General features: G+C 32.8%; 7 protein-coding genes across 7 annotated transcripts; 4 read left to right on the top strand and 3 right to left on the bottom strand.

Moving 5' to 3' along the window:
• The first annotated feature begins 236 nt into the window (after positions 1-236).
• Positions 237-1632, top strand: LOC124927923 (agmatine coumaroyltransferase-2-like). The gene has a single exon (XM_047468431.1). It carries the CDS (start codon positions 267-269, stop codon positions 1581-1583), a length of 1317 nt encoding a protein of 438 aa, XP_047324387.1. The 5' UTR covers positions 237-266; the 3' UTR covers positions 1584-1632.
• A 2934-nt stretch (positions 1633-4566) lies between these two features.
• Positions 4567-5895, top strand: LOC124927474 (agmatine coumaroyltransferase-2-like). The gene has a single exon (XM_047467890.1). The coding sequence runs from the start codon at positions 4585-4587 to the stop codon at positions 5893-5895; it is 1311 nt and encodes a 436-aa protein (XP_047323846.1). The 5' UTR covers positions 4567-4584.
• A 5221-nt stretch (positions 5896-11116) lies between these two features.
• Positions 11117-15834, top strand: LOC124926369 (cell division cycle protein 48 homolog). Its single transcript, XM_047466578.1, has 9 exons — positions 11117-11271; positions 11396-11561; positions 12459-12687; positions 12785-13551; positions 13637-13858; positions 13971-14042; positions 14126-14407; positions 14705-15064; positions 15296-15834. Exons 1-9 carry the CDS (start codon positions 11243-11245, stop codon positions 15599-15601), a joined length of 2433 nt encoding a protein of 810 aa, XP_047322534.1. The 5' UTR covers positions 11117-11242; the 3' UTR covers positions 15602-15834.
• A 3796-nt stretch (positions 15835-19630) lies between these two features.
• Positions 19631-24012, bottom strand: LOC124925029 (high-affinity nitrate transporter 2.1-like). Its single transcript, XM_047465005.1, has 5 exons — positions 23865-24012; positions 21363-21427; positions 20601-21251; positions 20407-20522; positions 19631-20285 (listed from the first exon to the last, which is right to left on the bottom strand). Exons 1-5 carry the CDS (start codon positions 24010-24012, stop codon positions 19631-19633), a joined length of 1635 nt encoding a protein of 544 aa, XP_047320961.1.
• A 12431-nt stretch (positions 24013-36443) lies between these two features.
• LOC124925028 (high-affinity nitrate transporter 2.1-like) lies at positions 36444-38271 on the bottom strand. Its single transcript, XM_047465003.1, has 4 exons — positions 38176-38271; positions 37414-38064; positions 37220-37335; positions 36444-37098 (listed from the first exon to the last, which is right to left on the bottom strand). The coding sequence occupies exons 1-4, from the start codon at positions 38269-38271 to the stop codon at positions 36444-36446; spliced, it is 1518 nt and encodes a 505-aa protein (XP_047320959.1).
• A 6006-nt stretch (positions 38272-44277) lies between these two features.
• Positions 44278-51696, top strand: LOC124925027 (high-affinity nitrate transporter 2.1-like). Its single transcript, XM_047465002.1, has 6 exons — positions 44278-44292; positions 44450-44480; positions 49915-49964; positions 50076-50726; positions 50805-50920; positions 51042-51696. Exons 1-6 carry the CDS (start codon positions 44278-44280, stop codon positions 51694-51696), a joined length of 1518 nt encoding a protein of 505 aa, XP_047320958.1.
• Positions 51697-55181: 3485 nt separating this feature from the next.
• LOC124925025 (high-affinity nitrate transporter 2.1-like) lies at positions 55182-57375 on the bottom strand. The gene is made up of 4 exons (XM_047465001.1): positions 57211-57375; positions 56438-57088; positions 55949-56064; positions 55182-55845 (listed from the first exon to the last, which is right to left on the bottom strand). Exons 1-4 carry the CDS (start codon positions 57373-57375, stop codon positions 55182-55184), a joined length of 1596 nt encoding a protein of 531 aa, XP_047320957.1.
• Between the last annotated feature and the right edge of the window lie 10685 nt (positions 57376-68060).

Raw genomic sequence — 68060 nt, 5'->3', positions numbered from 1 at the left:
TGTTAAAGTAGATATTGTACCTTAGTGCTGTTATGTCACAAAAATATTTGAATGTTTCGGTCTGTATTTGCAAAAATTCGAATATTTTGTAGTGCGTGTATATATAATATATATCATTGATAATATAAACATCTCTCTAGGTCAAACCGATAAACCAACTTGGATTTTGTAACTGGTTCGCATGTTTTGAGTTATATTTATAACCTTTCATTTCATCTCATCCAAACAATCAAAAGAAGCTAGCTAAAAAAACATATCCAAAAACCATGAAGGTGAAAAGAGAGAGCACAAAAATCATCAAACCAACCTATGAAGGAAAACCACCTTCAACCAAAGGCACAATTCCCTTAAGTGTATTCGACAAGGTCACGTATGATTCTCACATTGCCATCATTTACGCTTACCGTAAGCCGACCCCCACCACCACCGCGTTAGAACTCGGTCTTCAAAAAGTTCTTGCGGTGTATAGGGAGTGGTCAGGAAGGTTAATCAAGAATGAAATTAACGGGGAAAAAGTTATTCTCCTCAATGATCAAGGCGTGTTGTTTGTCGAGGCTAAAGTTGATAATAGCCTCGACCAGGTCATGCCATTGAATCCATCTGCATCCATACTTAACCTCCACCCTAGTTTGAAATATCCAGAGTCATTGCTGCAGGTTCAAGTCACTAGATTCACGTGTGGATCGTTAGCGGTTGGCATAACCACCCATCATGTTATTGCGGATGGCCATTCCACCAGCAACTTTTTAGTGGCGTGGGGTAAGGCTTGTCAAGGGCTTGACGTCTCCCCGATCCCATTGCATGATCGAACCATGATCTCTCCAAGACAAACTCCCATTTTTGAGTTTGATCATAGAGAGGTTGAGTTTGTTAGCAAAGTTACCAAAAAAGAAAGTGCACCCATTGAGAATGATATTATTATAAGTAATAATAATATTGTTGTGCATAAGGTCCATTTCACTAAAGAGTTTCTTAACAAACTCAAACTCAAAACCTCCTCCTCCTCAGTGAAACCCTACACCACTTTCGTGAGCCTGCTCGCTCATCTCTGGCGATCAGTAACGAAAGCCCGTTCCCTCAGCGGATTCAAAACCACCGGTATTCGAATCTCGGTTAACGGGCGTGGGAGGCTAATCGGCCCTAGGGTTCCTAATGAATATTTTGGTAACTTGGTGCTATGGGCCTTTCCTAGTACCAAGGTGAAGGAACTATTGCACCAGCCATTGCCGTTTGCGGCTAAGTTAATACAAGACGCGGTTACAAAAGTGAATAATAACTATTTCAGGTCGTTCATTGATTTCGCTAGCTACAAGGCGGAAGAAGAAGGGCTTGTGACGACTGCTCAGATGGACAAGTCCATATTGAGCCCAAACTTGGAGGTGGACAGCTGGCTAAGGTTCCCATTCTATGACCTAGACTTTGGGACAGGCAGCCCTTACATGTTCATGCCAACTTTCTTTCCGACCGAAGGGATGATGTTCCTCGTTCCCTCCTTCATTGGAGACGCTAGCATTGACGCTTTCATTCCTTTATTTGAAGACAACGTCGCTACGTTCAAGCAAGTCTGTTACTCTCTTGATTGATACTGTTTTTTCTACCCAAAAAATTATAAAAAAAAAGTAAGTCCATAATTATATGGACCATGATGCTTGATATATGATTTTGAAATCGGGAATGGGAGAGAATAAAATAAAGTGTTTGATTAATGATTTTGATTTCTGGAGATATTGATTTGATTTATGGATACTCATGAATCATACCTTCTTCCTACTACTGTGAACTATATTTTTTTTCATTATTTCCACTCTCCTATTTTTAGGTGACCTCTAATTATAATTAGGGCAAATTATCTAGTCGGCCCTTTAATTACTTTGATCACTGAGCTCTCAAATTATTTTTTGAAACAAATTGTCCCTTCAACTTTTAGAAAGGTCACCAATGGCCCTTCCGTCAATAACATTTTTAATTTTATTTTTAACCGTTTTAAATTTATGAGCAGGTCAACCCACAATCCGACCCAAGTATCCATTTACTCTCACATATATATCCAAATTAATCACAGCTCTCGACCCGGCAATCCGGACACTTTAAAAATTAAGCATATTATATATATATATATATAAATTAGTTAGTTAAAAAGTTGAACTTATATTGTTAAAATATCTCGCGTTTATCAAATTTGGTGTTGAATTTATAATATAAAGTGTTATTAGCCTAGTTGGTTAAAGATTTCTACTTATTTTGTTAGGTTGTAAGTTCAATTTATTCTCACATATATATACACCCACAACTCTCGACCCGACAATCCGGACACTTTAAAAATTAAGCATCATTATATATAGATAGATTATAATTATAATCTCGTGCAAATGCACAAGTAATAATATAAACAAAATATTAAAAATTTATAAATATTTTAGAAAAATTTAATATTATTCAAATTTAATTAATTTAAAATTAGATTTCATTTTTAAAAATTAAATTCAAACCAAAAATTTAATGTTAACCTATATTTTAAAATTCATCAAATATCTAAATAAAAATAAAAATTAATCAATTAATTTGAAAATAATTAAAAGAACTTTAGATTTCTTCTTAATAAAAATTAAGTCAATTATATCGTTTATATATACATGTATATGTACGATACACCGGAAATTTTACTTAAAGTGTCATACATTTTTCTCTTATCTAAAGTAATGTTGGACATGCTTTACACTATTATATTTATTCTCACTTCGACAAACCAACTATCAAATCTCAATCGACATTTCATCTCGTGACATCACACATTTTCACACACATTTTATCACTCGACAAACCACTCACAAATCTTATCGAGATCTCTTGCGATTCACACTTTTTCATATGACTTCTTACCCCCCCCACTTTAATAAATCAACAACCAATCTCAATCGACAACCTCGGTCAATCAACATCTAATTCATATACTCGGTAATCAATCTCATTCATATATTTTTAATCAATAATATCTAATTTGTTAAAGACCTTTTATATTTATCCTCACCACGATAAACAACCAACTAAATCTCAATCGAATCTCATCTCATTACCTCGCACACTTTTACCCACCTATCCCTCGTCAAACAAACCAATAATCCTCATCTTGTGACTCACACGATTTTACATGCCTCTTTTATCTCATCGGCAAACCACCTACCAATCTTAGTCGATCTCTTGTGACTTACATTTTTTATATTTCTCTTTATCCCTCGTCCGACAAACCACCGATCGAATTCATCTCCTAATCAACATCTAATTCATATTTTCGATCAATCAACATCTATTTCATATATTTTAACCATTAATTAATTTGTTAAAGACCTTTTATATTTACCCTCACTTTGGCACCACCCACTAAATCTCAATCGAATCTCATCTCATAAGGCTAACTACCCACACTAAATCTCAATCGAATCTCATGACCTCACACACCTCTTATCCCCTACTCAAACCAACCAACAATCCTTATCTTGTGACTCACACGTTTTTATATGCCTTTTTTATCCCCTCAACAAACCACCTATCAATCTTAGTCGATCAAACCACCTGATTGAATCTCATCTCTCATCCTCGACAAATCAACCATCAATCAATCTTCATCTTGTGACTCATCTCTTCTTATCCAATCCAATGAAAAATAAAAGTTTTTATATATTTATATAAATAAAGAGAGATAAAATATAAAAAAAGTAATATATTATTATATATATATATATATATTAATATTAGGAGAGAGATAATTTTTAAAGAGTATAGATAAATTTTTTATAAATATATTTGACTTATAAAATTAATAATAATAATTAATATTTTATTATTATTAAGTGATAAAATATATTAAAGAAAAATAAAAGTTTATATATATATATATATATATATATATATATATATATATATATATATATATATATATATATATATATATATATATATATAATGAGAGATAAAAAATAAAAAGTAATATATTATTATATATATTGTAAGAGAGAGAAAATAAAAATAATAAAAAATTAATTAGAAGAGATACATGAATAATTATTTAAAAAAGAATAATTATTATTTTAAGAGAGAACGAATTACTTTGAATGTTGAGAGAATTTAGGAGAAAGAATTATTGGAGAATAATACGTCATTATATCGAAAAAGGATAAATATTGAGAGATAAAATATAAAAAATAATATTATATATATATATATATTAGGATAGAAAACATAAAAAATAATAAAAAGATAATTAATTATAGAGAGAATTGAATAATTATTTCAAGGATATAGATAAAGTTTTTATAAATAAATTTTTTAATTTTTTTTATGATTATGAGATAAAAATAATAATAAAATAATTAATCGAGAGAATTGAATAATTAAATAAATAATATTATAATATATTTAATGAAAAATGAACGTGGACTTATAAACAACTAATCTCTATCCAAACTTGTAGATCAACTCAGTGCAGGTTTTAAGTTTATATTTTTATATATAAATATACATCCTATGTGAGGGAGGATAAAGCTAAAACCAACATAAGGTGTGCTAAAAAAAACATATCCAATAACCATGAAGGTGAGAAGAGAGAGCACAAGAATCATCAAGCCAACCTACGAAGGAAAACCACCTTCAACCAAACACATAATTCCCTTGAGTGTGTTCGATAAGGTCACGTATGATTGTCACATTGCCGTCATCTACGCCTACCGCAAGCCCAGCCCCACTACAGCCACGCTAGAACTCGGCCTTCAAAAAGCCCTGGCGGTCTATAGAGAATGGGCGGGAAGGCTAGGTAAGAATGAAAACGGGGAGAAAGTTATTTTCCTCAACGACGAAGGCGTGACCTTTGTCGAGGCTACCGTTGATAATAGCCTCGACCAGGTCATGTCATTGAAACCATCCGCATCCATTCTTAACCTCCACCCTAGCCTTAAAGATCCCGAGGCTTTGGTTCAAGTTCAAGTCACCAGGTTCACATGTGGCTCATTAGTGGTTGGCTTCACGGCCCATCACCATGTTGCGGATGGCCAATCAACCAGCAACTTTTTAGTGGCGTGGGGTCAGGCTAGTCAAGGGATTGATATCTCTCCAATCCCATTTCATGACCGAACTATCTTCTCTCCAAGAGAACCTCCCATTTTTGAGTTTGATCATAGAGAGGTTGAGTTTTCTAGCAAAGTTGCCAAGAAAGTAAGTGCACCCATTGAGAATGATATTATTATAAGTAATAATAATATTGTTGTGCATAAGGTCCATTTCACTAAAGAGTTTCTCAACAAACTCAAACTCAAAACCTCCTCCTCAGCGAAACCCTACACCACTTTCGTGAGCCTACTCGCTCATCTCTGGCGATCAGTAACGAAAGCCCGTTGCCTCAGCGGATTCGAAACCACCGGTATTCGAATCTCGGTTAACGGGCGTGGGAGGCTAACCGGCCCTAGGGTTCCTAATGAATATTTTGGTAATTTGGTGCTATGGGCCTTCCCTAATACCAAGGTCAAGGAACTATTGCACCAGCCATTGCCATTTGCGGCAAAGTTAATACAAGACGCGGTTACAAAAGTGAATAATAACTATTTCAGGTCGTTCATTGATTTCGCTAGCTACAAGGCGGAAGAAGAAGGGCTTGTGACGACTGCTCAGATGGACAAGTCCATATTGAGCCCAAACTTGGAGGTGGACAGCTGGCTAAGGTTCCCATTCTATGACCTAGACTTTGGGACAGGCAGCCCTTACATGTTCATGCCAACTTTCTTTCCGACCGAAGGGATGATGTTCCTCGTTCCCTCCTTCATTGGAGACGCTAGCATTGACGCTTTCATTCCTTTATTTGAAGACAACCTCGCTACGTTCAAGCAAGTCTGTTACTCTTTTGATTGATATGTTATCGAAAGTATTAAGATGTTCTATTTTAATTGTGTAAAATAAATTGTATTTATCTAATCTACTTACCCAAGTGGTTTGGAGGATTTTCTTATTAAGTAAATAAACTGTCCAACAAAATTTGTATTTATCAGACCAAAAACAAATGTAATTTTCTTTGATGCTTGCTGAGTTTTTCAATAATAAAGGCAGTCATTAATGAGAATCATCACAACAATAAGGGCAGGTTCGGATTGAGGTTTTTTAAAAAATTTAGAGAAAGAAAATAATAATGATCGGTGATTATTTTGAAAAAATAATAATTATTTTTAATAAAATGACTTAAAGGATATTGATATATATAAATAAAATAAAAAATAATAATTTAAAATAAAGGGTATTTTAGTATTTTAGTTAATGAAATGAGTGATGTGATTGTTGATTGAAAAATTAATTTTGTTTGGATTTTTTAAAATAACTCAAAGAGAACAAGGCCTAATTGAATGGTATTATAATTAATTAATTATCGTTGTCTATAGGCAACCCAGATTTTTTTTAATTTTAAAAATCTAAACAACATTAGAAAAAGTTATCAAATAAGAATATTTTTTTTAAATTTTTATATGAAAAATTTATCAGCACAACAGTTCAACTTATTCCGTTATTATTTAGAACTGAATTAAAAATGTATATCTATCTAACTATGTTGTACGGATACGAGTATCGTATCGAATAAGATACGAATACGGGGATACGACAAATTTGTATGACATTGAAAAATACTTCATACACGAAATTATCCAAGTTAAGTAAAAATTGGATGATATATCTTATAAACTCTTATTTCCATTATTTCTTTTCCCTTAATCATTATCATATTTCTTTCCATCCAGAATTATAACCATAAAAAGGCACATTTCAAGAAGCAAGATCTCAAAAATGAAAAGTACACTTCTGGCAACGAATATATAAAAAGACATGCCGACGCTAAAAAGCGTCGGTAATAGTTTTAGTGATGCATAAACAAGTATGATAAATTTAACCATGCACTGTCACATATATTTTGTTTTACAAATAATTTAAACGCATTATTTTTTCTTTATCTTTTTCTGCGTTTTTTTTTTCTAGATAGGATTAGGCAAGAAAAATATTGTCTTACTTGCAAAAATGAAAATCATAAGACCTAGCTTAGATAAATTTAGAAAAATAGTTAACCTTGATAAATTCTTAAATACTTCAATCAATCTGTAGATAAAAATATGTATGTTAAAACCAATAATACAAAACCTTGACAATCGAATTCATGAACTATTATATTAACTAGAGGTCCAGATCACGTACGCATAGTATTGTTCCTTTAAGTTGAGACATAATTTGGTATATTTTATTGCAGGAATAAGCTGATATAATATAGTTTAAATATTAAAACAAACTCAATGATCTTGACGAATAAACTAAAAAAGCAGCAATAATAATGCAAATAGCTAGCTCTGAACTAAGGAATAAACTTGAATAAAGTAAATTAGGTAAGTATGGAATTCAATAATAATAATAAAATATAGAACTTTATTAGCAAACAATCAGGGAATTCAGCAGCTAATTAAATTGTGAGATTAAATATATAAAGACTAATTCAACTAATTAACTCTAAGTAAGATAGGAATAAGCTTAACTTAGCTATAAAAAAAATAGAGTAAGTGGACCAAGGACCTAATCTTTGATTGACCAAACTAACAATATATATTATTCATAACTTCCAATCCCTATCTAAAAAGAAAATAATTAAAAAAATAGATAAGAACGTTTTTAATCACAACAATAAAATATGACAATGGGAAGAGAGAAAAAATAGACATATAAAGACAAAACAGAAGGGATAAAACAAGAGATGGATTTACCAAACAGGAAAATCTTGAATTGGCCCTGAAACTCTTCCACATAACAAAAATGACCACCAAAACACTGCAGCTAAGCTAACATGGGTACCATACTTTCATAGAATTCCCAATTCCCTTGATTCTTGATCTTTTTGACAAAATCTCAAAGAAATTTGCACATCAACCTTAATTTCCAACTTAACAACCACACAATTTGAGATCACAAACGAAAATATACTACTTTGAAACAGATTCATGAAAAAGGAATATGTTTCATATCAAAGAATGAAGGTTGTCCCAATCTCATATGTTATTATAACTTTGAAACATCATCAATAATACTACTAATGCAATGAGTACAATTAATATATAGGACCTTTAAAAAAAAATAAAAAAACTCTGTCTTCCTTTTTTCTCAGTTCTAAACCCGTTTTTTTCGCTATCCTATTTGTAAACACAACATTTGAGGAAAATCACGTAAGAGCATCCCTATCAATAACCAATTTTTTTGGTCATGATCATAGTCATGATCATGAAAAGAGTTTTATGACCAAGATTTTGGTCATGTTGCTTATTCATGACCAAAATTTTTTTGATCATTAATTAAAAAATATTATTTTTATTTTTAAATTTAAAAAAATAATAAATAAATTTTAAATATGATAATAATTTTTAATTTTTATACATAATAATGTTTTTTAATTTTTAAAAATAATAATTAATTATTAAATGATAATAAACACGAAATTGAAATACATGGTTAACATAGCGAAAATTACAAACTAAATATAGTAGAAATTAAAACAGACGACCATAATTAAGAGAACAACACTAACAACCATATTTCACATATCAGTCGCTCTATATAATTGCCACATGTCTTCAGAATTCTGATAATTTTGTGGTAGGTATCAAAATTTTGTTGGGAGTTTTGATAGAAGTTTTGGGGTGAATTCTGAGATATGCCGTAATTATCTCCCGACGACATCATATTTTGCCGTCCGGTTGAATTATTACGCTTGAACTGTCGAAAACTTTCATATTCGGGATCAAAATCAGCGGAAGTGTTTGGATTATTGTTGTAGTTATCCATAATAATTTAGTATTAATTATGGATAATTGTAAATAAAGGAGAATAATTAGTAAGAAATGGAGAAAATTGTGATTTTTTTGTGCTCCGAAATATAGCAAGAGTGGTCTCTATTTATAGATCTCGAAAAATTATGAATTTTGGTATATTTTATTTATTTTTTAAAATTATAAATAATGCTAAAATCGAATTTTAAAGATAAGAGATAAAAAAATCCGGGCAACCAATCAGAAACTAACAAATGTAGCATTTTATTAGATGAATTTGGTTGTTATTTTGGTCAAAATTTGAAAAAAAAAACAAGAAGCAATGAACTGATTATGGTTTTGGTCATTGAATATGACCAAACCAATTCTTTATGATAAACCCACACAATCAATGACAACCAACATCAATATCATGACCCATTTTTTGGTCATGAATAGCCATGCTCTAAGGGCATTTGTACCATCTTCCTTATTTTGTATCCCTAAAAATAATATAAAACAATAATATCCCTATTTTAGAGAATCAAAATATAAATTATTCTACATCAGCTTCCTTATCCTTATCCATATATCATTTAAATATTCATTAAAACGACCAACTTTTCAACCACCTCAACCACTTAATTACTTACTCATATATATTTAAATATTCATGAAAGAGAAAATATATTATTTTATTATTTAGGGATATTATAGTAATCCCTAAATATAAAGATTCACTGTTCATCATCCCTAAAAAATTATAAGGATAGGGAATTTGATAAAGCATTTTTTTTACAACTTTTATATTATTTATCTTCATAATAGAGATAGAACACATTTTAAGGATTCTGCTACAAATGCCCTAAGCATTCTTTTGTTTTTTTATACTCAAAACCATTGTTTATAGACCATTAGCTTGTCAATCCACCTTTTAAATAATTTTTTCTATTATATCTAAATTTTCATTTATATACATGTGTAAGATACCTATATTTTTCCCTCTAAATTATTAATTATTTATCTTTCACAATAAATTCACTAATTACTTTATTTTATAAATATAAATATATATAATTAAAATTAATAATACATATATTAAATAAAATATAATATTTAAATATTAAAATAAAATATATTATATAAATATTAAAATAATATATATATATATATTTTATTTTACTTAACTTTATAAATATAATATATATAATTCAAATTAAACATTATAGATTAAATTATTCAAATAAATATTATAAACTAAAATAAAATACATTTCATGAATCTTTAATATTATATATTAAAATATATTTTACAAATATTAAAATAATACATATATTATATAAATATTAAAATAAGACATATATTTTATTTTTATTTAATTTTATAAATATAATATATATAATTAAAACTAAAGATATTAAATTAAATAATTTAAATAAATATTATAAATTAAAATAAAATACATAACATAAACCATATAATATTTATAAAAGTATTAATTTAAAATAACTTTAAAATAAAATAAATTACATAAATCTTAAAATATTTATAATATTATATATTTTTATATACAATACATGTGTTATTTTTATTTTTATGTAATATATGTATTATTTTAATATTTATATAATATATTATATTTTAGTTTATAATATTTATTTGAATTATTTAATTTAAAATGTTTAATTTTAATTATATATATTATATTTATAAAATTAAATAAAAATAAAAATAAAATATATGTGTTATTTTAATATTTATATAATATATTTTATTTTAATATTTATATAATTTATTTTATTTTAATATATAATATTAGAGGTTTATGTAATGTATTTTATTTTAGTGTATAATATTTATTTGAATAATTTAATTTATAATGTTTAATTTGAATTATATATATTATATTTATAAAATTAATTAAAAAAAGTGTTATTTTAATATTTATGTAATATATTTTATTTTAATATTTTTATAATATATTTTATTTAATATATGTATTATTAATTTTAATTATATATTTATAAAATAAAATAATTAATAAATTTAATGGGAAAGATTTGTAATTAATAAATTAATTAGTGAAAGAAATATTGGTATTTTAAGAAATACAAGGGAAAGAGGATACTTCAATTCTATAAAAAAAATTAATATTTTCCTTATTAACAATTAATATTATTTTATTTGTTTTAAATATTGAAATAATATTAAAATTAGAAAGGAATGAACGGGTGAGATGATTTAAGGAGGTGGCGTGATATATATAAAGCGGAACAGAAGATTATTACAAGAGTCGGTGTAGAGGATCCTAATCCTATAGCTTGTCTCGAGCTTATCAATTGTCTTCTTTTGTCTACTTACCACTCTCTCTCTCTCTCTAGATCTTTCCCGTCTTAACAAAACAAGATCGCCTTCTTCTACCGCTTCACAGGATGAGTAACCAAGCTGAATCCTCCGATTCGTGAGTACCTTTATCCACTGATCGGGCCAAATCTACTCAATTTACTTTCCAACACTAGTTCTACTCCCAATTTCTTGATTCTGTATTGGGTTTATTTCTATACTAATCCATCTGAATTTTGCAGGAAAGGGTCGAAGAAGGATTTCTCAACCGCGATTTTGGACAGGAAGAAGTCGCCAAATCGTCTTGTAGTCGACGAAGCCGTTAATGATGATAACTCAGTGGTTGCCATGCACCCTAATACCATGGAGAAGCTGCAGCTTTTCCGCGGGGACACGATCCTTATCAAGGTCTAATTGCCTGTTTCACTTACGTCTTCCTTATTGGCCGCTTCCAATCTAATCTTTTGGACATGGGTTTCTATTCTTTTTCTAAGATTACGAAGATTAGGCTTACTTCTGCTCACTTTTTGATTCTTATATCTGTTTTTCGTTAGCCTTTGTATAAATATAGTTGTAGAAACTGAAACCTTTGAACATCTAAGCGATGCAGATAGAGAAAAATTAAGAAAACTAGGAAACTCGACTACTTAATTGAATACAATCAATTTCTTGACTGCCTTCGGATGTACTCATTAATTTCATTTGATTTTGTAGTAGTTGTGAGAGGTAGTAAGTGATTTACATAATATTTTTTCTCTTGGAATTCTTTCTTCTAAGTTGGGGAAGAAGAAGAAGATGATAATTGCTTTGAAATACTTGAGAGCATGGCTATTGTATCTAGTGGTTTCAACTTTAGTTGCAATGACATGTTTATCTCCTTTGTGTTCAGGTTACTTGGATTCTATTGGTTAACTTGCAAGAGTTGCAACTAGTAGTCTTAGTTGTAGACTATATTCAGATCGATTGAATGCTAACTTGTAACTTCAGCACTCATGAATACCTGCAATAAATCCTGTCTAAGAGTCCCTTATTTTCCTTGAAATTGATCTGTTTAATACATGTAATTATAAAGTTGAAAGTTTTCCTTTGTAATGTTTCTACTTTCTATCAATAAGTAATGGAAACTTATTATTCTAAGAGTACTGTTCAGAGTTATGAGGGGAGATAATTTTCTGTATTTTAATCTGTTCTTCTATAGATGGTTTCTTTTTCCCAATGTAATGTACACATGAATCATACTGCCTTTCTTTTCCTGGAGAAGAAATACTTACTTGTACAATTATGACATTCATATATGTACAACAGGGGAAGAAAAGAAAGGATACCGTTTGTATTGCCCTTGCTGATGAGACTTGCGAGGAACCAAAGATTCGGATGAACAAAGTTGTGAGATCAAATCTAAAAGTTCGTCTTGGTGATATTGTTTCTGTTCACCAGTGTCCAGATGTTAAGTATGGGACGCGTGTCCACATACTACCAATAGATGATACCATTGAAGGCCTAACTGGTGATTTGTTTGATGTATACCTAAAACGTAAGTCTACCGTCATTATCAGTAAAGAAAGTTCCTGCACTATTTCTGAATTTTCCCATTTGAAAGAATTATGAAAAACATCTTCATGTCTCTGCAGCATATTTTGTGGAGGCATACCGTCCAGTAAGGAAAGGTGACCATTTCCTTGTTAGAGGAGGCATGAGGAGTGTGGAGTTCAAAGTTATCGAGACTGATCCTGGAGAATACTGTGTGGTTGCTCCTGACACAGAAATCTTTTGCGAGGGGGAGCCTATTAGGAGGGAGGATGAGGACAGATTGGATGAGGTGGGTTATGATGATGTTGGTGGTGTTAGGAAGCAGATGGCTCAAATCCGTGAATTAGTGGAATTGCCTTTAAGGCATCCACAACTCTTCAAATCCATAGGTGTGAAACCTCCAAAAGGGATACTACTTTTTGGACCGCCTGGCTCTGGAAAGACTTTAATAGCTAGGGCTGTTGCAAACGAGACGGGTGCATTCTTCTTTTTAATCAATGGACCAGAAATTATGTCCAAATTGGCTGGAGAGAGTGAAAGCAACTTGAGGAAGGCGTTTGAGGAAGCTGAGAAAAATGCACCATCAATCATTTTCATTGATGAGATTGATTCGATTGCCCCCAAAAGAGAAAAGACTCACGGTGAAGTTGAGAGAAGGATTGTTTCACAATTGTTGACTCTCATGGATGGTTTGAAGTCGCGGGCCCATGTTATTGTAATGGGGGCCACAAACAGGCCAAACAGTATTGATCCTGCATTGAGAAGGTTTGGTAGGTTTGATAGGGAAATAGATATTGGTGTTCCAGATGAAGTTGGGCGTTTGGAAGTTCTTCGAATTCACACCAAAAACATGAAGCTTTCTGATGAGGTAAATTCTTTTATTTTGAATCTTGATCAGGAATGAGGCCAAAATGGTATAACTAAGCTGATACAGTTAACTGTCTATTGGGCAGGTTGATCTTGAGAGGATTGGTAAAGATACTCATGGTTATGTTGGTGCTGATCTTGCTGCTCTTTGTACTGAAGCTGCACTTCAATGTATCAGAGAGAAGATGGATGTTATTGACCTAGATGATGAAACAATAGATGCTGAGATTCTGAATTCTATGGCAGTGACAAACGATCACTTTCAGACTGCTCTTGGAATCAGCAATCCATCTGCTTTGCGTGAAACTGTAAGTGAATGCATGTACATTCTTCTTATTATTATTCATCTTTTCCTGTCATGGCGGTGGATGCAGTCTAATTTTTTTTTTATAAATAATATTTTGTTTTGTTAAATAACAGGTTGTTGAAGTGCCCAATGTCTCCTGGGAGGACATTGGAGGGCTCGAGAACGTTAAGAGGGAGCTTCAAGAGGTGTTCTTATTACTGGGATTCAAAATCATGTTACTTTCATTAAATTGTTCATTTGTTCAATGTGCCTCCTTTCTCTTATGCAGACTGTTCAATATCCAGTGGAGCATCCAGAGAAGTTTGAAAAATTCGGCATGTCGCCATCAAAGGGTGTCCTATTCTATGGTCCTCCCGGGTGTGGGAAAACTTTATTGGCCAAGGCCATTGCAAATGAGTGCCAGGCCAATTTCATCAGTGTTAAAGGACCTGAGCTTCTTACTATGTGGTTTGGTGAGAGTGAGGCCAATGTTCGAGAAATTTTCGACAAGGCCAGACAATCTGCACCTTGTGTTCTGTTCTTTGATGAACTCGATTCAATCGCTACTCAGGTTTTCATTCCGTTTAACTTTCTGTTCCATCTTTCATGCGTTCTTTTGTTCAATGGGAACATCTACATTGTCCTTGTCATCATCCATCACATCATTCAAAAAATCAATCAAAATGTCACATACTTTAAAAAGATAATATATTTTCATTATATATTAATACCCTTAATGTCTTTGTACCCAAATAACCTACATCAAACAAAGTTATTTGGAAATAATCACTTGGTTATTCAAATAATCGATCAACAAGACACTGGTTTAAAAAAATGACATTTATTATTCTTATTCCTCTTTTTTCAGAGGGGAAGTAGTGGTGGGGATGCTGGCGGTGCTGCTGATCGAGTTCTAAACCAACTTCTTACTGAAATGGATGGCATGAATGCAAAAAAGACTGTCTTCATAATCGGGGCCACTAACAGACCTGATATAATTGATCCTGCACTTCTTAGGCCGGGCCGTCTCGATCAACTAATATACATTCCTCTGCCTGATGAGGACTCGAGGCATAATATTTTTAAAGCCTGCTTAAGGAAATCTCCCATTTCCAAAGATGTTGAGTTAAGGGCTCTTGCCAAGTATACTCAAGGCTTTAGCGGTGCTGACATCACTGAGATATGCCAGCGTGCTTGCAAGTATGCCATTAGAGAGAACATTGAGAAAGTAAGTTTTCTTCACAGCCCTTTTCACTTACTAATTATTTATTATAAGATTTTAAATACTAAGGACATTCTTGTCATTTTACCCAAAAATCGTAATAAACCTTTTTTTATTTGCAAAGAAGCCCAAGATTAAACAAGCTGTAAATATTTCATTGATTTACTCAATGTTGAAAAGAGTGTCTGGAACAGAAAACAAGTTTCTTTTGGGTCTTAATAATCGGGATTTATGCAGGACATAGAGAAGGAGAGGAAAAAGAGAGATAATCCAGACTCAATGGACGAGGACAATGACGACGAAGTATCAGAGATAAAGGCGTTTCATTTTGAGGAGTCGATGAAGTATGCTCGGAGGAGTGTGAGCGATGCAGACATAAGGAAGTACCAGGCATTTGCTCAGACCTTGCAGCAGTCGCGTGGTTTTGGAACCGAGTTTAGGTTCCCTGAGACAACAACAACGGAGGCTAGATCAGGTTCCGGAGCTGATCCATTTGCTACCACCTCTACTGCGGGGGCTGAAGATGATGATCTCTACAGTTAGGTTATAAGCAAAGAGGCTCCTTTCGTTTTGTTTTCGTGTCTTTCTGCATGAATTTAAACCGTAACTATCTTCAGATTGTTCTGTCATGTAATAGGTAAAACTGTAAAAGCTCAGTCTATTTTTATTTTGACCCAAACCTTCCACAAAACTTTTGGTAACATGGAATATGTGATGCACGACAGTATATGACTTTCAACTTTTTTTTAATCTTATAACTTGATGTTTTGTAATCATATTTGAGAACCTATATGGAAATTTATATTTTCTCCCAATCAATCATCATATTAGAAAATAGTAATAAAATAAAGGTTTTCTTTGTTTAGTATTTGGATGGTATTCCCAGGAAAATGAAGATATAATTAATAATATAATGTTGATTACATGCACTAAAATTAGAGGAGTATAATATTAATGAGTAGAAAGGCTGGTTAAAGTGGTCTAAGGTGTTGTAATTATAATAGAGGTGGGCGGTGGGGGGGCAGTAGAAGAAGAAGAAGAAGGGGAACATGATGAGGATGAGGATCCCATAGCTTGATAGTTAGCATATCTACTGGGAGCAGATGAACGCTTAATTAACCCTTTTGGCAAACAATTCTTCACCTCCCCTTTTTGAAACACTTGGCTCTTCTTCTTCTTCTTCTTCTTCTTCTTCTTCATGTAATCCTCTGTTCTGGTTTGCAGCCATAACGTTTTAGTTTTAGTTTCAGTTTCTGCTGCCGGCTGCTGCAGTTCTCTAATGGAGGACGACAGGTTGAATGAAGAAGTGAATAAGATTAATGTGATGAGTAGTGAAAGAATAATAGCATTCTTTGCCATTTCAAAGTTTTGAGTTTGAGTTTTTGAGTTGAGATGTTATAATATATATATATATATATATTTGAAGTGCTGTTGAGGAGGAGGAAGAGGAGGGAAATTTAAGCTTTAATGGGGCTCGTGAGGAGCAGGCAGGCAGGCAAAGGAACAGGTCATTATAGAGGTGAGTGGGGGTTTTCCTTTTTGACCCAGCTAGCTTCTGATAATTTGTAAGTCACAAAATCATTAGAATATGAGATGATGAGGCCCGTGAATATCTGCCACACTATTTATGTAATCATTTTCAAACTTCAATTTCATATTAACTACTATCTATCTATATATCTATCTGAATCAATTAAACCCATCATCCTATCCTTAATTACCATGTTGTTTTGAAACAGCTAATTAAAATATGTTTAATTTTTAATGACTTGTTACAAACAAAATGAATCCAGTAGTTTCCTAATTGAATCAAATCTTTGCATGTGCAAAGTGGTTAGATGGTGAAAAAGAGTAAACAAAAATTAGATATATGTGGGGGTGGGGTGACCAGTGTGAGCTGGCAATGTTGCAAAATCTGTGACTTGTTCTTATTAACCTAATTCTACAGTAAATGTAGGGGGGCCGGCCAAACAAAACAAAGTTCAAAATCTGATCAGTTAATAAAACCCTCTCTAGTTGTTGTCATTATATTTAGTTCACTTCAGTCTATTTAATTTAAAACTTTCTCTTGTTTTGATTTTTGAAATAGCACGGTATGGTATGGTGAATTATATATATAACATTTTACCTTAATGTAGTATATATGCAATCAATCAATGCAGTCATCTAAGGCCCCTTAATCTTAGGGTCCTAAAAGAATTTATATAAAAAAAATACCTTATCAAGGTTAAACCTAAGTTCTCTTAAAAAGTATAATTAATATTATTTAACCAAATTAAATTAAACTATTTATATTAAATATAATATAAAATTATTAAACTTTATAATATAACATAAAAAAAATTAAATAAAAAATATGAACAATTTTTTTTTCGCATGGACCCTCAAAATTCAGGAATGTTCGGGAACGACCTGAGTAAAGGTCATGAATGAATACTAGAGATTAAACATAGTGTGTCAGCACTTATATGATTCGAGCTCTACATCATTTATCTCAAAAAAAAAAAAAAGAAAGAACAAAAAGACCATTAAACTTATAAAAGAGTTGGATACTTAAGCCTAGTCCATGATCTTATATAGATCTGACCCTAAAAACGAAAGAAAATATGTTTTCATTTATTGAACGATTTAAACTTTTTTTAAATGTTTCATTTAAATGAATCACAAAAATATAATATGAAAAAAATCAATAAAAACATAGATACAATTAATTTATTCAAAAGTATTCAAGAAGAGCATAAATCTCCAGGCGAATCCACATATTTTCTTTCTCATCTATTATTAATTATAACTATTTCAACATGAAAGATTATAATTACACTAACAAAAAATACCATAAGTAGAAGCCTGATCAAGTCAAAAATATTCAGATTAATGCTGAGTATAACTTCAAATTTGTTAAGGAAAGTATGAATATGCATTTATTTAAGAAAAAAACTCATTTAATTTATGCACAATTAGTCCAATTAAATTGTATGTACTCGTTAAAGTTCATTTAAACATGTACCTATTATTAAAAATTGGTTAACAGTACGTTAAATATTTTTTAAAATTTAATATTTTTTAATTTAAGATATATTTTTTCTCTATCTTTTTTTTTTATCAATTAATTAAACTATTTATCTCTATTTATCTATTTCTTCTTTCTCTATAGTATTTAATATTTAATTATTTTAATTTTAATTTAATTTAATTTTTTAAAATTTTACCTTCTTTATGTATCAACATAAATTATTTTAAAATTGTTTTTCTGTTAGAGATTATACTTAAATATTATAATGTATAAAGTAGTTAAATGTTAACGGTAATATTTACTTATATTAAAAAATCTAAATTCTAAATCAAAAACTAAAAAATTATTAATTTTATTTGTTTTTATATTAAATAAAACAAACAAAAAAAACTTCAAAAAAATAAAATTACAATAGAACAAAATTCACAAACAAATTATAATAAAATTTTTGTTTATAAAATTTAGAATTTTTAATAGAGGCAAAATATTAAAGTAAACATTAAACTATTTTATACATTATAATATTTAATTATTAGTTTTTTTTTTTTTTTAAAAAGATATAAAAATAAAGAAAGAATAAATAGATAAAAAGATTAATTAATTGATAAAAAAGAAAAAAAATATTAAATTTAAAAAATAAGTCAATTTTTAATAGTATATATACATTTAAATTAACTGTACGTATCCTCTCATATCAAATATGATCATAAAACAAAAAATATGAAGCCTAACCAAAAATACAAAAAATATGAAGCCCAACCATTTTGATTTATATTATAATCAATAAAATGTTTTCCTAATTAAAATACACTCTATACTCTATTTAAATTCTCTTATTCTATGTCATGAATAATCTCAAACAGAAACTGATTATTAAAATATCAACCAATTAAAATACTAATCAGAATCTTCAATGATTCAGAACTCAACCACCCCAACATAGCTGGACTAAAAAATATACCAAATTCTTTTTATATATATATATATATATGATTGAACATCATTTTTTTACTTTTTTTTTTTTATATATAAAAGCATGATTTAAAGTAATTTTCAGTTAACTTGTCAAACTAACCAACATGGGTGACATATGTGAACATGTATGTAACTACTACTTGATGCATGATTGAGATTGTATGGTTTTATGTTTTTTTTTTTTATAGAAAAATGATTTTATTTTGTTGACAATTGCAAAATCAATTACTTTGTGATGTTGTAAAGAAAAGAAATATACTTTTTATAAATAGAAACAAATCAATAAACAAGTACACTCATACTCAAATGTCAAAATATAAAAAGATGAAAAGAACAGGAAATAAGATAAATAATTAAAGATATCTTCAAATACAATAACATCCAAAAAGATAGATAAAAGGAAGATCTTCAAGAGAAGACCATCCTTAAAAAGTGCAACATAAATTACAAAATGAACTACAATTGAACATCATTCAATATTGTACGTAGTTATTCGTTTTAATATTCATCACCAGCTAGCAAACATGAATTAGCTAGTTTGAAAAAAACAATAATTTTCACACATTATAACTTGAATATTAATTTTATGTTCGATCGGTATCAGGTTTAGTCGCACCAAAGCATTGACCGCGCTCGGTCCAACTGTTCCTAGCGAACTTGATGTTGCTAAGGTGCATGTCCTTGGACTTCTCCTCCTCATTGTATTCCGACCCATAATAGTGTTCCGCGGTTCCCTTGACCCTATCCTTGCTAGGGGGTACAAACATGCCTCCCCATTGAGGAAAGTGCACCAAAGTCAACGGCATCGTGCAACAAACAATCATTATCCCCATGTAGACCAATCCCGTGCCGGTTGAGTACTTGGGGCTAGTGAAGAAAAGTAATTGGGTTAGACCCGACCCAAAATTCCCTCCCGCCCCAGTCATTCCAGAAATCACGCCAAGTGAACGACGAGAGATGAAGGGAACCACGCCAAAAGTGGCTCCGCATGCAGCCTGTGCTCCAATCGAAAAGAGGATCATCATGGCGATGGCAGCGATTAAGGAGTCTGCTTTGCCCAAAAAGATACAAAAGACTCCCCCTAGAGTTTGGAGAATCCATAGGGCCCAAAGGCGGCCTCGCATGCCGAAAAATTTGGACATGTAGTCCGATGCGAATCCTCCAAAGGGTCGTGCCACAAGATTCGCCATGCCAAATGAGGCAGCTATGATTCCGGCTGTGTGGAGCTTCAAATCAAACCTACATGTATATATGTAACACGTTAATTTAATTGTTTGTACCATACATATTGGGGGTAAGATTGTACAAATATGGACTATTAAACTTTAATATTAAATTAAAGAAGAGAATATTTCGAAACCTATCGTAGAAGTACTCAGCTACGACGTTATCGATTGTAAGCTCAACCCCCATGGAGTAGCCATAGAGGAGGACAAAAATCCATGTTCGGTAGTTTATTACGGCGTACCACAACACCTAAAATTAATAATTTCAAAGAAAATTCAATTAAAATGTATTAGTGAAAAAAGGGATTTTCTTAAATATTTTAATTACCTTGGTGAATTTGTCTTTGGTGACTTGTCCCTTTTGTTGCACTTGACTAAAGTTGCCATCGGGCAAGTCCTGGCCTAGGGTCAAGACCATAATCCCCGTGATAATATGAAGCCATCCGGGGATAAAGAATGCAATCCGCCATGCCATGAAAGGGGTCGAGCCGCACTTCTTGATGATCTCATAAAGGACGGGCATCAAAAGTTGCGTGATCCCGCCTCCCATGTTTCCCCACCCGGCGGCCGTTCCGTTCACGAGGCCGATGATCTTGCTGTTAAACATGGTGCTCATCCAATACTGGCACGACACGAACGTGGCTAGACAGAACCCGATCATGAACCTCACCGTGATGTACCCGCCTGCAGACGAGACTAGCGGCATGCAAAACACCGTCGGGGCCGACAACAAGAGGAGGAACGCACAACCGTAACGTGGCCCCAAGAGGTCGCATATCGCACCCATCGCAAGCCTTGAGAAGATGCTTCCCGACACCGACGCCACCCCCGCATTTCCTATGTCCCCTTTCTTCAGGTTTAGATTCTCCCGGATAATGGGAACCAACGGGGCCGCCGCAAAAGTAGACACGAAGCAAGTGCAAAAAGAGATCCACGAGAGGTGGAATGTCCTCATGTGAGGATTCGCCAATGAGAATATCTAATTAAATTGTAATTAATTAATTAATTAATTTACACAAACTTAGGAAAAATAAATCATGTTTAATTAGATGTTATTAATTAATCATATAATTATTAATTTATTTCTCACCCTGAAAGCCTCGGCCCTGTGCTCGTCGTCGACCGGAAGGGCAAACTTTTTGGTGTTGCCGGATCCTTCAACAATATTAATTTCATTACTAGTCATGGTGAAGAGAGGTCGATCGAATCGATTAATATTTTTGAGAAATTAAGGTAATAAGCATCCACATTTATATATAGGCCAGCGTTGACATTATATTCTAACGAAAGATTCAAATGGGTACAAGTAGTAGTTAAGATTCATTTATATATTAGAATAACTAATTAATGATTCCATTAATATTTGGCCTTATACTATATCCCAAAGGGCCTAATTAATTATAAATTAATTATATATAATCACTACTCCTTTTCAATTATAATCCATTATCATATTATAAGAGCTTAACTCATAGTTACCCCCATTCGGTTTTATTGAAATCTTCTTCCTATCATATAGAGTTGAGAATTTCAATTAAATTTTACAGCTATTAATGCAACTATCTATATATAAGAGTTTGTTTGATTTTGTATTATTTGAAAAAATAAATAAATCATGTTTGATATTATTTGTTAAAACAATTATCAGATTATTTAACTTTATTTACCATTTTGACCTTTGCCTTAAATTTATATATAGTAAATAAAGTTTAAAAAATGAATAATTTTTTTTTTTTGGGTGAATTCAGTTTGGGAGCAGAGTTCAAGTTCAAATAATCCGGGCATACTCAACCTATGATGTCATGATGACAATATATTAATTTGGACTAAGTAAAAATAAAATTATACAACAATATATTTAGACGATAAAATTATCATCACTTTAAAGTTATTCCCTTGATTTTTATTCACTGAATTCTTGATTAAATGTGATCGAAAGAAAGAAAAAGAAATACGGGACACCTCAATATTAATAAAAAGAATTGCAATTCGGGGGTGATTTCAAGATAAATATGTTTTATTTAGGCGTGTTGATGTCTGATGATGATGCAATATTTTCAAGTAGTTGATTATAAAATATTGAATTAATATGACAAGTATTGTATTGTTTACATTAAAAAGAAGAAAGTCAAATTAGTATATCTGTATCATTAGTAATTTAGTATTGTATTAATTAATGGACCCTTAAAGAAGGCATCATTTTTGAGACAATAATGGACTCTACCATCTTCATGGGAGACATTATTTTTTATATATAATAAGCTACGAGGAATCTTTTAATAATGTCCGTACTTTGTACTTGATGCATTTAGAATTATAAAATTATATTATATTAGGTAACAAGTCTTACCTACAAGATTAGAAGTAATAAGTTCAATTCATATTTGGAATACTTAATGTGTTAACTTTCTAAAATGGAAAAAATAAAATAAGAAGAAGAAGTATGATATTATTATTATTAATAATAATAAAATAAAATAAAGATATGTAAAAAGAAAGGATAATAATAATTATAATTATAGATAGTAATGATAATAATAAATAATAATAAAATGTATATATATATATATATATATATATATATATATATATATATATATATGATATTGAAATAAATAAATAAAAAGTGTATAAATAATTAATGGAATGTGTTTTTGTGTATTGCAGTAGTAATAAAAGCAAAGAAAAAAATTGGTTAATAATTAATGATAGGTATATAAAATAATAATAAAAATAATGATAATATAATAATATAATAATAATAGCCCTAATAAGTAATAATAATAGTAAAAATGAAAACAACAAAATAAAATAAATTAATGATATTAATTATTATATAGGGTACTGGGATCTTTTCAGAATACACGTCCCCCTTAAGTTATCAATGCATGAGTTTGGGTTTTTGTTTTTCAAATGATCCAAACCAAAACCAAGATGACAGCCTCTCTACAATTGATCATTACATGAGCTACGATTGTCTAAACCGCCTACGATTGTCTAAAACGCATATATAAGCTAAAATTATGCATGAGCTTGTGTCATTCTTATTGAGTTATGCAGTTTACAGTTTTTGTGTATTGCAGTAATAATAAAATCAAAGAAAGAACTTTAAAGTGATAATTTTGTCGTCCAAATATATTGTGAGAGAGTTACATACAAATTTATTAATTTTTACTTGGTCCAAATTAATATATAGTCATGGTTTGTGTCACAAGGGATTAATTCGCAGCAGATTTTTCTTATCTTTTTCACCCCTTATGAGACTTATTTCGCACACCAAAACAATCAGCAAAACATCAATAAGCAATATAACAAACAAAAAGTAAAAGAGACACAAGGTACGGGCCACGCCCAACTTTATAATTCTTATTCACTCACAAACAGATTTATAAAGAGGCTATAAACACTCTTGGCTGCACACAAAAAGGACTCTCACTAGCTGTAGGTATTTGTCTACCAAAACATACTAAACATCCTTGTGCAACTCAAGATGTATTTATAGCCCTCGGATTTACAACATGCTTAAGGAAAACGGCCTACTTCGCAGAGTGGGTAAAACCGGTTGGCAGTTATTGTAGATCGTGGGTCTAACCGCCAATAGTGGGTCTCAACCGCCCCACTACTTTAGTATCACGTTCCTTACTCGGTCCTGCTTTCTGCTGAGTCTTCTGGGCGTGGGTAGTGGGCTGTAACCGTCCACTAGACCCACGTTTTCCATCCATCCCAACTGCTCCCAACATTTTCGCCACAACTATCCATAATGCCGACTTTTTCGGGTCTACTCAAAATCGTCACAAGTCAACTCTAGTTCTTCCTGCGCATCTTCTCAATGCACTAGCTGTTGCCACCCTTTTGTGCCTAGGTCGCACGCACGCGACCAGACTTAGGCACCTTCTTTGTCTTGGCATTTCGCAATCCTGCCAAGATCGAATCCTTCCACTTATGGTTGTAACACACCACCCCCACTAGAGAAACTCAACGTCCTCGTTGGGGCCTGACTGATCCCTTTTCCGCCATGTATTTTTGTAATTCCTCCTCAACCTGCCACAAGTTTGTACTTCGTATCCAAGCAGCGTCTTCTTTGCTTTCCCCTTCCCACTAGACCAAAAACTCGGTCCTTCTGTTTTTCTTACTTTGCCCCAGAATTCGGTGGTCAAGGACTTTTGCAATCTTTTTGCTAGATTCGAATCGGACCACGGGTGGAGCACGCCTTGCTTGCACCCGGGATCCATCTAACATGTCTTCCTGGAACTTCTTGAGATAACTTACATGGATAGTCGGATGAATCTTCAATCGGTCTGGCAGATCCAACCGATAAACAACCTTTCCCACTCGCTTCACTACTTTGAATGGGCCATCATACCGAGGAATCAATCCTCGCTGTCTGTCTTTGGCACTTATTTTTTTCCAAATCTGGGGTGTCAATTTTAGCAACACTTGATCCCCAACTTGAAATTCAACATCCCTCTGTCCTACGTCGACATACTTCTTCATTCTCCTTTGGGCCTTGGCCAAACTTTCTTTGGCTATGTCCAAATATTCTTGTTTCAGCTTTGCGAATCTGTAAGATGCGGGGCAGTCTCCCCCACTCCGCTGTAGGGCAACGTAGTGTGGAACATTCGACTGTACTCCCAACACAAGTTCGAAAGGACTTAGGCTCGTTGAAGAAGACCGATGCAGGTTATAAGAGAATTGGGCTACATCCAGCAAACTTAGCCAATTTTCTTGGCTGGTTGTTACATAGTGCCTTAGGTACTCTTCAAGCACCTGGTTTATTCGCTCCGTCTGGCCATCTGTTTGAGGATGGTTGGCCGTCGAGAACTTTAATTCGGACCCCATCAAGCCAAAGAGGGTCGTCCAGAACCTACCCGTAAATCTGGCATCGCAGTCGCTTACAATATCCACCGGCACCCCAAAGTGTTTAATAACATTTTTGAAAAATAATTCTACAGCCACTTCAGCCGAACACACTTTCAGCGCTGTTATAAAAATTGCATATTTTGAGAACCGGTCCACCACCACCAGAATGGAGGTCATCCCGCCAACTTTCGGAAATCCCAAAATAAAGTCCATAGACAGCGACTACCAGGGTCTCTCGGGTTTGGGCAGCGGCTGAAGTAGCCCTACTTCCTTCTTTTTTTCTGACTTATCAAGCTGACATACTAAGCAAGTCTTTACGTATAGCTCCACGTCTAGCTCCATCCTGAGCCAATAAAATTTCCTTGAAATTATAGCCATCATACGTGCTACACTAGGGTGACCGACCCATTGAGGGTCATGTGTTTCCCTCATTAATTTCTGTCGGAGCTGGCCCCTTGGAATATAAACTCTTCCACCTTTTACGTGAAGGACTTCGTCTTCAATCCAATACCTGGTGCTCTCACCATCCCTCACCTGTTTCAATAGCAGTTGGTATTTCGGATCGGTTTCGGTTGCCTCTCGCACTTCCTCCAAGAAAGTCGATTCGACCAAAGTCAAAACCGCAACATACTCTTGAATGGTCTTCTGGTTTAGCGCATATGCCACTTCGTTGTGCTTACCCGGCTTGTGAACCCACTGAAAGTCGAATTAACTTAGGAACTCTCGCCATCTTGCCTGTTTAGGAGATAATTTCTTTTGCGATCTAAAATACGGGTTGACTACGTTATCCGTGACCACTACGAACTTAGTTCCAAGTAGATAGTGCATCCATGCTTCTAGGAAGTGTATGACTGCAACCATCTCTTTCTCATGCGTAGAGTACCTTGTCTCAACGTCCTTGAACTTTCGACTTTCAAATGCGATCGGATGTCTCTCCTGCATTAAGACCCCACCAAGGGCCCGATCTGATGCATCCGTGTGCACTTCAAATGGTTTCTCAAACCTTGGGATCTTCAGCACTGGTTCCGACGCAACTTCCCGTTTGAGTGTTTCAAAAGCGTTACTGCAGCCTTGAGACCACTCTAAATTTTGATCTTTCTTCAGCAAATCCGTGAGGGGACCAACTATTCGGGAGTACCCTTGGATGAATCTCTTGTAATAATTAGTCAGACCAAAAAACGAACGTAATTCCGTGACTCTTGTCGGGGCAGACCAGTTTATGATCGCTTTCACCTTTGTCTAATCCATGGAAATCTCTCATTGGCTTATCACATGCACAAGGAAAGAGATCTTGTCTCTGCAGAAATCACATGTCCCTTTATTAATGTAGAGACGGTGTTCTCTTAGCTTCTTGAACACCCATTCTAGATGGTTATAGTGTTCCTCCATGGACTCACTATAGACCACAATGTCGTCGAGGTATACCACCACAAATCGATCTAAGTTCTCATATAGGACATCGTTCATCAGGTTACAAAATGTTGCCGGGGCGTTGGTCAGGCCAAAGGGCATGACCAAAAATTCATAAGATCCGTACCTCGTCACGCAAGTAGTTTTCTGGACATCTTCTTCCGCCACCTTACTTGCCAATACCCCGACCTTAGGTTGATCTTTGTATAGAATCGAGCTCCAGCCAGCTTATCAAAAAAATCCAAAACGTTGGGAATATGATATTTGTTTTTAATTGTTACCTTGTTCAATGCCCTGTAGTCGACGCACATTCTTAGTGAGCCGCCGTGCTTCTTCTGAAACAGTATGGGGGATCCGTAAGGAGCTTTGGACGGTCGGATAAGGCCGCCATCCAGTAGTTCATTTAGTTGTCTCCGTAGTTCCACCAGTTCCGAGGGTCCCATTCGATAGGGAGCCTTGGCAGGCCCCACTGCGCCCGATTCCAACTCGATTTTGTGATCCGTGTGCCTCTTAGGGGGTAACACTTTAGGTAGTTCCAACGGCATGATGTCTTTAAATCTCTCCATCAGTTCGGCCACCTTGTCAGGAATATCTTGGTATACTTCGGACTTTAGTTCCACCAATGTTGCAACAAAGGTCTGTTCTCCTCTCTTGAGCCCTTTCTTTAGTTGCATGGCCGACAAGTTGCATGACTTTCTTTCCTTTGGAGCTTCGTAGGTTCCTAATACAAAGGAGGGATTGCTCGGCTCTCCAATGAGTATTCCTCCCAAGTGCGGCATCACTGCTACCTTGGCCTTCATAAGGAATTCGATTCCTAGAATGACTTCAAAATCGTCTAGGGGTACTGCCATAAACTCACAGCGCCCCTGCCAGCTTCCCACATGCAAATTTGCGGTCGCCATCCCTTTTATAGGTTTGGCTTCGGAGTTCACTGCCTTGACCCTACTTTCCTATTGGGCTATCTCCAACCTAAGTTTCTGAATAGCATGATCCGCCACAAAATTGTGAGTGGCTTCTGTATCCACCGAGGCCAGTACTTCTTTCTCGTTAAGGAGGACCTTGACATACATCAGGCCCTTTTGAGGGTTTGGTCTATCCGCATGCAAGACATTTAGTAATTGCATCGGATTGACCCTAGACGGAGTTTCTTCCCTTCTTTCCTCATCCTTTTTCTGCCAACAGGCACGCTTTGGACGGTCCCTCATTCGATGGTCTCCATTACAAATGAAGCACCCTTGATTAGAACGATCACGAGGGACAAAGGGTTCCTTCGTCTCCTTTTTGTTATTTGATCCCTCTGACTTGCCTTTCTTTTTGCTCTTCTCTGCAGCACAAGATTTGTTCTTGCCTTTATCTTTTTGGGAATGACTCTTAGTCTCATGACTCGATGCCCCGATAGTCTTGTCGTCAACCAATCGATCGACAGCAGCAATCGCCGTAGGCAAGTCCTTAACACCTTGCCTCCTCAATTCGGCCTGCGCCCATGCTTGCAAGCCTGCCAGAAAATTAAACAGTTTGTCCTCCTCTGACATGTCTTTTATATCTACATTAAGGAAGAAAATTCCTTAATGTAGTCCCTAATAGAACCGGAGTGCTTCAATTTTCTTAACGACTCTCTCCCCATCAAGGAAGTATTTCCAAGAAGGAATTGTTCCTTCAGTTCCTGCTTCAAACTCTCCCATGAAGTTATTTCCTTACGCTTTGCACTAGCGTCATCGGACAACCGGGCTCTCCACCAAAGCTTTGTGTCGCGAACAAGATACATGCTGGTGATCGAGACTCTTTCTTTTGCCGGGATCTTTGCTGTAGCAAAGTCTCCATATCACATAAAAAGTTCTCCAACTCCTTGACGCTTCTAACTCCGCCAAAGGGCTTTGGTTTCGGTACTTTGAATCGAGATGAAGAAACAGGGGTTGTGGAAGGGCTGCTGCCAACAGCTCTCTTCGGGAGTTTGATCTAAATCTCAAACTGCTTCAACCTGGACTCTAAGTCCCCTTCAGTTACCAACGCTCTCTGGCCAACCGACTTTGAAGCTTCTTCAACTCTTTTCAAAACTTTGATTTCAGTTTCCAAGTGCTTCAATCTAAATTTTATGTCCTCTTGCGTTACCAGATGCTCCAGTCTAGACTCTAGGTCCTTTTCCGTTACCAATTCCTCCAGTCTGGACTGTAAGTCCTCTTCAGTCACCAACTGCTCCAGTCTGGACTCTAGGTCCTTTTCAGTTACTAGTGCCCTCCGACCAACCAACTCTGAAACTTCTGCAATGGAGTTTCTAGCAGACAACCATTCTGTGTCTAAGTCGTTGTTTTGAGCAAATATGGAAGCATCGTCTCCAGCGTTTGGGGCTCCCACCAACGCTTCTAGGCGCCTCAGCCTTGGCTCCATCTCCAGAGTAAGGCCTCGGGTTTCTCATCGTTCTGTCATGTTTGATAGAAATCGCAAACGAGGCTCTGATACCACCTTTCACAAGGGATTAATTCGCAGCGGATTTTTCTTATCTTTTTCACTCTTATGAGGTCTGTTTCGCACACCAAAACAATCAGCCAAACACCAATAAGCAATATAACAAACAGAAAGTAAAAGAGACACAAGGTACGGGCCACGCCCAACTTTATAATTCTTATTCACTCACAAACAGATTTATAAAGAGGCTATGAACACTCTTGGTTGCACACAAAAAAGACTCTCACTAGTTGTAGGTATTTGTCTACCAAAACATACTAAACATCCTTGTGCAGCTCAAGAGGTATTTATAACCCTCGGATTTACAACATGCTTAAGGAAAACGCCCCACTTCGCAGAGTGGGTAAAACCGGCTGGCAGTTATTGTAGATCGTGGGTCTAACCGCTAGTAGCGAGTCTCAATTGCCCCACTACTTCAGTATCACGTTCCTTACTCGGTCCTGCTTGCTGCTGAGTCTTCTGGGCGTGGGTAGTGGGCTGTAACCGTCCACTAGACCCACGTTTTCCATCCATCCTAACTACTCCCGACATTTTCGCCACAACTATCCATAATGCCAACTTTTCTGGGTCTACTCAAAACCGTCACAAGTCAACTCTAGTTCTTCCCGCGCATCTTCTTAATGCACTAGCTGTTGCCACCCTTTTGTGCCTAAGTTGCACGCACGCGATCGAACTTAGGCACCTACTCGGTCCTGGCATTCCGCAATCCTACCAAGACCGAACCCTTCCACTTATGGTTGTAACAGTTTGAGTTATCTATGCCCGATTATTTCACTTTTACTCTCCTCCATGATATATATATATAATATATAATAGTGGAGAAATTATAGAATTATCCATTGCAAGTCACATGTATTTATAAGATAAGTTTTGAAGGAAAAAAAGAATAATACATTAATAAAAATCTTACTTATGTATGTGATTAGAAGCGGCGTCGTTAAAGGTTTGGCGACACATAATTTTGTGTCAGAAAAATGATTTACCCACTTAAAATTGAGCCAATAAAAATAAAATTATGTTTAAAAATATTAAAAATACATAATTAATAAAGGAACTATACTGCACAAATTGAGCCAATAAAGGAAATATTAAAATTATGAATTTGATTTATCGAAAGTATTATATTCTTAAAACTACTGCATAAATTCTGAAAGGAACATATAGATAACAAGTCCTGAGATCTCTAAAATATTTTTCAAAAGAAGTTACAAAGCATGGAAATTCATAATAGAAAATATATATATTTTTATCTTAAGAACATATATAATTAACCTACAACAATTACATATATAGCTGGACTAAAAAATATACCAAACTCTTTTTATATGATTGAACATCTTTCTTTCTTCTTTTTTTTTTTTACTTTTTTTATATATAAGACCATGATTTAAAGTAATTTTCGGTTACCTTTTCAAACTAACCAACATGGGTGACAAGTGTGAACATGTATGTAACTACTACTTGATGCATGATTGAGATTGTATGGTTTTATGTTTTTTTCTAGAAAATTGATTTTATTTTGTTGACAATTGCAAAATCAATTACTTTGTGATGTTTTAAAGAAAATAAATATACTTTTTATAAATAGAAATAACTCATAAATAAGTACGTACACTCATACTCAAATGTTAAAATACAAAAAATTGAAAAGAACAAAAAAAGGTAAGAGAAGTAATTAAAGATATCTTTATTGGGTTTTTTGTTTCCTTAGTCCACGAGGAAAAGCCCAGCAAATAGGCCCATCTTGGGCCCCCACTTAATTCACTTATTTGGGAGCAAAATAAAAAAGGAAGAAAGCTTTTTTGCAAAAAATAAGAGCAAGAGAAAGAGAGAGAAAAATTAAGAAAGAAAAGAGGGAAAAACTTAAAGTTTCAGCAGTCTTAGTGTTTTGATGATCGCCGGAGTTTGCACCGTTGGATCGTCCTAATTTTTCGACACAGCTTCACAACTTCTGGGCCAACATTCTGGACGGTGGAGATCGGATTCTGAGGTCTGGAGGTCGGGGTTTCATTGTCGGAACAATATCAGTTATTTTTGGTGATATTCTTCATTTCTTGTTCTTTGATTGTTTCTATATCCTTGATGTGCATGTTTCCAAGAGTATTATGAATTTGTATGCCTCTAGTATTGTCTAGAGAAGACTTTTTTGTATTGCTCTCTTACTGGTGATAGTGGATTTTAAGCGGCACTAGGTGTCCCGTGGTTTTTACCCATTGAGGGGTTTTCCACGCTAAAATTCTGTGTTGTTTGTGTGTGTGCTTGTTTGGTGTGTTATTCACTGTTTTAGGGACTATGTTGATTGCATTTTGCATACCTATTTGTTAGCTTCCTCACAGGTTTAAACAGTTTGGGAAAATGTTGCCAAACGAATGATAAATTCCGCAATTTGTTGTTTACCGGTGTGGTGCATTTCCATAAAAGTGGTATCAGAGCCTTGATTGCTTATTTGTGAATTGAATTGTTTGAACGATGGAAACTAATACAAGTAGGATGATTAATTTGAATGGTTCTAATTATCATATTTGGAAGGCAAAAATGGAAGATCTCCTATATGTGAAAGATTATTACTTACCTGTTTTTGCTACTGATAAACCTAAGAATAAAACTGATGCAGAATGGACTATTTTGCATAGACAGGATTGTGGATATATTCGGCAATGGGTGGAGGATAATGTGTTGAATCATATTATTGGGGAGACACATGCTCGTACTTTGTGGAACAAGCTTGAACAATTGTATGCTTGGAAGACTAGGAATAATAAATTTTTCTTGATTAAGCAATTGATCAAGTTACAGTATAAAGATGGCACTCTTGTTACAGACCACTTAAATGCATTTCAGGGCATTGTGAATCAGCTTTCAGGAATGGGTATCAAGTTTGATGATGAGATTCAAGGTCTATGGCTACTTGGTACATTACCAGATTCTTGGGAGAGTTTTAGGGCATCCTTGTCCAACTCTGCACCGGATGGTATTATCACCATGGAATTGACTAAGGGCAATGTTATGAATGAATAGATGAGAAGAAAGTCACAGGGTTCCTCTTCACAATTAAATGTCTTGGTCTTTGAAAAGCGGGGGAAAAGTCAGAGTAGAGGTCCAGGTAACAAAGGAAAGCAGCGTGGTACTAGCAACTCCGGTAAAGGGAAGTATACTAATGTTGATTGTTACTATTGTGGTAAAAAGGGGCACACAGTAAAGTTCTATAGACAGGTAAAGAAAGAGAAAAAGAAGAAAAACTACAACAATCAAAGGAAAGATGATGATGGCGGTGACAAGGTTGAAGTGAATACTATCACTAATAATTTCTTTGTTTGTTGTGATGATAATTTGGTGAACTTTGCACATGATGAGGCGAGTTGGGTTATTGACAGTGGAGCTTCGTGTCATGTTTCATCACGAAGATATTTTTATTCATCTTACACTCCAGGTGATTTTGGGGATGTCAAGATGGGTAATAGTGGGCTATCAAAGGTTATTGGCATTGGAGAAGTCTGTTTGAAATTTGATACTGGGATGGAGTTGGTTTTACAAAATGTAAAACATTTCCTGGATATGAGATTAAATTTGATTTCTACAGGTTTACTTGATGATGATGGGTACAACAACTACTTTAGTAATGGTTTGTGGAAACTCACTCGTGGTTCTTTGATCGTGGCAAGAGGTAAAAGGTGTTCAAAGTTGTATGTGGTACAACCGAAGATCTCCAAGAGCATTGTTAATGCTGTGGAGAATGCTGACATGACTGAGATATGACATAAGAGACTTGGTCATATGAGTGAAAAAGGCATGGCTTTGTTGTCAAAGAAGAAAGTGTTATCAGGTGTAAATGATGTCTAGTTGAAGAGGTGTTCTCATTGTCTTGCAGGTAAACAAAACAGAGTTTCCTTCAAGAGCCATCCTCCCTATAGAAGAGAGATCATACTTGATCTTGTTCATTCTGATGTTTGTGGTCTTATGAAGACAAAAACACTTGGTGGTTGCTCATATTTTGTCACATTCATTGATGACCACTCCCGGAAAGTATGATTTTATACTTTGAAGTCTAAAGATCAAGTTTTAGATGTGTTTAAGCAGTTTCATGCCTCAGTTGAGAGAGAGACTAGAAAAAAGTTCAAGTGTATTCGGACAGACAATAGAGGTGAATACATTGAGCCATTTGATGCTTACTGTAGAGAGCATGATATTCGGCATCAAAAGACTCCTCCAAAGACACCGTAGTTGAATGGCTTAGCAAAGCGGATGAACAGAACATTGGTTGAGAGAGTCAGATGTTTACTTTCACATTCAGGGTTGTCGTGTTCCTTTTGGGGTGAAGCGTTGAACACGGCAGTACATGTTATTAATCTAACCCCCTGTGTTCCTTGGCAGTTTGATGTTCCTAACAGGTTTTGGAGCGACAAAGATGTTTCTTTCAGTCACTTGTCAGTCTTTGGATGCAAGGAATTTGTGCATATTCCCAAAGATGAAAGGTCAAAGCTTGATGTGAAGTCTAAGATTTGCGCGTTCCTCGGCTATGGCGATGATGAATTTGGATACATACTTTATGATCTAGTTCAGAAGAAGCTTGTTCGAAGCCGGGATGTTGTGTTTATTGAAGATCAGATTTTGAAGGATGTTGAGAAGACAAAGACAATTCCTCGACATAGTGATGATCTTATTGATTTGGGTCCAGTTCCTCTACAACATGTTGACACACAGGTTGGAGATGATGTTCCTATTGATGACCATGGTGCTGATGATGTTGATGCTCAAGAGCAAGATGTAGATGAAGTTGTTCATCCAGAGTTACCAGTTCTAGACATGTCACCATGTGTTCCACTCAGACGGTCTACGAGAGATCGTCATCCTTCTGTACATTATTCTGCAAATGAGTATGTTCTTCTCAATGATGAGGGGGAGCCTGAGTGTTATGCAGAAGCTATAGAAGATGAACACAAGAAAAAATGGGCTGAAGCTATGCAAGGTGAGATGGATTCCTTGTATAAGAACAATACTTATGAGTTGGTGAAGTTGCCTAAAGGCAAGAGAGCATTGAAGAACAAGTGAGTTTATAAGGTGAAGACCGATGAGTTCACCTCACAACCCAGATACAAAGCTATATTGGTGGTCAAAGGATTCATCCAGAAAAAGGGTATTGATTTCGATGAGATTTTCTCTCCGTTTGTGAAGATGAGTTCTATTCGGGTGGTTCTCGGTTTAGCAGTCAGTCTTGATCTTGAGGTTGAGCAGATGGATGTCAAGACTGCTTTCCTTCACGGTGAATTGGATAAGGAAATCTATATGGAGCAGTCTGAAGGGTTTCAGGTAGAAGGTAAAGAAGACTATGTGTGTAGACTTCAGAAAAGTCTGTATGGGCTGAAGCAGGCACCGAGACAGTGGTATAAGAAGTTTGAGTCTGTTATGGGGGAGCAAAGCTACCGAAAGACTACTTCAGATCATTGCGTTTTCTTTCAGAGGTTTGGTGGTGATGATTTCATCATTTTATTGTTTTATGTTGATGACATGCTTATCGTTGGCAAGAATGCAGGAAGAATTGCTAAGTTGAAATAATAGTTGAGCAAGTCTTTTGCAATGAAAGACTTAGGGTTAGTGAAACAGATTTTTGGGATATGGATCACTCGAGATAGAGCTGCCAAGAAGTTGCACATGTCACAAGATCGATACATTGAGAAGGTGCTTTGTAGGTTCAACATGGACAAAGCTAAAGTGGTTAGTTCTCCTCTTACTACCAACTTTAAGCTAACAGGTAAAGATTTCCCTACTTCAAAGGAGGACATTAAAGATATGGATAAGGTTCCATATGCCTCAGCGGTTGGTAGCTTGATATATGCTATGGTGTGTACAAGGACGGATTTAGCTCATGTAGTTGGTGTTGTTAGTTGGTTTCTGTCAAATCTTGGTAGGAAGCATTGTGAAGTAGTTAAATGGATTCTCAGATATCTGCGCGGTACTTCCAAACTGGGTATCACATTTGGAAATGAAAAGACGGTGCTTATGGGATACACAGACTCTAATATGGCTGGAAATAAGGATAACATGAAATCCATTTCTGGATATTTGATGACATTTGTAGGGGGAGCTGTTTCATGGCAATCAAGATTGCAAAAGTGTGTGGCCTTATCGACAACAGAGGCTAACTATATGACAGCAACAGAAGCTTGCAAAGAACTATTGTGGTTGAAAAGATTTCTGCAGGAGCTTGGCTTCAAGCAACAGCGCTACGTGGTTCTTTGTGATAATCAAAGTGCAATACACCTTGCTAAGAATTCCATGTTTCATAAGAGAACGAAACATATTGATGTGCAATATCATTGGATTAGAGAATCTCTTGAAGATGGGTTGTTTGAACTTGATAAAGTTCACACTGATGATAATGGTTCCGATATGTTAACAAAGGCATTGGCAAGAGAAAAGTTGAATGTGTGTTGTTCGATCACTGGGATGACAAACTCTTCCTCATAGTCAGGAAAAGGGGGAGATTTGTTGGGTTTTTTTGTTTCCTTAGTCCATGAGGAAAAGCCCAGCAAATAGGCCTATCTTGGGCCCCCACTTAATTCACTTATTTGGGAGCAAAATAAAAAGGGGAGAAAGCTTCTTTTTGTAAGAAATAAGAGCAAGAAAAAGAGAGAGAAAAATCAAGAAAGAAAAGAGAGAAAAACTTCAAGTTTTAGCAGTCTTAGTGTTTTGATGATCGCCGAAGTTTGCACCGTTGGATCGTCCTAATTTTTGGACAGCAGCTTTAAAACTTCTGGGCCAACATTCTGGACTGTGAAGATCGGATTCTGAAGTATGGAGGTCGGGGTTTCGTTGCCGGAACAATAACAATTATTTTTTTATATTCTTCCTTTCTTGTTCTTTGATTGTTTCTATATCATTGATGTGCATGTTTCCAAGGGTATTATGAATTTGTATGCCTCTAGTATTGTCTAGAGAAGACTATTTTGTATTGCTCTCTTGCTGGTGATAGTGGATTTTAAGCGGCACTAGGTGTCCCGTGGTGTTACCCATTGAGGGGTTTTCCACGCTAAAATTCTGTGTTGTTTGTGTGTGTGTTTGTTTGGTGTGTTATTCACTATTTTAGGGGCTGTGTTGATTGCATTTTGCATACCTATTTGTTAGCTTCCTCACAAGTTTAAACAGTTTGAGAAAGTGTTGTCAAACGAAGGATAAATTCCGCAATTTGTTGTTTACCGTTGTGGTGCATTTCCATCAATCTTCAAATACAATAACATCCAAAATGATAGATAAAAGGAAGATCTTCAAGAAAAGACCATCCTTAAAAAGTGCAACATAAATTACAAAACGAATTACAATTGAACATCATTCAATATTGTACGTAGTTATTGGTTTTAATCGTCACCAGCTAGCAAACATGAATTAGCTAGCTTGAAACAACATTAATTTTCACACATTATAACTTGAATTAATATTAATTTTATGTTTGATCAGTATCAGGTTTAGTCGCACCAAAGCATTGACCGCGCTCGGTCCAACTGTTCCTAGCGAACTTGATGTTGCTAAGGTGCATGTCCTTGGACTTCTCCTCCTCATTGTATTCCGACCCATAATAGTGTTCCGCGGTTCCCTTGACCCTATCCTTGCTAGGGGGTACAAACATGCCTCCCCATTGAGGAAAGTGCACCAAAGTCAACGGCATCGTGCAACAAACAATCATTATCCCCATGTAGACCAATCCCGTGCCGGTTGAGTACTTGGGGCTAGTGAAGAAAAGTAATTGGGTTAGACCCGACCCAAAATTCCCTCCCGCCCCAGTCATTCCAGAAATCACGCCAAGTGAACGACGAGAGATGAAGGGAACCACGCCAAAAGTGGCTCCGCATGCAGCCTGTGCTCCAATCGAAAAGAGGATCATCATGGCGATGGCAGCGATTAAGGAGTCTGCTTTGCCCAAAAAGATACAAAAGACTCCCCCTAGAGTTTGGAGAATCCATAGGGCCCAAAGGCGGCCTCGCATGCCGAAAAATTTGGACATGTAGTCCGATGCGAATCCTCCAAAGGGTCGTGCCACAAGATTCGCCATGCCAAATGAGGCAGCTATGATTCCGGCTGTGTGGAGCTTCAAATCAAACCTACATGTATATATGTAACACGTTAATTTAATTGTTTGTACCATACATATTGGGGGTAAGATTGTACAAATATGGACTATTAAACTTTAATATTAAATTAAAGAAGAGAATATTTCGAAACCTATCGTAGAAGTACTCAGCTACGACGTTATCGATTGTAAGCTCAACCCCCATGGAGTAGCCATAGAGGAGGACAAAAATCCATGTTCGGTAGTTTATTACGGCGTACCACAACACCTAAAATTAATAATTTCAAAGAAAATTCAATTAAAATGTATTAGTGAAAAAAGGGATTTTCTTAAATATTTTAATTACCTTGGTGAATTTGTCTTTGGTGACTTGTCCCTTTTGTTGCACTTGACTAAAGTTGCCATCGGGCAAGTCCTGGCCTAGGGTCAAGACCATAATCCCCGTGATAATATGAAGCCATCCGGGGATAAAGAATGCAATCCGCCATGCCATGAAAGGGGTCGAGCCGCACTTCTTGATGATCTCATAAAGGACGGGCATCAAAAGTTGCGTGATCCCGCCTCCCATGTTTCCCCACCCGGCGGCCGTTCCGTTCACGAGGCCGATGATCTTGCTGTTAAACATGGTGCTCATCCAATACTGGCACGACACGAACGTGGCTAGACAGAACCCGATCATGAACCTCACCGTGATGTACCCGCCTGCAGACGAGACTAGCGGCATGCAAAACACCGTCGGGGCCGACAACAAGAGGAGGAACGCACAACCGTAACGTGGCCCCAAGAGGTCGCATATCGCACCCATCGCAAGCCTTGAGAAGATGCTTCCCGACACCGACGCCACCCCCGCATTTCCTATGTCCCCTTTCTTCAGGTTTAGATTCTCCCGGATAATGGGAACCAACGGGGCCGCCGCAAAAGTAGACACGAAGCAAGTGCAAAAAGAGATCCACGAGAGGTGGAATGTCCTCATGTGAGGATTCGCCAATGAGAATATCTAATTAAATTGTAATTAATTAATTAATTAATTTACACAAACTTAGGAAAAATAAATCATGTTTAATTAGATGTTATTAATTAATCATATAATTATTAATTTATTTCTCACCCTGAAAGCCTCGGCCCTGTGCTCGTCGTCGACCGGAAGGGCAAACTTTTTGGTGTTGCCGGATCCTTCAACAATATTAATTTCATTACTAGTCATGGTGAAGAGAGGTCGATCGAATCGATTAATATTTTTGAGAAATTAAGGTAATAAGCATCCACATTTATATATAGGCCAGCGTTGACATTATATTCTAACGAAAGATTCAAATGGGTACAAGTAGTAGTTAAGATTCATTTATATATTAGAATAACTAATTAATGATTCCATTAATATTTGGCCTTATACTATATCCCAAAGGGCCTAATTAATTATAAATTAATTATATATAATCACTACTCCTTTTCAATTATAATCCATTATCATATTATAAGAGCTTAACTCATAGTTACCCCCATTCGGTTTTATTGAAATCTTCTTCCTATCATATAGAGTTGAGAATTTCAATTAAATTTTACAGCTATTAATGCAACTATCTATATATAAGAGTTTGTTTGATTTTGTATTATTTGAAAAAATAAATAAATCATGTTTGATATTGTTAGTTAAAACAATTATCAGATTATTTAACTTTATTAATTTACCATTTTGACCTTTGCCTTAAATTTATATATAGTAAATAAAGTTAAAAGAAAAAATTTATTTTTGAAAAAATCTGTGTATTTAATTTGGTTATGTAATTAATCGTCATTCTCGAATATTTGTGAGTTTGATAATCTGTTGGACAATATATTGGTGTTTTTATTTTTATTTTAAAGTTTCTGCCTTTTTAATTTATCTAATATCAAGGATATTTCGTTTTACTTAAAAGAACTCTCATCATTTTTTATTATGTACTTATCATTTAAAAATAATAATTATAATAAATAAATGAATGAATCATTTTTAACATTCATTTTAATTATAGAAGTGTTATTTGATTAGACAATGAATTAAAACCACAACACCACCAATCACAAACAAAATAGTAAATGGTGAGCCCAATTGATTATAATTACATTTTTTATATACATTATTTAATTTTAAGCTTGTGCAGTGCTTTAATTAATGTTGGTCATAAATAGTTTTTAGATGAACTAGTTCATCTTGAATCTAAGATTGACATATTTACAAGCCTTGTTATTGCGGTCTGATGTGTTAGTCTATTTCAACCTAGCTAGCTTAGAAAATTTTGTTTTATATGTAAGATCAGGAAATGGCCAATAACATTTACAATCTTGGGGGTGGTTGGGTTGTGAATCATCAACGTGGCTCAAGATTCAAGATTTAAGGATATCATTAATTTGTGGCCGTGAAGCAAATAGAAGTGCTAATTAAAATGCTTAATTTGAATCTATATCTTGACTTTATGAAAATGTTTTTTCAACCCAATGTTTGATATTGGTGATTAAACATATAATATCCACACTAAATGAGTGAATGATGTTCAATTGTTGTTCAATTTGTGATTTCATTTTGCATTATTTCCTGGATAGTTTGAAGATCTTTTAGGTTTATGAGTTTTTATATTTTAAAATATGTCACTGTAATCCAATGGGCTGTTAGGATTTGGATCCTTAAATTCGACATGTTTGAAACAATTTATAAAAACGCAAAAAAATAATAACACAAGAAGACACATATTTATAGTAGTTCATTCAAAAAAGATACGTTCATTTTCAACCGCCACCTGATTTCACTATAAAAAAAGAAAGAAGAAATACACAAATACATAGTTTTTTGGCTCACATTGTTTATTGTTAGGATTTAGATGCCCCAAATCTGACATACTTGAAACGATTTGTAAAAATGAAATAAAAGAAAAAAAACACAAGAAGACACGGATTTATAGTAGTTTACTCAAATTAGGTACGCCCACTTCAGCCGCCACCAGATTTCACTATAAAGAAAAGTCATACATAATTTTTGTCTCACACTTTATCTCTCTAAAATTTTGTTTTCATCAATGTAAATCCTTAACAATAACATATTTATAAGATAAATAATTATGTAATAAAACCTAAACAACTCTTGGTTTCCAAAACTTAAAATATATATTTTGTAGCTTGGTGGTTCAAAATATGAATTTAGACTTTCAATATGGTTATGGGTTCAAATCTCATCAAAAACATTTTTTTTTATCAATTTTTAAAACTAGACGTAGGACAACAAAAAAATATATCGAACTTTTTCTATCGGGGCTGGGGCAGCCCAAACCTCGGGGCTGGCTCTAGTCTTAAATATCAGTGTGTATCAAACTCTAGCATTTATTTCTTGAGCTCCTTCCCAATTTTTAAAAAACTTACACGTTTATATTTTCTGAAAATGCAGTTTTCACATAACTGATGTTCAACAGACTTCAGTTCTGAAATTTGACAATTCTTCAAAAGAATTTCATCATTTTTTTGCTCATATGACTTAACCTATAATGTCATAACTCATTATACTTTAATTCATCAAATACAGTAGTAACTATGTCTATACATATTGACGTCATGTATAACGTTCCAGTTTTGTGACCTCGAGCAACAATTATTGCTCTTTTAGTCACTTTCCACGCACTGTTTTCACAACTGAAACTATGACATTCGTTATCAAGCTGTGTAACAGAAATCAGATCGCGCATTAAACTTGTAATGTGTCTCACATCATTAATCTTTCAAACATAACCGTTTGTCATCTTCAATTTGATGTCTCCCATAACTACAATATCTAGTGACTCACCATCTACGAAATAAACTTTTCCACAGTTTTCAAACACATAATTCTTCATTAATTCCTTGTGGGTGGTGTGGAAAGACGCTCCCGAGTCCAAAACTCATGAGTCTATCGAAATATTAATTGATAGAAACAATGCATCAATATTAGTTTATGTAACTATGTTGGTTGCATTATTTTTATCATTATCGTTCCACTTTGGTGCTTTACAGTTCCTCTTCAAATTACCCTATTTACCATAATTCTAGAAATCAAATGTCTTTCTAGACTTGAACTGATCACTCCTTTTGTCCTTCGACATAAGTCTGCTCTTATCTCGGTTAAAATTTTTATCATTATCTTTGCCCCTGTTTTCAACATTCAGAACATAACTTTTGAACGCTTCACCAGAATTAATTTTACGAACCTCTTCAGCAAGAATATGATCTCTAACTTCAATAAATTTCAATTTTGAATTTCCAACCGAGTTACTAAATGCTACCCTCATAGATTTACAACTATGATAAGCTACTAACAAAATTATGGCACTAACTTCGTCCCCAAAATCAATCTCAATAGATAGAAATTAATTCATAATTGTATTAAATTCGTTCAAATTAGTAGTTACATAAGTATCATTAACCATTTTAAGTTAAAGAACATTTTTATTAAATGTAACTTGTTGTTAGCAAATGATTTATCATACATATCAGAAAGAGAGCTTTCATTAGACTCGTGGTGGTCTTCTCATTTGCTACATTTGTTGAGGTGTTCCTTGCCATTGCGGGCGGGTTTTAAATTCCGGGTAAACGGGTCATGGTTTTATTTTATGAAAACGGGTTAGAGTATAAATACTTTTTTTGGGTATTTTTCTCATAACAGAGTAAGGTTGAGAGAGAGTGAATTACAGATCTAGGGTTTTCTGGTTTCCTTCTTCTTCTTGTTTTTTGGCTGATCTAGAGAGAAAAATTGGGGGATCTTTTGATTGTGGAGTAGTCCAATCATTCCTAGTGTAATCACTTTTTCCATTTGAGAACAGGGCATGTAAGTTTCTTCTATTTGACATTTCTTTGATTCAGTGAAACTTATCCCTCCCGTGGACGTAGGTCGATTTTGACCGAACCACGTATATTATGTTGTCGTTTATTGCTTTGTGCTATTTCAGTCTTCATAATCTGTTTGTCGTCATAGACGATTTGGAAACTGATTTGTTACATGTTTGATTTCGAAGAAGATCCATAGTTTTGTTGTTACAAAACTCAATAGTGGTATTAGAGCAGTATTGATTGGTTATCTATTTTAATATTAGAGCAGGGCATAGTGCTCCACTAGTTACTTGGCGAAATTCAAAAAGGAGATCAACTGGTTTCTTTGCTGGGGTTTTTGTCATTTGTTAAGGCAGTAATAATGGGGAAATCTAGACCTGATATGGTGAGTTTGAATGGTACAAACTACAGGCAATGGAAACTGATGATTAATGATTTGTTAGTTTCAGATGATTTGAATGAAACAATTGAAAATGAGGGTGTTAGACCTGAGACTACAAAAGAGGCTGATTGGAAAAAGACAGATAGAAAGGCCTGCAGCTTTATTCGTTCCTGGGTTGGTGTAAATGTTGTGCACCATGTTGAGAATGAGATTACGACGTATGGTGTGTAGAGCAAACTTGAAGCTCTCTATGATGAGAGGTCAGCAGGGAATAAAGCAGCACTGGTACGAAGGCTGGTGAATCTGAAGTATGTTGATAATAAATCAATTGTTGAGCACTTGAATGAATTTCAAAATATTTTGAATCAACTGAGTAGTATGAAGATAAACTTTGATAATGAGATGCAGGCACTTTTAGTCCTTAGATCTTTGCATGCAAGTTGGGAGACACTTATTATCACTCTCAGCAACTCAACACCAAATGGTAAATTCAACATGTCATTTGCCACCAGTTCCTTACTTTATGAGGAGAATCGAAAAGGGGGATAAACCCTCTAAATCTAATATGTTGGTGGCTGATAGAGGAAGATCAAAGGATAATAGAAGTGGTTCGAGCAGGGGCAAGTCTAGAAGCAAGTCTAGAGCTTCAAAGAAGGATGGTGCTTGCCATTACTGTGGAAAAATGGGTCCCTGGAAAAACGAGTGCTGGAAATTTAAAAATGATAAAGCGAAGGGTATGGTGAAGCCCAGAGAAAAGAAATAACAGAGTGCAGATACATCTGCTTATGCTTCAGATGGTGAACTGACATATGCTTTTAACTGTCAAGACTCCTGTCTTAGCACATCTTCAAATGAAATAGCATGGATTTTTGACACAGGTACCTCATTCCAAATTACTCCACACAAAGGTTACTTCCAGTCCTACAAAGCTGGTGATTATGGCGAGGTTCGCATGGGTAATAGTGGTGTGTCCAAGATAGTTGGTCTTGGTGATGTTAGAATCGAGACAAACATGGGTTATTTCCTGACATTGAGAGATGTAAGGCATATTCCTGATTTGAGAATGAATTTGATTTCAGTAGGTAAGCTCGATGATGTAGGCTACCATAATGTTTTCAGTGGTGGAGCATGGAAGCTAAGCAAGGGTTCATTGGTTGTTGCACGAGGTAAGAAATGTTGTTCCTTATACAAGACAAATCTGAGAATTGTCTATGATGTAGCATATTGTGTTTTGATGGAGTCATTCTCTGAGTTGTGGCACAAGAGACTAGGTCACATTAGTGAAAAAAGGCTGAATGTTTTGATCAAGAGGAATGAGTTGCTGAATCTCAAGGATGATCATCTTGAAAGTTGTGAGCATTGCTTGAAAGGTAAGAAGAACAGAGTCTCCTTCAGTAAGTCAAAAGTTGAACTGAAAAAGAATGCCCTTGAACTGATCCATACAGATGTTTGTGATCCTATGAAGATTAAATTCATAGGTGATGCTTCCTATTTTGTAACCTTCATAGACGATGCATCTAGGAAGGTTTGGGCCTATGCTATAAAGTCCAAGGATGAGGTTGCAACAAGGTTTGAGGTCTTTCACAAGCTGGTTGAAAGAGAGACGGGAAGAAAACTGATGAGGGTGCGGTCAGATAATGGGGGAGAGTACATAGGCTCATTTGATGATTATTGTAAAGAGCAAGGTATTCGACATGAACAGACTATGCCCATGACTCTGCAACAAAATGGTGTGGCAGAGAGGATGAACAAAACAATGTTAGAACGGATGAGGAGTATGCTCTCTCATGCCAGGTTGGCTAAACATTTCTGGGCTGAAGCCATGAGCACTACAGTGTATGTGATCAACCGTTCTCCCTCCAAGCCATTGAATAATAAGTGTGCAGAAAGCGTCTGGTCAGGTAAAGATGTTAATAATGACTATTTACGTGTTTTTGGTTGCAGAGCTTTTGTGCATGTTCCAAAAGATGAGAGGTCTAAGCTAGATACAAAAACTAGACAATGCATATTTTTTGGGTATGGTGATGAAAAGTGGGGATATATGTGTTATGACCCAGTTGATAAGAAGGTTTTGAGAAGATGAGATGTGGTATTTCTTGAAGATCAGACTATTGAGAATTTTGAAGATGGTGAAAAGCTTGATGCATACATACGTGACCTTTCTGGTCTTGAGTTATCTCATGATGTTGAGGAGACAAGGCCACATGTATCTTCAGACTCAGATAGTGATGATGATGTTCCTCAGGGTCAAGATGTAGGCCATAGAAATGATACTAATACTGAAATTGATCTTGGTGATAATGTTGAGGTTGATTTTGAAGTTCAACAAGAAGATGGAAATCAACATAATCAACAAACAGAGGTACTTAGGAGGTCTACTAGGGAGAAAAGATCAAGTTCTAAGTATCCTGCTACAGAGTATGTCCTTCTAACTAGTTGTGGGGAGCCTATATGTTACAAGGAAGCTCTTGAGGATGCTCATAAGGAAGAATGGATAGCTGACATGGATGAAGAGATGAAGTCATTGCTGAAAAATGGCACATATGAACTGGTTCAAAGACCAAAGAACAGAAAAGTATTACAAAATAAATGGGTGTACAAGATCAAGCAAGAATGTGATGATAGGAAGACAAGATACAAGGCTAGGCTGGTTGTCAAAGGTTTTGGCCAGAGAAATGGAATCGATTATGATGAGATTTTCTCACCGGTAGTGAAGATGACTTCTATCCGGGTGGTGTTAAGTCTAGCTGCTTGTATGGATCTTGAGGTTGAACAGCTTGATGTCAAGACTGCATTTCTTCATGGTGATTTGGATGAAGATGTTTATATGGAGCAACCTGAATGTTATAATAAGAAGGGTGAGGAAAACAAGGTGTGCAAACTTATCAAAAGTCTGTACGGTTTGAAGCAAGCACCAAGGCAGTGGTATCTTAAGTTTGAGTCGTTCATGACCATCCATGGGTACATGAAGACGTCTACAGATCACTATGTCTTTGTGAAAAAGTTTGTTTCTAATGATTTTATTATATTTCTCCTATATGTTGATGACATGCTGATTGTTGGGAGAGACAAGCTCAAGATTGCCAAGTTGAAAAGGATTTGGCTAAGTCTTTTGAGATGAAAGACTTGGGTCAAGCAAGACAAATTCTTGGAATGCAGGTCATTCGTGATCGGGTGAAGAAAAAGCTATGGCTGTCTCACGAGAGAGATATTGAGAAGATTCTAAAACGATTCTGTATGGACAAGGCAAAGTCAGTTGCTTGTCCATTGGCTACACACTTGAAAATAAACAAGACAATGTCTCCCAAGGATGAAGAGGAAAGACAAGAAATGTGCAGTGTTCCATATGCTTCAGTAATAGGCAGTCTGATGTATGCAATGGTCTGTACAAGACCAGATATAGCTCATGCAGTTGGAGTAGTTAGTCGTTTCCTTTCAAATCCCGGTAAGACACACTGGGAAGCGGTTAAGTGGCTAATGAGATATCTTCGAGGGACCTCCAAATACGCTTTGTGTTATGGTACTGGAAAGCCACATGTTGAGGGGTTTTCTAATTCAGATATGAGTGGTGATATTAACACAATGAGATCAACTTCAGGGTATTTGTTTACCTTTGGAGGAGGAGCTGTATCATGGCAGTCTCGTCTACAGAAATGTGTTGCTTTGTCTACTACAGAAGCTGAATATATTGCCATTACTGAATGTTGTAAGGAAATGAGATGGATGAAAGAATTGTTGAAAGAAATAAGCATTGCACAAGACAGGTTTGTGGTGTTTAGTGACTCACAAAGTGTTATACATGTGAGCAATAATCCAAGTTTCCATTCACGTTCAAAACACATCTAAAGAAGATATCATTGGATCCGTGAAGTGCTCGAGAAGAAGGAGTTATACTTGGAGAAAGTGCATACAGATGAGAACTAGTCAGATATGATGACAAAGGGTCTGCCAAGAGGCAAGCATGAGATATGTTGTGGCAAAGTCGGAATGGTTCTGGAAGAAGCGTCACGATGATGAATGTTTATAGCAACATTCTCCCATGGATCGGAAAGGGGAGAATTGTTGAGGTGTTCCTTGCCATTGCGGGCGGGTTTTAAATTCCGGGTAAACGGGTCGTGGTTTTCTTTTATGAAAATGGTTTAGAGTATAAATACTTTTTTTTGGGTATTTTTCTCATAACAGAGTAATGTTAAGAGAGAGTGAATTACAGATCTAGGGTTTTCTGGTTACCTTCTTCTTGTTGTTTTTTGGCTGATCTAGAGAGAAAGATTGGGGGAGCTTTTGATTGTGGAGTAGTCCAATCATTCCTAGTGTAATCACTTCTTTCATTTGAGAACAGTGCATGTAAGTTTCTACTATTGACATTTCTTTGATTTAGTGAAACTTATCCCTCCCGTGGACGTATGTCGATTTTGACCGAACCACGTATATTGTGTTGTCGTTTATTGCTTTGTGTTATTTCAGTCTTATAATCTGTTTGTCGTCATAAACGATTTGGAAACTGATTTGTTACAGGTTTGATTTCGAAGAAGATCCATAGTTTTGATGTTGCAAAACCCAACAACATTGTGAACAACAGTCTTGGCTAGCGTGAATAGAATAACTCCAAAAACATGTCTATCAAAGAGTTTTCATTTAGCTTTATCCGTCTTCTCTTGTTTCTCACTTAGAGAAAATGAAGTTTTTTTTCGTAGAGGTAATCTTCAATCTACATCCACCAAAATGCATAATTTGTTCTATTAAATTTTCCAATGCAATTTCATATACTTTTCTTGTTTGTCATCATTTCAAATGTTCCGATCTAGCCTAACAACTCTAATACCAGTTGTTAGGATTTGGAATACGTAAGAAAATAAGAACACAAGAAGACACAAATTATAGTGATTCACTCAAATGAGCTACGTCCACTTCCAGACGCTACCTAATTTTATTATGAAGACGAAAAAGGAATATAAAGTTTTTTTGCCTCACACTACTTATCTCTTTAGAATTATGTATTTCCCAATAAAACTCTTAACAATAACATATTTATAAAGTAAACACTAAAATAATAAAATCTAAATAACTCTTGCTCAGGTCCAAACCCAATACAAACTCAATAAACTCTAATTAACTTCTATATAATTTATTATAAGTGTGGATTTCATAACTCAACAATCTCCCACTTGAAGGCTAACTTCATCTTCTCTCGATCGGTAGCGCATTTCCATCAGGTGTCTTAACGAAAAAGACCAACTGAAGTTGCACACAACTTCAGTTTCTCGTTTGTCACAGTTTTTGTCAACATATCAATTGGATTCTCACTCCCGTGAATCTTCAAATCCCGTGTCATATACTGTTCCAGCTTGACATCATTTCCAATGATCCGATCTAGCTAGTTTAGCAGCTCTGATATCAGTTGTTAGGATTTGGATTCGTCAAATATAACCTACTTGAAACGATATGTAAAAACGCAAAAATAAGAATACAAGAAAACACAAATTTATAGTAGTTTACTCAAATGAGCTATGTTCATTTCAACTGCCACCATATTTCAATATTAATAAAAAGAGTGAATACAAAGTTTTTGTTTTATAATTTATTTCTCTAAAATTATGTCTTATCAATATAAACCTTTAATAATAACATTTTTATAAGATAAACATTTAAGTAATAAATCTAAATAATTATTAGTCAGCCCACACACAAACTTAATAAATTTTAATTAACTTTTAGAGTTTATAATTATAAGTGTAAGCACTGACACAAGCTCGTGCATAATTTTAGCTCATATACGCGGTTTAGACAATCGTAGCTCATGTAATGATCAATTGTAGAGAGGCTGTCATCTTGGTTTTGGTTTGGATCATTTGAAAAACAAAAACCCAAACTCATGCATTGATAACTTAAGGGGGACGTGTATTCTGAAAAGATCCCAGTACCCTATACAATAATTAATATCATTAATTTATTTTATTTTGTTGTTTTCATTTTTACTATTATTATTACTTATTAGGGCTATTATTATTATATTATTATATTATCATTATTTTTATTATTATTTTATATACCTATCATTAATTATTAACCAATTTTTTTCTTTGCTTTTATTACTACTGCAATACACAAAAACACATTCCATTAATTATTTATACACTTTTTATTTATTTATTTCAATATCACATATATATATATATATATATATATATATATATATATATATATATATATATATATATATATACATTTTATTATTATTTATTATTATCATTACTATCTATAATTATAATTATTATTATCCTTTCTTTTTACATATCTTTATTTTATTTTATTATTATTAATAATAATAATATCATACTTCTTCTTCTTATTTTATTTTTTCCATTTTAGAAAGTTAACACATTAAGTATTCCAAATATGAATTGAACTTATTACTTCTAATCTTGTAGGTAAGACTTGTTACCTAATATAATATAATTTTATAATTCTAAATGCATCAAGTACAAAGTACGGACATTATTAAAAGATTCCTCGTAGCTTATTATATATAAAAAATAATGTCTCCCATGAAGATGGTAGAGTCCATTATTGTCTCAAAAATGATGCCTTCTTTAAGGGTCCATTAATTAATACAATACTAAATTACTAATGATACAGATATACTAATTTGACTTTCTTCTTTTTAATGTAAACAATACAATACTTGTCATATTAATTCAATATTTTATAATCAACTACTTGAAAATATTGCATCATCATCAGACATCAACACGCCTAAATAAAACATATTTATCTTGAAATCACCCCCGAATTGCAATTCTTTTTATTAATATTGAGGTGTCCCGTATTTCTTTTTCTTTCTTTCGATCACATTTAATCAAGAATTCAGTGAATAAAAATCAAGGGAATAACTTTAAAGTGATGATAATTTTATCGTCTAAATATATTGTTGTATAATTTTATTTTTACTTAGTCCAAATTAATATATTGTCATCATGACATCATAGGTTGAGTATGCCCGGATTATTTGAACTTGAACTCTGCTCCCAAACTGAATTCACCCAAAAAAAAAAAATTATTCATTTTTTAAACTTTATTTACTATATATAAATTTAAGGCAAAGGTCAAAATGGTAAATAAAGTTAAATAATCTGATAATTGTTTTAACAAATAATATCAAACATGATTTATTTATTTTTTCAAATAATACAAAATCAAACAAACTCTTATATATAGATAGTTGCATTAATAGCTGTAAAATTTAATTGAAATTCTCAACTCTATATGATAGGAAGAAGATTTCAATAAAACCGAATGGGGGTAACTATGAGTTAAGCTCTTATAATATGATAATGGATTATAATTGAAAAGGAGTAGTGATTATATATAATTAATTTATAATTAATTAGGCCCTTTGGGATATAGTATAAGGCCAAATATTAATGGAATCATTAATTAGTTATTCTAATATATAAATGAATCTTAACTACTACTTGTACCCATTTGAATCTTTCGTTAGAATATAATGTCAACGCTGGCCTATATATAAATGTGGATGCTTATTACCTTAATTTCTCAAAAATATTAATCGATTCGATCGACCTCTCTTCACCATGACTAGTAATGAAATTAATATTGTTGAAGGATCCGGCAACACCAAAAAGTTTGCCCTTCCGGTCGACGACGAGCACAGGGCCGAGGCTTTCAGGGTGAGAAATAAATTAATAATTATATGATTAATTAATAACATCTAATTAAACATGATTTATTTTTCCTAAGTTTGTGTAAATTAATTAATTAATTAATTACAATTTAATTAGATATTCTCATTGGCGAATCCTCACATGAGGACATTCCACCTCTCGTGGATCTCTTTTTGCACTTGCTTCGTGTCTACTTTTGCGGCGGCCCCGTTGGTTCCCATTATCCGGGAGAATCTAAACCTGAAGAAAGGGGACATAGGAAATGCGGGGGTGGCGTCGGTGTCGGGAAGCATCTTCTCAAGGCTTGCGATGGGTGCGATATGCGACCTCTTGGGGCCACGTTACGGTTGTGCGTTCCTCCTCTTGTTGTCGGCCCCGACGGTGTTTTGCATGCCGCTAGTCTCGTCTGCAGGCGGGTACATCACGGTGAGGTTCATGATCGGGTTCTGTCTAGCCACGTTCGTGTCGTGCCAGTATTGGATGAGCACCATGTTTAACAGCAAGATCATCGGCCTCGTGAACGGAACGGCCGCCGGGTGGGGAAACATGGGAGGCGGGATCACGCAACTTTTGATGCCCGTCCTTTATGAGATCATCAAGAAGTGCGGCTCGACCCCTTTCATGGCATGGCGGATTGCATTCTTTATCCCCGGATGGCTTCATATTATCACGGGGATTATGGTCTTGACCCTAGGCCAGGACTTGCCCGATGGCAACTTTAGTCAAGTGCAACAAAAGGGACAAGTCACCAAAGACAAATTCACCAAGGTAATTAAAATATTTAAGAAAATCCCTTTTTTCACTAATACATTTTAATTGAATTTTCTTTGAAATTATTAATTTTAGGTGTTGTGGTACGCCGTAATAAACTACCGAACATGGATTTTTGTCCTCCTCTATGGCTACTCCATGGGGGTTGAGCTTACAATCGATAACGTCGTAGCTGAGTACTTCTACGATAGGTTTCGAAATATTCTCTTCTTTAATTTAATATTAAAGTTTAATAGTCCATATTTGTACAATCTTACCCCCAATATGTATGGTACAAACAATTAAATTAACGTGTTACATATATACATGTAGGTTTGATTTGAAGCTCCACACAGCCGGAATCATAGCTGCCTCATTTGGCATGGCGAATCTTGTGGCACGACCCTTTGGAGGATTCGCATCGGACTACATGTCCAAATTTTTCGGCATGCGAGGCCGCCTTTGGGCCCTATGGATTCTCCAAACTCTAGGGGGAGTCTTTTGTATCTTTTTGGGCAAAGCAGACTCCTTAATCGCTGCCATCGCCATGATGATCCTCTTTTCGATTGGAGCACAGGCTGCATGCGGAGCCACTTTTGGCGTGGTTCCCTTCATCTCTCGTCGTTCACTTGGCGTGATTTCTGGAATGACTGGGGCGGGAGGGAATTTTGGGTCGGGTCTAACCCAATTACTTTTCTTCACTAGCCCCAAGTACTCAACCGGCACGGGATTGGTCTACATGGGGATAATGATTGTTTGTTGCACGATGCCGTTGACTTTGGTGCACTTTCCTCAATGGGGAGGCATGTTTGTACCCCCTAGCAAGGATAGGGTCAAGGGAACCGCGGAACACTATTATGGGTCGGAATACAATGAGGAGGAGAAGTCCAAGGACATGCACCTTAGCAACATCAAGTTCGCTAGGAACAGTTGGACCGAGCGCGGTCAATGCTTTGGTGCGACTAAACCTGATACCGATCGAACATAAAATTAATATTCAAGTTATAATGTGTGAAAATTATTGTTTTTTTCAAACTAGCTAATTCATGTTTGCTAGCTGGTGATGAATATTAAAACGAATAACTACGTACAATATTGAATGATGTTCAATTGTAGTTCATTTTGTAATTTATGTTGCACTTTTTAAGGATGGTCTTCTCTTGAAGATCTTCCTTTTATCTATCTTTTTGGATGTTATTGTATTTGAAGATATCTTTAATTATTTATCTTATTTCCTGTTCTTTTCATCTTTTTATATTTTGACATTTGAGTATGAGTGTACTTGTTTATTGATTTGTTTCTATTTATAAAAAGTATATTTCTTTTCTTTACAACATCACAAAGTAATTGATTTTGCAATTGTCAACAAAATAAAATCATTTTTCTATAAAAAAAAAAACATAAAACCATACAAACTCAATCATGCATCAAGTAGTAGTTACATACATGTTCACATATGTCACCCATGTTGGTTAGTTTGATAAGTTAACCGAAAATTACTTAAATCATTGGTTATATATAAAAAAAAGTAAAAAAAATAAATAAAAAGAGTTTTGTATAACTTTTAGTCCAGCTATATATTAATTGTTGTAGGTTAATTATATATGTTCTTAAGATAAAGTATATATCATTTCTATTATGAATTTCCATGCTTTGTAACTTCTATTGAAAATATTTTAGAAATCTCAGGACTTGTTGTGTATATGTTCATTTCAGAATTTGTGCTGTAGTTTTAAGAATATAATACTTTTGATAAATCAAATTCATAATTTTAATTTTAAATATAGTTCTTTTATTAAATATGAATTATAATATTTAAAAAAACTATGAAAGCGTCTTTTTAATTAATAGATTAACTAGCACATAATTTTATTTTTATCGGCTCAATTTTAAGTGGGTAAATCATATTTCTGACACAAAATTTTGCGTCGCCAAACCTTTACCGACGCCTCTTCTAATCACATACATAAGTAAGATTTTTAGTAACGCATTATTCTTTTTATTTTTCCTTCAAAACTTAGCTTATACATACATGTGACTTGCAATGTATAATTCTATCATTTCTTCACTATTATATATATAATGGAGGAGAGTAAAAGTGAAATAATCGAGCATAGATAATTTAAACCATGACTATATATTAATTTGGACCAAGTAAAAATAAATTTGTATGTAATTGTCTGACAATATATTTGGACGACAAAATTATCACTTTAAAATTCTTTCTTTGATTTTATTCACTAAATTATTGAATACATGTGATCGAAAGAAACAAAAACACCTCATTAATAAAAAGAATTAAAATTCAGGGGTGATTTCAATATAAATATGACTTCATTAAGCGTGTTGATGTCTGATGATGCAATGTTTTCAAGTAGTTGGTTATAAAATTATTGAATTAATATGACAAATTGTTTTGTTTACTTTAAAAAGAGAAAGTCAAATTAGTATATCTGTATTAATTAGTCTTTATATATTATCAGCTACTATGCTAGCGGGAAATCTTTTAATACTAATATCCGTACCTAGTACGTGATTCATTTAGAATTAGTAAATTATATTATATTATATTATATTATATTATATTATATTATATTATATTATATTATATTATATTATATTATATTAGGTAACAAGTCTAGTTACCTAGAATTTGATTAGAATTAATAAGTTCAGATCATATTTGAAACATTTAATGTGAACTTTATAAAATAAAATTAGTAGTTACATTAGTTTTACCTACTTTTTAATTTCTCTTATTTCAATGATAATTAAAGTATTTCTTAATTTAATTGGTTTCGTCTGTATTTGTAGTATTTTATTCCAGTTTTGGCCATATATAATAACTCCAATATTAACTAATACAAGCTTCAAAATATACTTTAGATCAACATAGTCATTTTTGATGTATCAAAAACAACAAATTTATATTTCTTACTTTTTGGTCTTATTAATTTATTTACTAAACTTGAACGTCTAAATTAATTAATCGGCACAAAATATCATTTTTTTTTATTAATTATTCTTGCAAAATAGTATAAATTAGAGTTGTTTTAACTCAACACCAAAAGCATTACAAAAAATTGAAGAAAAAACATTTAAAAAAACCTGTGCAAAACTAGTAAGTCTAGAGTTACGCCTAAAATTGTCTTAAAATTTTTTTTTTTTCAAAGATTAGAATGAAAAATCATAATCTCTCGAATGAAACATCTTTTCTCCGATTTATCAACGCTTTTTCAAAAGATCACATCAACACAGTACTATCTAAAAGAAACAACTATTCTATACCCTCTATGTAGAATTTAATAGGATATGAGGAATTGATTCTATATATTTAAGTAAAATAAATATCTAACACAAACATAAATAGTTTTAAAATACTTAATAAATATCTAATTGCTCAATAAATTTATTACGTGTTCAGTGCCCCGTCCACATTATTGGGTTGCCAAGACCCCATTTTTAATTTTTAACTCACATAAATAATATGTATTATTTTTAAATAATATGCTTGATCAGAAATATTTTATATATAATCAGAACTACAAAATAATTAAAAACAGATAAAAACATAAAAGCAAAGCAAAACAAATGAAAAATAAAAAATAAAAAATAAAACAGGTTAATTATTTTTTGGGTAAATTATCTGGGCGGCCCTCAAACTATCTCAATCGTTCACTTTTGGCCCTCAAATTAATTTTTGAAACAAATCACTCCTTCAACTTTTATAAAGGTCACCCGTGACCCTTCCGTCAACTTTTTGGTTAAACCTAACGGTTTAAGTTTAAAATATTATTTTTTTATATATTATCTTTAATCTTATGTTTTATATTTATATATATAATTATTAAATCGCTAGCCGGGCCTGTTTGAGTTGAAGGTGACCTAATTCCAATAAAAAAAACCAATTATGGTTGTTGTTCCATCAACAACGAAGGTATTTGTTAGCGTCACTATATCTCACATAAAGTTAGTAGTGACGGTAATAAACACCGTCGCTATTTGGTTCACCCCTTCAGGTTTATCTAAAATTTGTAGTTTCTTAAACTAGGTTAATTATTCAACGACCTAAGTACACCATGTAGTTTCATTCTCTAATGTCGTTAATTAGCTAACACGAAAAATCTTAATAAATCGTGTACGTACAATACATTTATAACCGCTCAAATGCAAAAAAAAAAAATCTAAAACACAAAAATAGGCCAAAGAGATGAGAATAAAAACAATGCATAGGAAAGACAATAAATGTACCACATCTCCATTTGATTACAATAACATATTCTAAAATATGAGCTCATGAACCAAAATGTCTTCAAAAGAAGACATTAATCTTGGAAACAATGTAAAATGAAATCACAAATTGAACAACAATTAAACATCATTTACTCATTAGTATAAGTGTTTAATCACATCAAACATTGGGTTGAAAGAACATTTTCACACAAGTAGACATTATTATAACTTCATATATTATTAAGCCGCATTAGGTGGGGTCCTGGTCGGAGCCGAACGATTGCACAAACGTCCTTGCTCGGTTTTACTGCTTATAGCAAACTTCATGCTGCCATGGTGCATGCCAACAGACTTCTCATCCTCATTGTATTCTGCCTCATAATAGCGTTCCTCATTATACTTGGCGACATCCTTGCTACGTGGTAAAAACATGCTTCCCCATTGGGGAAAATGCACCAATGTCACCGGCAACGTGCAACACACAATCATTATCCCCATGTAAACCAATCCAGTGCTAGTTGAGTACTTGGTGCTAGTGAAGAAGAGTAGTTGGGTTAAACCCGACCCAAAATTCCCTCCGGCACCAGTCATACCAGAAATCACGCCAAGAGAACGACGAGAGATGAAGGGAACAATACCAAAAGTGGCACCGCATGCTGCTTGTGCTCCAACGGAGAAGAGGATCATCATGGTGATAGCGAGGGGTAAGGAGTCTGATTTACCCAACAGGATGCAGAAAACTCCACCAAGAGTTTGGAGAATCCATAGGGTCCAAAGACGACCTCTCATGCCGAAATGACGGGCCATGAAGTCAGAAGAGAAACCTCCAAAGGGTCGGGCCAACAGATTCGCCATGCCAAATGTGGCAGCGATGATTCCGGCTGTGTGGAGATTCAAATCAAACCTGCGTGCATACAACACATTCAATTTAACTAATTGTTCGTGATTGCAAATGTATGTTCTCAAAGAGAAACTATTAAATTTGATTATGAAGAAAAGAGAATTACCTGTCGTAAAAGTATTCAGCAATAACATTGTCAGTTGATAATTCAACACCCATGGAGTAACCGTAGAGTAGAACAAAGATCCAAGTTCTATAGTTTGTTACAGCATACCACAACACCTAACATAATTTCAAAGAAAATAACCAAATTTAAGATTAGTATTTAATTTGTTTCATATTATCCATATATAAAAACATTACAAGTTCCTTTACAATGAAATAGGTTTAGCGAAAATTTTCATCCGTCGCTATTGGATCGAAATATATACAATTAATAAAGAGAACAATAAAGACGGAAAATACCGTCACTTGTGCTCATCTGCCCGTCGCTCAATAATAAGCGACGGTAATTTTACCCTTTGTTTTTGTTACGTCACTATTGATTCCATTTTCCGTTGCTATTTATAAATATTACGTTTGTTTTGATCCTATAGCGACGGATTACATATTGACATCTTTTATACCGTAAAGAGATGAATTTCTTAAATCTTACCTTGCTAAATTTGTCTTTGGCAACAATTCCCTTTTCATGCACTTCTTTCAAGTTACCATCGGGCAAGTCCTGACCGAGGGTCAAGACTAGAATCCCCATGATAATATGAAGCCATCCGGGGATAAAGAATGCAATCCTCCATGCCATGAAAGGGGTTGAGCCGCACTTCCTGATGATCTCATAAAGGATTGGCATCAAGAGTTGAGTGATCCCGCCTCCCATGTTCCCCCACCCAGCGGCTGTTCCGTTCACAAGACCGATGATCTGGCTGTTAAACATCGTGCTCATCCAGTACTGGCAAGACACGAACGTGGCTAGACAGAAACCGATCATGAACCTCACGGTGATGTACCCGGCTGCAGACGAGACTAGCGGCATGCAAAACACCGTTGGGGCCGACAACATGAGGAGGAACGCACAACCGTAACGTGGCCCCAAGAGGTCGCATATTGCACCCATCGCTAGCCTTGAGAAGATGCTTCCCGACACCGAAGCCACCCCCGCATTTCCTATGTCCCCTTTCTTCAGGTTTAGATTCTCCCGGATAATGGGAACCAATGGGGCCGCCGCAAAGGTCGACACGAAGCAAGTGCAGAACGATATCCACGACAGGTGGAACGTCCTCATGTGAGGTTTCGCTAACGAATATATCTAAATTTACACAAGAAAGGAAAATATCTTTAGATCTTACATTAAAATAACATATTAAAAGTGTTTTTTTTTCAAAAATTCTTATTTTCTCAAATAAATCGGAGAAGCCATAATATACTCACCCTGAAAACCGTAGCCTTGTGCTCGGAGTCCACCGGAAGGGAAAACTTGGTGGTGGTGTCGCGTGGAACCTCGGATGTTGTTGCGAAGGCAAGGGTGGATTCATGGGCGGTAACTCCATGCATTGAGCTTCCCGGAGATCCTTCAACTTTAACATCTTTACCCATGATTAATTTGTGTTGATGTCTGGGAAAAGTAATAAAGATACATAGATATTTATAAAGGTAATGTCTGGAAGCTAGTGTTGACATTCTGTTTATAAAAAGGCTAATGGAAGATTCAAAAGGGTAGTTAAGATTCATTTATTATAAAATTAATGATTCCAATTGAACTTCATTCTGACGCAGCTGATCGTTTTTAGATTGTGTATAGAATAATTTAGGGAAATCGCCTTATAGTTTATCCCAAAGGATTAATAGAGGTTCACATTGCATTTTTATATTAGTTATAATATAAACCTTAACAATTCATTATTATAAATTAATTAATTAAGATTGAAGTGGTTAACACATATATTGCTACCCCAATTATGTTTTTAATTTCTCTTATATTATGTTTTTTGTTTATGTTTAAACAGCTTTGATAATTTTTTATTATACATTTATAAGTTTCAAAATAATAATAATAAATAATTGATTAATTTTAACATTCTACTTAATTATTAAAGTGTTATTAATTTGACAGTAATGAATTAAAAACACAACACCATTAATAATGACTAGCTCTATGCTAAAGTAAATTAAGCTATGCAAACATAAATAACATGAATTTATTGACATAATAATAATAATAATAATAATAATAATAATAATAATAATAATAATAATAATAATAATGAGAGTAAAGCTCTAAAGATCAGCATGGGCGACACAAAATTGTCTTACGCCGAAGTCATCAAAACGACGCCGGAATCACCATTGATCAAAAGAAGCGTGATCGGCACAAACAGTACAGTGTGATCGGCACAGACGGTACCGCACAATATTGTCTTGCGTCATAAGTCAGTTGTTAAGTGTCGCTAGTCTAGGGTTTCTTGTGCATTTGTAAGCGTCGTTAGAATTTGCTCTCGATTGCGGTTTATCTGTGATCATCTCTTAGGGTTTTTGTGATTACTCTGTTTTTGCCATCATGGGAAGAACAAAAGTAAAAATCTAAAGAAGTTAGGGAGTTTGTGCTGGAAGAAATTAAGAAAGCAGCAGTCAAAGAAATTGAAAAAATTGCTAAAGAAGTCAGCAAAAAATTGCAAGATAACAACACAAGTAAGAAATCTTCTACAACTGCTACTAGGAAAATTCCTATAGAAAATAATGCAGGAAAACAAGGGGATAATGAAGAAGTTTTGAAGATACGCTATAATGAAATAGTTAATTTGTTTGGGCTCAAGAATGAGATTACAAAGCTCCTTATATATGCCAAAATGAGAGAAATTGTCATTAATAAGGAGAAAGCACAACATATTACAATTCAACTCAACATTCATTATCTTCAAGACCGAAATCTACTGAAAAAAGAAAAATATGAAGAAATTGTTCAATGGTCAGTTGCATTAAGGTGCATCCTAGAAACACACTGTCGAAAAGTATGAAAGTGGTAGACTGAAAAGAAAAATCTACTATCATGGAAATCACTTATTAGTGGAGCCACACATATGCTCTTTCTACAATACCTTCTAACATGCAAGCTCAAAATGTGATTTGGCTAAGGAAGAAGATCAAAAAATTCATAAAGGTCAGAAATTAAAGATGCAAGAAAATAAAATTGAGGTGCCTATAATCAAAGAGAAAAATATGCTTAAAGAACAGGAAACAAAAGATATAAAAAATTTTGTACAAGAAGAAAGTAGTACAAAGAAGGAGGTGAACCTAACTTAATCATGTTGAAAAGATAGTTGAGGAATCGCAGTCAAATCAAGTTAAAGTGGTTACGGATGAAAACAGAGAGAAAGATACTAAAAGTTAATCAAGAGGAATAAGATAATTTCAAGGTTGATATAGAGGAATTCAAAGTTGTTGAGAATTCCAAAGTTGAAGTTGAAGGAAATGAAGACAATGATCTAAAAATTTAAGTTGAGAACAACAAGGTGAAGAATAATTTTTTTTATCAAATCAAAATGAGTTCATATAAAGAAAGAAATAAAAATGAGAATATGCAGTATTCATCAAACTCTTCTGTTCATCCATATTTCATTGTAAGAGGAAGACAACCGATTGAAACAACATGTTGATATGGAAATAAAAATCATGATTGGGATAATTAGAATTTGATACCGTTTGTAATTTTTGTTTGTAATCTTTGTTTCTTGTATACTTGATTGATAATAATTAGGCTTTTTAGGATTATTTGATTGTCATCTTTTAATCATAACTATGGTTTATTGATTATTAACCCTCTCATTTTTTATATTTTAATGAAATAATTTTAAACGTCCATCAAGATCAACCGCTTTATTGGACATAATACATAATATTGAAAAAACTAGATTATATTACTTTTGTTAATAATAATTCACGGTTATTATATTAATTTATTCTATATAACATAAAATAAAATAAATTACAGGTGATTTCAAGATAAATATGCTTTCTTTAAGCGTGTTGATGTTTGATGATGCAATATTTTGTATTGTTGCTTATAAAAATACTGAATTAATATGACATGTATTGTTTTGTTTACATTACAAAGAATAAAGTCAAATTAGTATATATATATATATATATATGTATTAATGGACCCTTAAAGAAGGCAACTTCTTGGAGACAATAATGGACTCTACCATCTTCATGGAGACATTAATTGGTCTTTATATATTATCGGCTACTAAGCGGGAAATATTTTAATATTAATATTCGTACCTTGTAAGTGATGCATTTAGTATTAGTAAATTATATTATTATGTAATAAGACTTACCTCGAATTAGACTATAAGTAATAAGTTCAAATCATATTTGGAACAATTATGTGAACTATTTAAAAAAAAATGGTAGTTACATTAGTTTTACTTGCTTTTAATTTGTCTTATGTCAAATTGTCAATAATAATTAAGTATTTTCTTAATTTCACGGGTTTCGTCTATATTTTTAGTATTTTATTCCACTATGGATATTTATAACTCCAATATTAATTAATACAAGATTCCATTGTACTTTATATCAAAATAATCTAATCGTATTATAAGAACATAAATTTCTTTTATGCATCGGAAAAACAACCAATTTTGTCCAATTAATTTATTTAATAAGCTTGAGTGCCTAAGTTAATTAATCTACACTAAATTAATAAGTATAGAGTTACATATAAATTGTCTTAAATTTTCTTTTATTTTTTTCAATCCCGATAATCCACCTTATGTATGAAGATTTGAATGAAATATCAAGAAGTTTAGAATGAAACATATTTCCTCCTGACTTATCAATGAACTTTCTAAAAGTTCTTAAAGATATTAGACATTAACGTTAGGGATAGGGCGGCAGATGAGTAAATTCGCTCGTGAGCCGTTCGGTCAAACTCGACTTGAGCTTGATTTTGACCGAGTTCGAGCCAAGCTCCAAGAACCAATTCCCAATATGACCATGTTTCCCGTTTAACTTCCCAAATTAATATATTTTGTTTATTTATTCCCAAACTAACCTAATTTACTATTAAAACTCAGTTTTCTTTTATTTTTTTATTTTTATTTTTTTAATTAATTTATTTATTTACATTTAAATTCATTATTATATGTATATTTAAATTATTATTTTTATAATTTTGATATATTTAAATTATTATTTCTATAAATTAAATTATTTGTTTTTTGATATATATTTTAAATTATTATTTTAATAAATTGGATTATTTTTATTTAGATATAATATTTTAAATTATTATTTTATAAAAAAAAAAGTTAGACTAAATATTAATAAAAATTTGTTGTGAAGAGACAATATAATAAAAATTTAACTAGAATACTCATACTAAATTTGTTACGTATAATATAACAAAATGAAAAAGTTAAATTACACGGCTCATAATAAAATATTGTATTTAGTAAATATAAATGAAACATAATAATTTAAATATATTGTTATGGTTAGGGATGACAATGAGGCGGTTCGGGGCGGGAAATGTATTTACTATCCTCGCCCCGTTTTTATTTTGGGAATTTTTTAATACCATCCCCACCCCGTTCTGGAATCTCTATGGAGCACTATTTATAAAATATTTTTAAAAACAATTATACAATAAAATTATATAAACGGATTTTTTAATACAATATATACTGTAATATATTAAAATTTTATATTATTATAAAGAAATAAACTTACGACTGTTATAAAATATAATGAATAAATAAATATAATAGTGATTGTATATATTTAATTGTGTTTATAGTGTTCGAGATAGAAACGATATGAGATCGGGCGGGGCGAGGGACACAAATACCATCCTCGCCCCATCCCTGTCCGGTTTTGGGGAAAAACCATCCCAAACGAGACAATTATGTTCGGTTATCGCAGGGCGGTTTCAAATTGTCATCCTTAGTTATGGCAATAGAGAATATCTTTTTTGAAAAATTGGTGGAAGTGGTTGGTGAACTTATTGGTATTTTTATTAAAAAGTTATATAAATTAATAATTGATATATATATATATATTAAAATATAAATAATAAATTTATAAAAATAAAAATTTAAAGTATATATCAAAATATAAATAATTTAATTTATAAAAATAATAATTTAAATATATCACATTTATAAAAATAATAATTTAAATATATCACATTTATAAAAATAATAATTTAAATATATATATAATAATGAGTTTAAATATAAATAAATTAATTAATTTTAAAATAAAAAACTAAGTTTGAATAGTAAACTAAGTTAGTTTGGAATGAATGAATAAACTACGTTATTTTAGAAAGTTGAACGACAAACAAATGTTATATTGAGAATTGGTTCGAGCTCCAGCCGACGCGTTTAATATTCGAGCTCGAGCTCATATAATGCTTGCTCGATGGCTTCTCGAGCTTTTTCGAACGTCATAATATATAACTTTTTATTTATTATTAAAACTCAAAATTTAAATAATATTTTTTCTTCTCTCTTTCTCTTCAAAGTTCATATAAAGACCCACCATCCCTAAAATAAAACTTTAATTCTTAATATATTTACGATGACTCTTCATCTAATTTTCTTCATTCTTCATTATTTCTTTCACTCTTCATCTTTTCTTCTTCAGTCTTCACCTCTTATTCATTCATAAGAGGCTTGCAGGTAATTAAAATTTATTTTCACTTTTACAATAATTATTGTTTTTTTGCTTTTAGATAACTTTGATTTATGTTTATATATCCTCTTTCATGTATTAAGATAAACTTATGCTTACATACATAAGGCAGATGAATATAGAAAACACTGATTTTCAATTCCTATTAAAATAAAATATGATTGATTAATGATAGGAAAAAATGGGCCAACAATATTAGGATATAATAATTAATATATTATATATAATATTGAAAGAGATAAAAAAAGTTAATATATTATATAATAGTGAAAGAAATTAAAAATTGATTAATATATTATATATAAAATAAAAATATATTATATTTGAAAGAGATAAAAAAAAATTTAATATATTATATATAATAAAAGTAAATATTAGGAATATAATAACTAATTTATTATATATAATATTGACATAAATAAATAAAAATTAATATTATATATTTAATAAAAGTAAAATTTTAAAGATATAATAATTAGTATATTATATATAATATTTAGAAGATATAAAAATGATTAATATATTATATAATAAAAGTATATTTTGTTATAAATATTTATTAAGTTAAATTTTAATTATTTTGTTTATATTAATTATTGGTAAGATTTCGTATTAATATACTTGTGTTAGGATAGAAGAATATGATTTAAAAAAAATTAATATATTGAATGATCAAACAATTTATATTTTGATTTTGGAATTTTATGTTTTATAATTTTGATTAGTAATGGTAATTTAATGTTTTTGGGCTTAAGAGACCAAAAGGTCACGAGTTCGATTCAATCTTAAAGCGCTTTGTGTTGAAGAGGGGGTCATGGTTGTGGGTGTCATGCTAGTTCTCCTTAATTAAAAAATAAACATGTTTTGGGACTATCATGTTTTGGAATTTTGAATACTTATGATTGTTTCATATCTTCATTTTGAATTATCATCTTTTAAATATTGAATATATATGAAAGTTTGATATTTTAATTTTGAAAATAAATTTGGTTTGAGAGCTTGAGTTTGAAATTTTAATTATTGTTCAATTTTTTCGAGTCGAGCCGAGCTTGTAGGTAATAGTTGAGTCGAGTTTGAGCTCAAATTTATAAACTCGTCCGAGCTCGAGTTTGAGTCGAACTAATAAATACTAAATCGAGTCGAGCTCAGGCTGGTTTGAGTTCAGCTCGGCTCATTTGCAGCCTAGGTACGATATTTATTTTTATTAATACCTTATACCTTATCGAATGTTTTGTTACAGGAAAATTCATACATTTACCGTACCTTAATTTTGATATGGTATCGATATTGTACCGTTGATAACAATAAAAAAAACAAAAAAAACAAATTTATACCGACCTAAATATCTACATCAGACCCCATATATCTACATTGATACAATGTGATAAGCTCAAAACTTGTCCATTTGTTTTAAAACAATATATGAGAAGCTGAAATTCTATACATCATGATTGCAAAGCTAGATATCTAAAACATGCACCTCCAATGAAAACATAAAACCAAGAAACTTGCTCCTCCAATATGTCATATTTAGATTTGGTAGGCAACAAAATTAATCTCTTAATCTCATAATATTTTTTTGTTTGGCAATCCTTTTTAAGTTTAAGCTTACTTCTAATTTGGATTTTCATTTTCACTTCTGTTCTAGTCGTTTTCAAATTCTTTTTTCCATCATATTTAATTCTTACATGTATTTCTAACTGTTTATAGTATAAAAGAATTATAGTTTATCATCTATAAGGGATTCATATGAACCTGTAATATAGGATCCATAGTCTGGTTTTTAGGGCTCGTTTGATGAAAGGATTTTGGGGATAAAACCTAGTTTTTATCCCAAAATCCTAACATCTTATTTACCGTCAAGTTAAATAATTTTATCATTTAAATACCAAAACTAACCTCTAATTAAATTTAATATTATTTATATTAATTACTTTAAATAAAAATTAAAACTCAATATAAATTCAACTTAACCTACTATATTATCTAATAATATTTAAATTTTAAATAATTTAAATAAATAAACAATTATACTAAAAAATAAAGTTAATATGTTTGATTAACAAATATTAATTAATTTATAAGATTATCTCTTATATTTATTTTATTACATTATAAAATTTATTTTCATATAAAATAAATTAATAACTTATTTCATTTAAAAAGAATTATATTAACTAAAAATAAATTAAAAATAAAAATAAAATTATAACCTAATATATTATCTAATATAAATTTAATTTTAAATAAATAATTATACTATAAAATAAAGTTAAATATATTTAAATAAAACATATTAATTAATTTATAAATATATTTAATTTAAATAAAAAATTTATAAAAAAATTTATTTATTTTTATTTTGGTAAAAACTAACTTTAAACAATTATTCTAAGTAAATATTCTAATAATTTTTTGTTATTATTTTATAAAATTTATTTCATGTAAAAATTTTATATTAATTATATTAAATAAAAATATATACACAATATAAATAAAATTATAATATACTTTATTATCTTATATAATATTTAAATTATAATAGTAGTGAATTATAAAATTAGTATTTATTTAAATTTTTATTTATGTATTAATAAAAATTAATGTTAACATATCTGTCATTTTTTTATTATTTATTTTATTATATTTTAAAATTTAATATAAATTAAATTATTTCATTTAAAAAAATAATATTATTATACATATATAAAATTGAGAGAGAGAGAGGGTATAATTAAAAAAAAAAAAAAACTTATTATTTTATCAATTCCACCAAACAAAATTATTTAAAAAAAAAAGTCACTTTATCTAAATAACTCATTCATCAAATAAGCTTGTAGTAGTTTTAGGTGTTGGACAGTATGTTTTAAAGTAATTAACCCAAAAATTGGAATTCCAATTTTAATTTTTAAGTTGGTTATACTTATTAATATTAAAATTATAATTATAATTATAATTATAATGGAATTCAATTTAATATAATTTTATAATTCTCAATTCTATTATTTTAAGCACTAAATTATAATTTTAATTATTTTTTTAATATTTTTTCAAACAAAATAACTTATTATTTTATTATTTAAAACACGATTAAAGTTTTTAATCGATAATTGTTTTTTTAATATAGGATGTTAAAATATCGAACTGATATCTTTTTTCTTTTTTAATTTACAACTAAGTTAACATTTTGAACCAATATATACTTTTTTTAATTTAAGAAGTTAACATATTTAACCGTTTTTTTGTTTTTGAATTTAAAAGTTAAAATGTTGAACCTGTATTTTGTTTTTGAATCTACTAAGTTAAAATGTTGAATCGATATAATTGAAACTTAAAAAGTTTCTGAAAACTTAAGTTATCCTAATTGGTTGTGTCAAACTAATATTTTAATAAAAATAAATAATATATATTAAAATTATTTTTATTATATTCTTTTTTTCAAACATATAAATTGAGATTGAATTATAATTCTATAGTTTTCCTAAACATATGAATTGAATTATAATTCAATGAATTGGAATTAAAATTAGAATTTCAATATTAATTTCACTCATCCAAACCTATCCTTAATAATTTTATATTGTCTGAATTCTTTACAAATTATTTGATGCTCACCTGTAGAAAAATGGGCTTTAGTAAGGATCAAACTAGTTACTCAAAGCCTAAAAAGTCGTGACTAATGAATTTCAGTAATGGCCCTATAAGCCATTACCCTTCGTTACTGAAATTGTCGTTATTTATATAAAAAAGTATTAGTAGCGACATTAGAGAGCTCTCGTGAACTTAAAAACCTAATGATGAGAGACTCTTAAATTTAATGAATTCAATTTTTGTTTCAAAAGAATTTTCGGACATAGTCTTCTCCCACTTTATACACATGCTTTCTCTTGAACATTCGATCAAGAGAAATTGATTAAAATGAGATCAAACTAGTTTTAAGTGATAATTAATTAGACATTAATTTTACATGAAGCAATAATTCAGTCATAGATATATTATTTCTTAATTTGTTCGTGTAATCTAATTATTAGTGTTTAGTCCTCAAAATCATTAAAATATAAATGGTATGAGAACTTGAGTGATGCCTTCTTAATTGAGAGGTGATTAATAAAGGCGACTTTTCTATCAAGATAACACTTCTCTTCGAGTTGTAGTACAAAAATATAATTATATATTCTTTAATAAAATTATATTACTTATTTTTATTATGTAATTAAATTAAACGATTTTTTTTTTCAAAATTCTGTGATATTTTTAACTTTAGAGCATATATTAACACATATGTTATAATAAAATAATACAATGTTTTAAATCCACTCCAAGAAATGTTTGAATATAATGAAACAAGGAGATTAGTTAAATGAGAAGGTGATAAAAGAAGAAGATTAATCGAAAGAGAATCAATTGATGCTAGAATATTAAGTGAGCATAGAAAAAAAAAATGGAAGTTAGGATGTTATTGTTAAAATCTTTAATCTAAATCTTTATTTTTTTAGTTATATAACTTTAATACGTTGTCGATAAATTGAGATATTTTATAGTTGTGGAAGCATACTTGAATCTTTAATACATAACAGTTCATTAAGTCGTTCTTCGTTGTTCTTTGGATCTTCTCTCGATTTTGGATCTTACAGTTCTATATTTGAACATTGATCAATAATTAATAATATGGGTGGGGTTTAAGTCTTCCAACTCTCTATCGATATCCCTTGAATTTTTTTGAGAGAACATACCTCTATTTTTTTCTGATAAGAGAAATATAATAGGTATACTATTTATATGGGTTTGGAATTTAATCCTAATATACTTATTTATTATTCGGTTCGTTAACGAAATAGTAATAGTGTTTCTACTTCTACATAAATATATCTGCATATTTATTATAGATATCTAAATAAGCCTATAACTTTTGTGTTTTAATAAATTACTTTAAAGGTATGTTTGGTTCAGTGGAATTGGAATCTCAATTTCAATTCCATGAGAATTAGCATTGAATTACAATTCAATTCCTATGTTTCGGAAAATTATAGAAGTGTAATTTAATCTCAATTCCTATGTTTGAGAAAATAATAAAATTGTAATTTAATCACAATTCCTATATTTGTAAAATAAAATATAATAAAAATAATTTTAATATATATTATCTATTTTATTAAAATATTAGTTTGACAAAACTAATTAAGATAGTTTAATGTCAAATTTTTTTTAAGTTTCGATTTTTATTGAATATATATGAGTTCAACATTTAACTTAATATATTCAAAATAAAAATATCGGTTTGACATTTTAACTTCCTAAATTCAAAAATAAAATATCAGTTCAAAATGTTAACTTCTTAAATATGTTTTCACGTTTTTGACACGTTTAACACGATTTTGACATGTTTAACACGTTTTTGACATGTTTAACACGTTCAACACGTTTTTACATGTTTAACATATTTTCCACATTTTGGCACGTTTAAACACGTTTTTGACATGTATAATACGTTTTTGACATGTTTAACACATTTAATACGTTTTTCACGTTTTGAAACGTTTAAACACGTTTTTGATATGTATAACACGTTTTTGCACGTTTAA

This window comes from Impatiens glandulifera, chromosome 2, assembly GCF_907164915.1.
Source record: "Impatiens glandulifera chromosome 2, dImpGla2.1, whole genome shotgun sequence".
NCBI classification, from domain to species: Eukaryota; Viridiplantae; Streptophyta; class Magnoliopsida; order Ericales; family Balsaminaceae; genus Impatiens; species Impatiens glandulifera.
This window is presented reverse-complemented; position numbering and strand designations above follow the sequence as displayed.

Coding starts and splice junctions, on each gene's coding strand:
- LOC124927923 (XM_047468431.1), top strand. CDS start 267: ATGAAGGTGAAAAGAGAGAGCACAAAAATCATCAAACCAACCTATGAA.
- LOC124927474 (XM_047467890.1), top strand. CDS start 4,585: ATGAAGGTGAGAAGAGAGAGCACAAGAATCATCAAGCCAACCTACGAA.
- LOC124926369 (XM_047466578.1), top strand. CDS start 11,243: ATGAGTAACCAAGCTGAATCCTCCGATTC. Junction 13,552..13,636: donor ACATGAAGCTTTCTGATGAG/GTAAATTCTTTT, acceptor TCTATTGGGCAG/GTTGATCTTGAGAGGATTGG. Junction 14,408..14,704: donor TCGATTCAATCGCTACTCAG/GTTTTCATTCCG, acceptor CTCTTTTTTCAG/AGGGGAAGTAGTGGTGGGGA.
- LOC124925029 (XM_047465005.1), bottom strand. CDS start 24,012: ATGTTGGGAGCAGTTGGGATGGATGGAAAACGTGGGTCTAGTGGACGG. Junction 21,428..23,864: donor GTTGAGACCCACTATTGGCG/GTTAGACCCACG, acceptor ATATTGTTGAAG/GATCCGGCAACACCAAAAAG. Junction 20,286..20,406: donor GCTGAGTACTTCTACGATAG/GTTTCGAAATAT, acceptor ATATACATGTAG/GTTTGATTTGAAGCTCCACA.
- LOC124925028 (XM_047465003.1), bottom strand. CDS start 38,271: ATGACTAGTAATGAAATTAATATTGTTGAAGGATCCGGCAACACCAAA. Junction 38,065..38,175: donor ACAGGGCCGAGGCTTTCAGG/GTGAGAAATAAA, acceptor CAATTTAATTAG/ATATTCTCATTGGCGAATCC. Junction 37,336..37,413: donor CCAAAGACAAATTCACCAAG/GTAATTAAAATA, acceptor TATTAATTTTAG/GTGTTGTGGTACGCCGTAAT.
- LOC124925027 (XM_047465002.1), top strand. Junction 44,481..49,914: donor TGTTGAGGAGACAAGGCCAC/ATGTATCTTCAG, acceptor CCGGCAACACCA/AAAAGTTTGCCCTTCCGGTC. Junction 49,965..50,075: donor ACAGGGCCGAGGCTTTCAGG/GTGAGAAATAAA, acceptor CAATTTAATTAG/ATATTCTCATTGGCGAATCC.
- LOC124925025 (XM_047465001.1), bottom strand. CDS start 57,375: ATGGGTAAAGATGTTAAAGTTGAAGGATCTCCGGGAAGCTCAATGCAT. Junction 57,089..57,210: donor ACAAGGCTACGGTTTTCAGG/GTGAGTATATTA, acceptor GTGTAAATTTAG/ATATATTCGTTAGCGAAACC. Junction 55,846..55,948: donor GCTGAATACTTTTACGACAG/GTAATTCTCTTT, acceptor GTATGCACGCAG/GTTTGATTTGAATCTCCACA.